This window comes from Paramisgurnus dabryanus, chromosome 3, assembly GCF_030506205.2.
Source record: "Paramisgurnus dabryanus chromosome 3, PD_genome_1.1, whole genome shotgun sequence".
Taxonomy (NCBI): domain Eukaryota; kingdom Metazoa; phylum Chordata; class Actinopteri; order Cypriniformes; family Cobitidae; genus Paramisgurnus; species Paramisgurnus dabryanus.
Window position 1 is genome coordinate 35,774,353 of NC_133339.1, and position 72,089 is coordinate 35,846,441.

At 40.1% G+C, this 72,089-nt stretch overlaps 1 protein-coding gene across 4 annotated transcripts; it reads left to right on the forward strand.

The window, feature by feature from the left end:
- The first annotated feature begins 14,083 nt into the window (after positions 1 to 14,083).
- On the forward strand, positions 14,084 to 42,533 carry LOC135741153 (transmembrane protease serine 9-like). Of its 4 annotated transcripts, none has more exons than XM_065259843.1 (24): positions 14,084 to 14,157; positions 14,337 to 14,360; positions 14,458 to 14,614; positions 14,726 to 14,994; positions 15,099 to 15,244; positions 15,351 to 15,603; positions 29,918 to 30,074; positions 30,181 to 30,455; positions 30,550 to 30,695; positions 30,809 to 31,061; positions 31,434 to 31,590; positions 31,697 to 31,965; positions 32,055 to 32,194; positions 32,304 to 32,676; positions 35,886 to 36,042; positions 36,141 to 36,409; positions 36,501 to 36,643; positions 36,765 to 37,149; positions 39,204 to 39,260; positions 40,432 to 40,588; positions 40,701 to 40,969; positions 41,065 to 41,198; positions 41,316 to 41,553; positions 41,793 to 42,533. In XM_065259843.1, exons 1-24 carry the CDS (start codon positions 14,103 to 14,105, stop codon positions 42,017 to 42,019), a joined length of 4,710 nt encoding a protein of 1,569 aa, XP_065115915.1. In that variant the 5' UTR covers positions 14,084 to 14,102; the 3' UTR covers positions 42,020 to 42,533. The 4 variants fall into 4 exon arrangements, with proteins under 4 accessions (XP_065115915.1, XP_065115966.1, XP_065116069.1 ...); XM_065259894.1 differs by having other exon boundaries at positions 30,187 to 30,455; XM_065259997.1 differs by lacking the exons at positions 35,886 to 36,042; positions 36,141 to 36,409; positions 36,501 to 36,643; positions 36,765 to 37,149.
- Positions 42,534 to 72,089: the final 29,556 nt, after the last annotated feature.

Sequence of the window (72,089 nt, forward strand, 5' to 3'; positions counted from 1 at the left end):
GTGAAGTCCTTTCAGAAACGCGTCAGAAAAATTAACTGTAACTTAACGAATACTTGGTGTAGAAACAAAAGATAAATGTCTACATAATGCTTGGAATGTCTCCTTTTAAATGATATAAGTGAAATTGAAAACAGATATTGTCATTCGGTGTAAACTGTATGAGAAGGAGGAGAAGTACCGTATTTCGCCAGTTACCTCATTATCTGTAATGAGATCGGATCGCCACACCCCCGCGCCATTGAAGTGAATGAGCAGAAACATCCATATGCATGACTCGTGCCTCCTGCAGTCAATGGATCATACGCAATACACAATCCAGTCTCTCCATTCCTTGTTGTTCCATCCGATTGCACCAAACATGACATCTAAATCCTTATTTCCTTGCGTATGTGTGTCAGTATCTCCAGACGCGAGTGTTTTCTTTGTTCTTCCGTCAAACAGTTCACGCGATTGGAACGCACATACACAAACAAGCGAGTCAGGAAACTCGACGCGCTTTTTGGTATTCTTATATAATGCGCGATTCCAAACAGTACAATCCTTATTTAGTTGCGTCTAAGCGCATATCTCCGCACAGCAAGTTTATTAAACACAGGATCACTCGCGTGTGCACACATTCACTGCTTTCATGATCAACACGTGAGGTAATGGCGGCGGTTGTAAACAAACATTGATACGTTTACCACGCGTGTCCCTTGTTGTGTTTCTACTATAATGATTACAAATACACAAATAAGAGTCCAGACAACGATAGGCAGTTGTTCTTTTGAGCTTTTTACTGCACAAAAGTAAACATCTCGCTGGCCAACCAAACACTAACCCTGGGTTGAAGTGTGTTCATGTTAAGATGGCCAAACAGTATCTTTACCATGATTAAGCTACTATGGTTTTTAAAAGGTAACTTATACTTGTGAAATTAATAGAAAATATTTCAATAGAAATATATATAAATATATATAATGTGTGTGTGTGTGTATTTACATTATATTGAAAAGTAAACCTTATCATGGTTTTACTACAGAGAAAGTTATTCCTGTTGAACATCCACACAAGGCTCATTAGTGGCTCATTATTCAACTCTTTTGTCTCTGAGCTGTCAATCACTGATTATTCAGGAGCTTTCCCGCCTCCATGCATACAGCCTTTCCCAAGCAAAAGTGTCTTAGAAATTGTAAATCAATATCTTGCTTTATGTGATTGAGTAGGCCATATGATTTTCACATCATTTTGAAGAAAAAACTCTAGACTACTAGATCCAGTTTGGAAAGTCTTGGGAAAACATGTTTAGAATGAGTTTTGTGGAGTTATATCAGGGACTTAAAAATTTTGCTTTTTCAAAAACCACGCATAAACATTTTTCTCTCAAAAATACAAACATGTACATACATGTTGATTATATGATATTGTAGCCCAGTTTGTGATGAACACAGTGTTATGAGACTTTTGCCATTATTGTGTTTTTAAGCAACTGAAAAAAGCACAAATGTCAGTGCATGTCAAAACTTCCCAAGGGCCCTAAAAACCCCTTAGACCCCAGAGGGTTAAGGACAGTGTTTTCACCAATACACGACAATCCCATGTTAACCTGAGGAGTTGTAAACTTGTGTCAACCTTTTATAAATGGGGTGGCAAGGTTATTTAGGGGGTCCCTAATAGATGGTTTCATCGGACGCACGTGATACACGTCTGGATCCGAACCTTACTTCCGGTTTCGTTTTTTTAATGGTCTGACTAGTTGCTAAACTCATCTCTTGAACAAATGCCTCGTCGAAAATAACAAATGTTTTGGTTTCCTAGGTAATCTATGTGTTGTTTTGTTTGCTTGTTATATAAATAAACTATGTTTAAAGAATTTGTTGTTATTTATTATTAGCGGAGTTTACCGGAAGTTACATGCGGACCGCGACAGCGGCTTGTTTATGTTGTTACCGCTGAAACGGTCTATACATGAAAGAAAAAAAACCAACATGGTAAAAACATGAATTCATGTCATGATTGCTGAATACTTTACATTACTGCACTGTGGTCATTACTTGCACAGATGTACATAATGCAAGGTTGCATTTTATACTTAAACTATTTCTTTCACACTGAATAACTGTCTGTTAATGAAAAGAAGATTTAATGTGAACTACAGAAACGTTAATAAAGCATGATATACATACCTACTTCAACACGGGTTTTTTCTGGCAAAATTAAGAAATTAAGAATTAAATATTAATTGCATATTCTTCAATGTTATAAAGTAAATATGGATTCATATATGTTACAATGTGATTTTCTTTTTTTTTTTTTTTGACAAAGACTTAAACAGTTACTGTTTATTAGGCTCTAGTTTTTGCAATGCGACCATTTTATTTATGTCCCCACCAATGCCAGAATCAAACCTACGCCCTTGGTCTCTTTAAAACTTACCATCAGAGCAATGTCTGTATGTGGTATAAGCAGAATAATTGACTCTCTTTTGAATTATTTAAAAATAATGCACACCTGCGGTGCATGACCACATTGGGTGTGCATTATTTTTAAATAATTTAACTTTATATAATCCCTGTTAGATCCATGTTTTTATTACGATTAGTATGTAATGTTCCATGCATTATGTTTTATGCGTTATTCCAGCTGCATTTTGTTTGTTTAAAATGCAAATGTATTTGTAAATTTGTATGGATTATCATACAAGGCAAAAGATCCATTACAAACCATACATGTGAACTCAATCCAGAGAGAAAATCAGCCGAGGGAGCGTGTATGAATCACCAGCGGAATCAAGGCACTTGTTCGCTGAATGATGGTCTACTTTGTTTAGACCCAGCAGTAAATAGAAAGCCTTCACTCCATAATATCGTTATTATTGAAAATGTTCTATATGATTAATCATAGATTTGAAGCACCCCCAATGACTTACCGGATAATGTTAACAAATAATTCTCCCTCGAGGGCTTCTATTAATAATTTTCATATTCTTTCCAAATATTATTCCACCCACCTGCTGGGCGAGATTCATTTTTTCCCCTTCGTTTTGTGATCATACATTATTTAGTCCTGTGCCACATCTAATAAATGATGTTGACATATGCTCTAGGAGGGAGCAGAGCCTGGAAATGTTGGATGATAAGCTTCTTTGCATTCACACTGGATCCAATTTTGTCCTATCAGTGAGTGTGTGTAGGGCTGCAGACATAGTCCACTAGGCCCAGAGATGTCCTGGGGCTTGTGATTAGTGAAAGCAGTGGAAAAAGAAACGTGAGGCAGATTCGAGAACCGAACTCGCAAAACTGCCTTATCTGCTATCAGCTGTCCCAGTAATGTTCCCCCATTGGTGTCGAGAGCTTGATTTCCAATTTCCTTTCAATATCTATGTATATTTTTGTGTTGCGTCGTGCTGTCTGATATCTTTGTGTTTGTGTATTTACCCTCGGGAGGTTATTACATTGATCTGCCATTTCTGCTTTATGCGTTCGATTGACTTAAACGTGCTAAAAATAATCATTATTCTTGGATGTAATTAGAGTCTTATTTTTGTAAATAGAAATTATGCTGTATTAATTAGTAGGATAACCGTAGTGTGAAACTAGATATATTGGTTTATAATGTCTTTATTATCGAATAGCCAGAAAGTAGTATCTTTTATAAATATATATATATATATATATTTTTTAATCTTGTATCTATTGAATTTTTATTGAAAATGCCATTCACAGTGCAGATTAATATATATATATATATATACATACTGTATTGAGTACCATAAAGTATATTACTGTAATCACGAGAGACTTTCTGTACAAACATATATATTTTTTTATCTCCCTCTGTATTGTCAAGAAACCATATCTCCATAAGTCTCGATTTAATAATGAACCTTCTGTGATTTCAGTTTTTAGTTGCTCTCGAGAATCTCGTAGATTAAACTGCGTTTCCCTTGAATGTGCAATTGTTTTCAAAGATGTTCGGGGAATTTGGTTTCAAAAGCCTCGCCGGCAAATCAATTCAATCAATTCCTCTCCACCAATTGTTTGTTATTTTTCTGCTGACCACACTGCAAGGATTAATATTTGATTAGCCTTTAGGAGAAGTGGAAAGTACTTATTAACCTTATTTGTCATCTGTCAGTGCCACTCTGTGTATTGGTCCTTGCTGCAGGCGGTGTGGAGGAGAACAAGAGCAGGACCATTTTAATTTCCTCAGATGCCTCTCAGGGAAGCCCGAAGGTGTCTCGCAGGGCGATGGGGCCATAATTAGCCACTTGGACTGAAACATGCATCTATTAGCTATCAGTTTTTCCAACCACTGTAATCTGATATGTTAAAACAGCTCGGGTGCTGTGGTGTTTTACAAATCTACAAATTAGATGTAAAGCATGAGGGTGGTGTAAAGCTAAAGAGGTATTTAAATGTGTCTAATACAGAATGTCTTAATGCAACTTACAATAACAGAACTTAGTTTTTTATAATGATCGAATACGGCCAGTCAGTGTTGTTACAAATAAAGCTCTCTCCAGGGACACGGCCCCTAACAGCTTTCTGTGTTGTTGTGTGGCGTATACACCATTTCTTCCACATTGGATCAAAGTGATGTGGAGTGAATACACATTGATCTGGATTAATGACGAGATCATCAGCCCACACACGGATGCAATGGCCTTTAAGACCCGAGCGCTCTGCTGGCTCAAAGAGTAGAGTATACTAGTACACAAGCCAACAACTTTACTTTAGTATCTAGATATGTAGAAAAGATATGTAGAAAAGCCTGTGTTGGATATATAAAACTCTACAGAGTGATATAACACTATGGAGAGGTAGAAAAGATCATTGAATATTGTAAGGTTAGCACTTTGTGCAAAGCACTTACAGTGCATATGAGGGAGTTTGTGTAGCATAGTGAATAATAGTTTTCATTTTCACCCATTATACATTTCTGATATATTTAAATTGGCCGTCTGGGCTCCATAATTAATAATGCCTTTAATGTTTCCATTTATTTGTAAATAAATCACGCTTTATTGCAACTAAGGTCATTTTCATTACCTTGCTAAAGTAGGAAGGCAAAACATTTCAATTCCCATATTTGAAAATTGATAAGTACGGCGCGCTCAGGCTCGCTCATTTTTCATTACTAATTTTAATTAAGTCGTCTGCACAACATAGAAATTGACTGTTTGTATAATTGTTCATTATGGGTCTTGTTTTTCTCAATGGGTAGATTAAAATTTCCCTAAATAGACGAATTTAAGAAATGATTAGTCTTTTCATCCCGAATATATAATTGCTTGCTCCGAGAGCAAAGGCATTGTGAAATGAGAGTAAATTAAAGATATTGATAGCTGCGGCTAGACAAAACCAATAATGAAATCTGATATAGCAAATATATGGATTTTGCAAATTGCTTCTCCATGCTTATAATGAGACAATGTTCCCTATTTGTGACAAAGAAAGAGATTTCGCCAATAAATATTCAGCACTGTGAAGAATTTCAGGGGGTTTAGTGAAGATGATTCAATGCTCTAATTACACCTCCGTGGAACTTTGTAAAAATAAAATAAAGCACTCTCTAGTTGTCCACTCGTCGCCATCGTGTGCGCCGTCTCAGGTGCTTTTATTTTTCTGAAATGTGGAATATGCTCCTCTTCACATTGCGATAAGCCTTCCTCACTTTCCCTGAGCTCACTGGAGGCCTCATCTGCTCAGCCGAGTTTTATCGGGGATCATCCGCCCCCGTACCATAGCATCGGCCTAAAGACCGTCCCACAGTTAGCCGTCTTAATTACAGATCCTTTGATGTGATAGAGCGCAGCCCTGTTGAGATTGATTACTGTTTGAGCTAAGTTGTCTACCAATTACTTAGACAATTAGCCAACTAATTAAAATACTTACCCGGTGCATTTGAAAGAAAGAGGAGCGCTGCTATGAGAAGCTCCCCTGACAGATGAGCTGCCTAGGATCCTCAGTAGCTCAAAGAAAGAGGGCTGAGAAGTGTTTACACGTGCCATTCAACACACAGAGAATAGCGTTAGCGAGGAAGATAGCCACATTTTTGATAATGCATTGTATACTTGTGGGTAAGGAAACTAGTTTTAGCTTGTCATGGCATTTTTGCTGCCGTCATGTGTTATAATTTGAAACTCGAGATTTAAAAGAAAACCCCACTTTCATAAAAAACCCAGATATTTACTCACCCCCATATCATCCAAGATGTTTATGTCTTTCTTTGTTCAATATTTTACCATACCTTAACAGTTAACAGTTTCAATGCAGTTTAAAATTGCTGTTTCAATGCTGCTTCAAAGGGTGATCCCAACCAAGCAATAAGGATCTTTACTTTTTTGCACAATCATTTTGCTAGATAAACCACAACTTAAATGTGACCAGTCATGGAAAGTAGGGACACAAGTCGGATCTGGGGCATTTTGAGTTATTCATAGATTCTGAAAGTGCAGTTTCTAAGCTTTCTAACGATGTGTAACACATGGAAATCTGATAAGATTTGGAGAAGTTGTGGCCATTTGAATGTAACACATTCAAGAAAGAGAATGCTGAGAAATTTGAGAAAGAAAACAGTTAACACTCTCCCTTTTCCCTGGCTGGAGAGACAATAGGGCTCATTTACATCTCATTTAGCTAAGCCATACCCCCTGTAAAGCCGTTTTGAGATACATCATATGTACCGTAGTATTTTATTACAGAAGTCCGAATGAACAACATGCAAAAATAAACAGGACTTTTACCTTTGTGGGGATCACAAGTCGAATCCAGTCTGTTTCAGATGTTTGAATCATCCAATTATTTTTGTCCACAAATGCGTATAATCTGTGAAATATAGATATAGTCAATTGTTTACATCAGATTTCGCATGAACTTATGGTAATACAATATAATATACAATCTGAGGACTATTTACATCGTAACATGTAAGGGTATATCAGATTACACTCCGGTATTTACGTTCCGTCAAACACATGAACCCGCCTTCAAATTTTGTATTTAAAAAAGGGAGGTAGTATAATAGATAATCCAAAAACAGCACTGTCGAAAACGTGAAGTCCTTAAGGGGTGTTACCGATCGCTCGCTCGTTGCTCCATCAGCCAATGACTTCATGGAAAATATTGATAGACAAAACATGTAGCCAATTATATAAGGAATTCTACGATCTCTGTGTAACTTATGAGTTTGACTTCATGCTGCGCTGCAAGATGTCAAAGTATCGCGAGAGCGAGTCGAAATTAAACTACTCCGTAAGATTTCTTGAAGAGCTCTCGCGGTACTTTGACGTCATCCGACTGCGGCGCCGCATAAAGTCAGTGACGCGGCTGACGTACGATGCGGCTGACTGCTATTTGTTCCACCCCAGCTTCTTTTATTTTTCTTTTGTTTTGTGCGCCCGAGCTTCATTTACAGTTTTTTTATAAGTAAAAAAAAAAAAAAAAAAAAACTAAGCAAACTTGTCAGAGAAACAGGGCAGGCGCGTCACTACAAGTCACGTGACTTCACGATCGAGCCGGAAGATAAGACAATGCTAAATAAAGTCGTAATTCTTGCTATTTTTGGACCAAGCTGTATTTTCAATGCTCCAACACAATCTTACTGACCCACTGATGTCACATGGACTACTTTGATGATGATTTTATTACCTTTCTGGACACGGAAACCGTACATAGATTTCAATGTAGGAAACAGAAAGCACTCGGACTAAATCTAAAGTTAAAACATCTTAAACTGTGTTCCGAAGATGAACGGAGGTCTTCCGAGTTTAGAACGACATAAGGGTAACTCATTAATTACATTATTTTCAGTTTTGGGCGAACTATCCTTATTCAGTAGTCACGCTGTTCCCTTTGGGGGCGGAGGCGAAAACACAAGCTTATACAGTATGTAAATATACACACAGACAATGACGCCACTAGAATCTCTGGAAAAACAAGCCTATTTCAACCGCAAAATGTACGCTTTTAAATATACATAAACTGCTGTCTCAAACATGGAGAGGCTTTCGTGATCTCAACTAACAGATTCTGCAATAAAACGAAAATCACAAATTTTGAAAAAAAAAAAACTTTGATTCTCATTTTCTCGAAACTTGTGCTGCCGACTTGTGTCCCTGGTTTCCGTGACGGGTCAGAAATTAGTATCATTCCACATTTAACAACATGGAAACGGTCCTCTTTCTCTACACTTGTAAACACTGGAGCGGTAGTTTTCCATACGTTATCTGTGACCTTCGACGTGATTATGTAATACGTACACGTAAAAATGCTGGGTTGATTAAACCCATTGTTGGGTAAAATATTAACATTTTCTGGGATCATTTTAACCCAGCTGCTGGGTTCGTCCCTTTTTGACCCCACGCTGGGTTGAAATTAACCCAGCATTTCTTAGAGTGTAAAGTTAAGATGGCGCGTCACACAGCTAGTTCAAGATGAGAAGTTGTGGTTTAAAAGTACATATTTTTTATATTTTGGGAAGAAAATGTTTATATTTGACCCAACAATAACCTATCGTTACAAACAACCCAGCATAGGTTAAATTACAACCCATTGGACCTTTTCCATAAGAGTGCAGCCCCAGATGCTGGAATGGCATTAAGAAAAAAAGAGTAATTTTTGTTGAAAAGGATGCTGTGGTGTGAGTATAATATGTTGTTATGGGCTCTTTAAGAGGGGCAACTGGGAGGAGTTTAATGAAAACAGTTCATGGAAGTACTGTGTAACAAAAATTGGGAAATATAAATAAACGTTAGCAACTGAGTTAACACAATGTGGGCCTGCTCTCTGTTATTCGCAAACATGACATGGTGTCAGAAGTGAAGTAATAATAGTGGAGCGACATAAGGAGAGCAAAATCAGAGTTGGAAGTAAGTGCAAGCAGCATGAGCGAGGACAAAGCGGGTCCCGTGGTAGCGGCGCAGCGACATAGCCAACCGAAAGCAAATGTGCCTCTGAGTGCCACTTTCATGATTCAGCCTCCGGAGCCGTTTAATTTCGCAAAACTTCGAGAGTGGGAAAAGTGGATATGGCGGTTTGAAAGAGCAATTGCAAAGCTTAACCTTACAGCACGGCTCGACAGCGTGGATTCTAACATGCTCAAAAAAATTTACCCAAAGTTGTGTCGAGACCTAGGTATGGTAGGTCAGCCCTGCACCATTAAGCTTAAACCAGATGTGACTCAATTCTCCCTAACAACCCCTAGGAAAGTTCCAATTCATTTACTGGGAAAAGTTAAAAAGGAGTTTGAGTACATGGAGCAGCTTGGAGTCATAACAAAGTTTGAGGAGCTGACTGACTGGTGCTTGGGCGTTTGGACGTATGTCGACAGAGACGTATGTCAATGGTCAATGGAGGATTGCCGGGTGTTATGCCATATGGATGATGTGCTCATCTGGGGGGAGTCACAGGCAGCACGATGAAAGACTACACACAGTTTTAGCCAGAATTGAAAAAGCTGGCATCACGCTGAATTTGGAGAAGTGTGAGTTGGGCAGACAGCAGGTCAAGTTTTTGGGTCATATAATTTCAAAGAGCGGGGTGAGACCTGATCCAGACAAGACTAAAGCGGTGCAAGAGATAAAAGAGCCATCCAACATCAGTGAAGTTCGCAGCCTTCTTGGTATGGTAAACTAACTAGGTAAATTCATACTATGTCTTGCTAAGAAGGACAGGCCACTGAGAGACCTTCTTTCAAAAAGAAACCACTTGGGCTGGGGTGGAGGACAGCAAGAAGCCTTCAGTGTACTTAAACGGGAGCTCTCCTCCACACCTTTACTAATGTTGTATAACCCAAACAAGGAACTCCAACTGTCTGCCGACACATCATCACACAGCCTTTGTGCAGTTCTTCTGCAGAAAGAGGAGTAGTTTTGGAAACCAATGTCTTATGCATCACTTTCACTTACCCCCATGTAGCAACGGTATGCCCAGGTGGAAAAGGAGGCCCTGGGTCTGACCTGGGGATGTGAAAGATTCAAAGACTTCCTTATAGGACATCACTTTCACCTGGAAACAGACAATAAACCTTTGGTGAGCCTTCTGGATATCCAAGAGCTAGCAGAACTTTCTCCAAGAATTCAGAGATTCTGCATGAGGCTGATGAGGTACGATTATACAATTTTTATACACATCTGCCAATACGTTGGTGACGGCTGACACATTGTCTCGTTCACCGGTAACAAGCAGCCTGGGAGAACATAATTCTGAAGCTAGTTTGATGAAAGACACAGACATCTATGTAGAGACTGTTGTGGGGTGCATGTCATCAAGCGCTGCCTATATGGAAAGGCTTAGAACAGCTGTATATAGACCCCACCTGTTCTGAGGTGATGGAGCATTGTCAGGAAGGGTGGCACTTAACAGGAGAGGTAAGGGAATTCTGGCCTGAAAGAGCAGTTCTCACAGTTCATTATGGCCTTTTATTGAAGGGATACAGGCTGGTTATACCTCCTGAAATGCGCAACACGGTGCTAGAGAAGTTGCATGACAGACACCAGGGAGTTGCTAGATGTCGTCTGCATGCTCGAGACTAGGTGTGGTGGCCAGGTCTAAGTAGACAGATTAATGACCTTGTTAAAAACTGAACAACATGTATTAAAGAATGAGTAAATCCAGCCAAAGTGATAATGCCCTCTGATTTTCCAACCAGCCCGTGGCTTAAGCTGGGTGCGGATTTGTTCTTTTTACATGGAAACACTTATTTATTGGTAGTGGACTATTTTTCCAGATCAGATGATGTTATAATACACATGAAGTCTATGTTTTCATGGCATGGAATTCCAGAGTTTCTTTTCTTAGACAATGGACCTTAATTTTCCAGTCTGACTTTTGCCAACTTCGCAGCAGAGTATGGCTTCAGTCATATCAACAGCAGCGCTAAATTTGCTAAAAGCTATAGAGAAGCAGAGCGTTCATACAGTCCAACATCTCCTCAGCAAGGCAAAAGACTCTTACTTGACATTGCAGGCTTATGGAACAACACCTCTGTCGAATGGCTGCAGCCCTACTCAGCTCCTAATGGGGAAAAGGCTATGCACACCACTTCCACAGCATCACTCCATTCTAATTCCAAGCCTTCCGGAATACACCACTGTAACCGCAAAAGAAAATGGACTAAGAGAGAAGCAAGCTGCTAGGTACAACACGCGTCATCGCGCAAGACAACTCAGTCATCTTTCCTCTGGTCAGAGAGTTCACTTACACTAAGACTGAACGTACTGTGATAGCATCACATTCAACTCCTTGTTCTTACTTCGTGGAAATCCCTCCAGGCATTATCAGAAGAAACAGGCGCCATCTTGTACCAATACCAAATAAAGAATCAAGTGCTGAAAGTTTCTCAAACACTGGTGTTCAAACAGGTGGAGCCAAAGAGACTAGACCTATAGGATACTGTGGGTTTTCACATACTGTACTGTGAGTTGAGATAAGTTCATTTATTAGTAATTGATTGAGGGTTATGTTCAAAAATAATTATGGGGCTTATTGATGGTCATGTCATTGGCTTACTGTACGAAATGTTCTTGGAAGCAGAGATGTGGTGTGATTATAATATGTTGTCAAGGGCTCTTTAAGAGAGGCAGCTGGGAGGAGTTTAATGAAATCTGTTCAAGGAAGTGATGTATAACAGACAACGGGAAATAAAAGTTAGCAACTGAGTTAATACGATGTGGGCCTGCTATCTGTTATTCACGAACATGACAGATGCATTCATGATCATAGTTCGCCTGTTGGTGGCATCTTACAGAATGTTAAGCAAGCCTGCTACACAAACATAGACTTGGGCGTTGTCACTGTCTTCTATTAATCGTGATAAGCTGCCAGGACCAGGACATCCTGCAGTTGACAGTCCATCAAACAACATTGTGCTTTGATCGTTGAGAAAACTGCTCAGGGAGAATAGGGATTAGAAGGGAAGAACACTCCCAAATGTTGGGAGACCAATTTAAATTTGCATCACCTGTGAAAATAAACACGGCTGTGTGTGAATATGTGTGCCATCTGCTCAAGTCTCATTTACAGGTTTACAGATAGTTTACACTTAGTGGATTTAAAGATTTAAAACCAAGACTTATGTCAATGTATCTTTGCTTAAATACTTGTTTTTATATAGTACTCTTAACTGCAACAAAAGAGAAGAACAATATCCTGCCTCAAAGAAACCAGATTTAAGTCATATTTGTTGTGCATACAGTAGGTTCACTGAGCAAATATACTGTATCAATCACATAATACTGTTTAAACATGCATAATTCACACATCCATCTGAATATGCGCAGATCAGCCATGTCTAACAGTTTGTTGTCTGTGCTGTAATGCTTTCTTCCACCAATTTCAGTGTGGTCATCGTAACTACAATAAATACATTACCACCGCTATTCATTTTGTTGAAATGATAGTCGACACTAAATGTTCAATTGTCCGCCGCTCTCCCTTCATTGTTTTTATCCCTGAATGGGCTGTCAGACTCTGGGAAATGGCTACGCATGTCTGATTGAAGTTGCCAGGTCAGGTTGGATCGAAAGGCCTCCGCTGATTAGAAAGGCTGTGAACTTTTAGCGATCAAACTCTTCAGCTTTATCCTCTAATCACAGGCAATATAAAACAATCTAAGCACCACTTAACCTGAGCAGAAGCCCTGTTATGACTTTGCAAGCCCTGTCTCCATTAATCAATCTGACTCCGTGTCTAGAGAGCACAGATGCAAATGCATGGTAATGCCCCCTCCTGAATCGTTCCTTTGCTTATTCGCTCTCTCCATTCAATCCTGCGTGTTGTCTTTGTAGCGTTGTATGGTGGCTTTTTCTGGGCAGATCTTTATGGCAGTGCTTTGTGAATAGTGCTACTGAGTGTATTTCCCTGCTTACTGAAGTGCCTGAGTGTTGGAATGAGTCTGTAATGAGGCAAAGCAGAGGTGATCTTTTCCCCTCTCTCCATTCAGCCTGATCTGGCCCGGACAGCAGGCACCCTGCTGGTCAAGGGAGGCAGGGATCTTGGCCAAATGGCTGGCTGTCCCCGGCACCCAGGCCTCTCGGCGTGCTGATGAGCGGCCACATAAACAAAGACAAAAAACAGCCTCACATCTCAAAGCAGCATCTCTGCGAGTTTTCCAGGTGCTTAGGCGCGCTGTTGCTCGTGATGGCAGGAGTTATTTAGTCCTTATGAGAGGGCAGGATGTCTCTGGTGTCGGCGGCGGGTGATTAATGAGCGGGAATGGCCGCCTCCTGCTGCTGTGGAGCACACAGTCTAGACTGAGATTACTGGAGCTGCCTTCCCTCTCCACCATGGGAAAGGCTACAGCTGAACTCACACAGTGATGGCCTTTGGCCTGTGGAATAACTTAAATTTTTAGGCTTTTTGAAAAAAGCTAATTGATTTGGCAACATTGAATTAATGATTTGTTTATGATCGTCAAATGCATAATGGCATCCAAAGCATCTTACAGTGCATACATTTTATTAGTATGTGTCCTTCCTGGAATTCAAACCCATTGCGTTTGTGCTGCGAATGCAACATGCTACCAATTCAGCTACTGGAACATTCTCGTTTATCCATGAAAGTTAAATATGCAGCATAAAAACCAGACCATGTGATGCCTGCTCTGACCCACCTTAGCCCCCAGTGTCAAAGGCAGATCTGATGCTGAACATTGTCTGTAATGTTTATTTGTTTTTATAGTCTCCAGATCTGAAAGTTATTTAGCGACTTTGGGGTGGTTTTTAAGGAAAGAGCAGTATCTGTTTTGCAAAAGCAATGGCTCGATTCCTCATGTCCATTGTACAGGACTTGTATCTCTCGTTTCCAAGATGAACTGACACTGTATTGCCTGCATAAGAAGAGGCACTACACCCATGCTAATAAATTATTGCAGTGTTTTAGTTTCATTTTTATTTCTAATTTAACAATTTGCATAAATGAGATTAACACATGACTGAGATGCCAACACGTGATGCAGTTTCTGGCTGCAAAATACATTGTGTCTACAGTGAGGTTACTCTGCAAATAGAATACAATAACACCAAACAGGATTATAGACAAAAGGCGAGGCTAAATAAGATGAGTTTGTATGAGCATATAAAAGGGGAATAGGTGTATGGGAAACAGGTCTTGTTCGAGACGATGGGAATGTTTCATGCACTGAGTGCCGTGTTTGCTGTCACTCTCCTAGTAAGCGGTAAGCCTCATATGACTGATCAAGACATTTTTAAAGTTAATTCATAATCAAGGATAACTTACCATTTATTGTGGCCTTACTACACCACAACTATTTATTTTTCTTATAGAACAATGTTTCATATTGCATAAATAGTAGACATATATGGAATAGTTATTAACTGACCTTTTTAATTTTAGAATGTGGTGCAAACCTATCAAGAGGTAAGAAAAAATGTTACAGAATATGTTGAAATCTTTTTAAAAAATGTTGCTATTGATTATGAAGCTCAAACATGATTTTTATTTTTCATATTGTCAGTATGTGGCAGACCTTCATCCTCAATAGATGAAGGACAGAATGCTTCATCTGGTGCTTGGCCATGGCAGGTCAGTCTTCATTGGCGCTATGGACAGTTCTGTGGTGGATCGCTCATTAACAATGAATGGGTACTGACAGCAGCTCACTGCTTTTCTAGGTAACCACATAACCATCAGCAAATTACAGAGCAGACCCTATGCTAATAAAACAATACAGTTTATTCAATGAATGTGTTCATATTAACATTTGTTCTTTAAACCAATAACAGTTATTCAACCACTGGCCTGACTGTGTACCTGGGCCGACAGACACAGTCAGGATCCAATCCAAATGAGGTGAACAGAACTGTCTCCAGAATCATCATTCATTCAAACTACAGTATTTTCACTGGTGACAATGACATTGCTCTTCTGCATTTGTCTTCACCTGTGTTTTTTACTGACTATATAAGACCAGTCTGCCTGGCGGCAGCAGGCAGCAGCTTCTTCAACGGCACAATGAGCTGGGTCACTGGATGGGGAGATACTGACTCTAGTGGTAAGTATTTTTAGCTAAATTAATAAACTCTGATTGGAGTCAACATAATCTACTTTTGCAGTAGGCTACCTGACACATGTTTTATTTTTCAATGTGTTATGCAGTTTCTTTGGATGCACCACAAAATCAACAAGTGCAGGTGCCTGTCATTGGAAACAGAAAGTGTAAATGTTTGTATGCTGGAAACAGTAACATCACAAACAACATGATCTGTGCTGGACCATTACAAGATGGGAAAGACCCCTGCCAGGTAGATAGAAAAACATGTGTAGAGCTAGTTGAATGGCTTCTATATTGTCAATTATTTGTACATATATTTAGTCAATAACAACCTTAACCTGTCTTTTTTAATACAGGGTTATTCTGGTGGACCTATGGTCAGCAATATGGGCTCACTCTGGGTCCAGTCTGGCATTGTGAGCTTTTGTAGAGGGTGTGCATTACCCAATTTTCCTGGTGTGTATACCAGAGTTTCTCAGTACCAGAGTTGGATCAACCAGCAGATCACCAGAATACAGCCAGGTTTCATTAAATTCACCTCCAATGGAGCTGATGGTGACTTAAGTGTGAGCTGTGCCAGTGTACCTGCCATTATATCAATTGCTGCAGGTTAGATTGCTTTAAGTTTCTTCTATAATGAATTGATGTGGCTATTATTGATACATCCAAAACAACTTATAGTGCAGCTAAATATTCAAGCTAAATATTTATTCAGTATATGCTATTTTGTGACATTTACCACCCCATAAGAAGAAAGTTTAAATGCAGTTTTACTTACAGGGGGGTTGCTAGCACTATATGGGGACAAAAGTTTGATTTATATCTATCCCCAAATGTTTTGTGCCCACAGTGAAAGTGGACAAATTAATTTTATATGAAGAACATGAAAGTAATATCCCAGATAGCAGTCAGTTCTGGGCCGATTCTGGCTTTTTTCCGCCAGTGTCGGCTGAAAGCCGGACAGATTTTTAGTGTATGCGCCAGAACTGGCCCAGTTGAGGAAATAGTATACCAGTAGTAAACACTATTTATAGCTGTTGGCCCGAGTGTTAGCATACTCAGCTGAAGTACGGGTCTACTAAAGTAGTGTCTCAGTGTAATCGGGCCGAATCTGGCATTGTGTAGTTGGACCGACTACATTGCATTGTGCCTGGACCGATTACGGTTTATATATGATACTGCCAAGATGTGTATGATGTCAGAAATTCAGTATGTGGCCCGATGCCAGTGGAACTGACACATGCCGGTTGTAACGCTGTTTGGCGGCAATTTAAAAATGTTTATACTTCAGACGGACAGTATACAGTACACGGCCCGATTCCGTGAGGTGACAGTCGGCCCGCTAGCTGTTGAACGGCAACATCATGACTGTTGTTATGATTTGAATCAAGCAGAGCGGAAAGCTGAGCTCGCGTTCGACACAGACACCATCATCAATAGCTGGTAAGTCACTGATTTAGTTTTTATATGTTAAAAATGCATGATAACAATGAAAAGGAATTGTTTGCTACATATTCAAAAGCGTGAATTTTCCTGCACATTTAGCCAGCTATCACGTTAGTTTAAATATTGTTGTTAGTAAGCTGAATCCATTTAGAAAGATGTAAATAACCAGTCGTCGTCCTCGTGCAGGTTAACAGGTTTTTAATAATCAAGCAAAGAATTCAGACACACGTTTGTGTCTTCATAAAAAGGAGCAGTACACACAACCTTATTTGAGCTAAAGTGGTTAAGAAGTTAAAGAGCACCCTGCTGAAAAATCCAGCATCAAACCAGCATGGGAAATATGCTGTGTCTTGCTAGTATGACCAGCATGGGATGCTGGTTTGGTGCTGGTTTAGCTGGTGTTCACTAGCAAACCAGCACCAAAACACAACATATGCTGGTCTTGTTGGTATGCTGTTTTTTTCAGCAGGGCACATATTTTCAGATTCACGAATTTACACACCCTTTGATGTGTTAGTGTTATAGACCTGTGAACGATGTGCAAATGTACAAATCCCTAAGTAAACAATGACGCCAGTTATCGTCTCCAATTTAAATCTCTTTTCTTGGACTACAACAAACACACAACAGTTTACTTCAATGGATTAAACACAACTTTTCTTAAATTAGCACACAAAAAATAGCATGCATCACCTTTTTGATATAAGCAATCAACTACTGTATGACCTGTGTCCTGTATGAAACTATGACCAACTATTAAGACTATAAATCTGTTTCAGGTTAACTGGTTGGGGCTTATTGTCGGGACAGATGTACGAGACTGCACATGGCATATATTGAAGAGGGTGGTCGACAACTCCCTGGCTTAAAACCTCAACTGGATGGAAAAGACTTTATTTGCTACCCTCCAACTCAGAGAGGTAGTGATTGGTAAATATATCTGTTAATTATTTGTTAATAAAAATTAGACATTTCTTTTTTATATGCTCATTAAATGTTAAAGATTTCACAATGACAATATGGATTAATTATTTTAAAGATGCAGTTCGGAGAAGGTCCCTTACAGTTGTGGAGGGGACAATGAAGAGGTGGCTTGATCGAGAGGGTGGGTGCAAGAGACAACTTTAGCAAAAGAAAAGCAGTTAGTTTTAGCGCCTGTGTTTGTGTCTGCAAAGGAGAATGTTTTGTTCTGTAAAAAGAGTGGTGGTGTTTTGGTTAAATGTGTTTAACTTGTTTTAATTACTTGGCGTGTGTGTGTGTGAGAGGTGTGTGTGGGTTGGTATATGGTTTATTGGGAATAGTGTATAATGACATGTTTAACATGCTATAAACATGCTTTACAGGGACACAATACTAAGTGATACTTTTTCATAGATTAAAGACTTCCAACAGATTTTTGTTATGGTTGGGCTTAGGGACTTTGGTAAGTTAAGGCAATAGAATATACAGTTTGTACAGTATAAAATGCATTGTGTCTATGGAATTATCCCGGTAAACCACATATGCCAACGTGTGTGTGTGGTGTGGTGTGTGTGTGTGTGTGTGAGACATAATTTTTTAGTTTCACAATCCATTTCACAGAAAAGAATGAAAGACATTGCTGTTCCATCAGTATTTCAATGAAAAAAAAATCAACAGTTTGTTCTTCTCCTTGGTCGTCCTGCTGCAGACGTCACCTGCTGACGTAGTTGCCAGTGTACAGACAGAATAGGCAGGCAAGTAATTTGTACATTTATATGGGCTGTTTAAGTATTGTAACAATGTTTGCATTATGCTTTAAAAAAAGAGTGTAGAAAAACAAAAAAACATTGGTAACTACGTCAGCAGGTGACGTCAGCAGCAGGTAGTCTGCAGCATGCGCCGTAGTCTGGTCTTGAATACACTTTGAACAACTAAGGATGAGAACAAATTGTTGAAATCGTTCGATTTATTTTCTTTGTGCACAAAGTGTTCTTGTCGTATCATAATATTATTATTAAACTACTAATGGAACATGGCCCTTTTTGGCGATGTCTTTCATTCTTTTCTGGGAAACTGATTGTGAGACTAACTTAAGTCAATGGGACAGACAAAAGCCTCCCGGTTTTCATAAAATAATTCTAAAAATGTATTCTGAAGACAATCAGAGCACTTGGTGGTTTAGAATGACACAGGGGTAAGTGATATATAAGAAAATTATCATTTTAAGGATGAACTAGCCCTTTAAAATTGTTTATAAAAGTGGGTTATGTGCTTGTAAAATGTGTTGTGTAACAGATAAATGACTGTTTGTATTTGTTGGGTTTTTGTAAAGTGTACTGAATTTGTTAAGAATTAATATGTTCAAAATTACAATGTATTTGGTTAATTGTTGGTACATGTTAAAACATGTTCATATTTATGTATTTGTTAACTGTTAATTCACATTAATGTGATGTGTGCAATTTTTTAATAAAAGCTCTTAATCTTCTTACATGGGTGTATTTTTCTTGAAAAATTAAAAATAAACAATATTTACCAGTTTCCGGGCCACATCTGGCCCAGGGACCACGCAGCTGTTGTGGGCCACATAAAACAAAGGGTCTGGGCCAGACCTGGGCCAAATAAGCAATTTAAGTCACTTTATAGTGTGCTAGCCAGACCTGGGCCAAATAAACAATTTAGGTCACTTTACAGTGTGCTGGCCAGATCTGGGCCAAGTCAGTATGTAAGATCTATTTTACTGGGTGTGGGCCACAACTGGCCCAGATTTAATAGTTTGATCCAATTTCTAGTGTGTGGACCAGTTTTGGGCCGGGGACCCAGCCAGAACTGGGCCAGAACTCAAGCAAATATGTGGCCCAGTGGTGGGCCAGGCAGATTTTGCTATCTGGGATGACTTTAATTATGTCATAAAACAGGGGTGTCAAAACCATGAAAACCACTGAAGTCTGAGGGCTGGTTCAGGAAAAAATGTCCCCATATGAGGGCCAAACTTTTTTGTGCTGACTTTAGTCCTAAGAACTTTAATACAACTACTTTAGGCCACAAACTGCTCTTAAGTAAAGAACGCTTAGGTTACTCACGTAACCCCGGTTCCCTGAAATAACGGGAACGAAGCATTGCGTCAGTTTGCTGACGCTATGGGGGGAAACTCCTGTTTACTCCGTGATTGAAGCCTATTGGTTAACGTCTGTAGAAAATACAGACCAATGACGTTTGAGCCCGCGCGGGGGCGTGGCACACGTCCCTATATAAGCCGGTGAAATACGTCAAGAGCTCATTATTATTCGACTGAAGCGCGCAGCCGAATAACACTCGCTGCGTAGACGTTTGTAGCACGGCCAGCGACGCAATGCTTCGTTCCCGTTATTTCAGGGAACCGGGGTTACGTGAGTAACCTAAGCGTTCCCTTTCAATACGGTTCACTTCGCATTGCGTCAGTTTGCTGACGCTATGGGGGAACGTAATCCCATCCCGCCGTGCATACACAACGGACTGAGGTGCCCTTACCGGAGAGACACTGCATGTGGCCCTAACCCAGCATATACATAGCTCTAGCGAGCGCAAGTGTAAGCACCATATATGAGACAGTAATACGCATACAGTGAAGTTTCTAAACGCACCATGATGCATATACAATAGAGCACGAGACGGCGGGTTCCCTGAGCGCGCCGCGAGCTGTGCATGAATTATTAATAGGTAGCCATGACGGTGAGCTAGCAACGCACCGTGAAGGCATACAGAAACGCAGTCGCGTGAATCATTAAGCCGATAAGACCTGTGCTTGTAAGGCAGGTACATCCAGGCTATAAAATCTGACAAACGTAGACGGCGAGGACCAGCCGGCCGCGTTACAAATGTCAACGATAGAAATCCCCGTAGACCAAGCCCAAGATGAAGCCATACCCCTCGTGGAGTGAGCTTTTAAACCTACTGGACAATGTTCATTCAGGGAGGCGTAAGCCAAAGCAATGGCTTCGACAATCCATTTAGATAGCCTCTGTTTAGTGAGCGGCATACCTAAGGAATGTTGTGCGAAGCTTACGAACAGCTGATCTGACTTGCGATATGAGGCAGAACGGTCCGTGTATATTCTTAACGCTCTGACGGGGCAGAGCGTGTTCGGGGTTTGTTCGCCGTCCGCCGTCGGAAGGGCGAGAAGTGAAACCACCTGAACTCTAAATGGCGTGGTCAAAACTTTAGGAATGTATCCCGCTCTCGGTCTAAGGATCACTTTGCTATCGTTAGGACCGAATTCCAGACACGACGGGTCAATTGAAAACGCGTGTAAATCGCCCACTCGTTTAACCGAAGCCAACGCCAGGAGGAGAGCGGTTTTAAACGAGAGAGCGCGCAGGTCAGCCTGTTCGAGGGGCTCGAAAGGGGGACCGCGCAGCGCTTTCAGGACCGTGGACAGATCCCAAGACGGGACCGTGTTAGGTCGCGGTGGGTTTAGTCTGCGAGCGCCTCTAAGGAATTTAATGATGAGATCATGTTTTCCCACGGTGCGACCGGCGATAAGGGCGTGATTCGCCGTTATCGCCGCCACATACACTTTAAGCGTCGAGGGCGCGCGACCGCTGTCCAGCATTTCCTGCAGAAAGGAGAGAATATGCTCCACTTCACAGGTGTTTGGGTTTAAGTCTTTCGTCGTGCACCAGTCAGAAAAAATAGACCACTTTTGAGCGTAAAGGCGCCTGGTAGATGGGGCCCTAGCTTCAGTTAGAGTATTTAACACCCGTCCTGAAAGGCGTGATGGTTGCCGTTCAGAGACCAAACGTGTAGATTCCATAGCTCCGGCTGTGGATGCCATATCGTCCCTCTCGCCTGAGATAGGAGGTCTTTCCTCAGCGGTACTGGCCATGGTGCTGATGTTTTCAGCTGCCATAGGTCGGGGAGCCATGGTTGATTGTGCCAAAACGGGGCGACCAGAATTATCGCGCATTTCGTCTCTCTTATCCTCTGAAGGACCTGTGGTAACAGAGCCACCGGAGGAAAAGCATACAGAAGACACGCCGGCCATGCTTGCGACAGGGCATCGTGGTGTCTCGAGAAGAAGATCGGGCAATGCGCGTTCTCGTCTGACGCAAACAGATCGATCTCCGCCCGGCCGAAGACGGTCCATATTCTCTCGACCGTCTGAGGATGCAGTCTCCATTCTCCCGGCGGCGGACCGTTGCGCGAGAGAATGTCTGCACCCGTATTGGCTACACCCGGTACGTGAGTCGCTTTTAACGAACGTACGTTCGCGTGAGCCCATAATAAAAGCCGTCTCGCCAGCCTGGATAGGGAGCGAGATCTCAGCCCTCCTTTGTGGTTTATGAACGAAACCACCGTCATACTGTCCGACCGCACTAGAACGTGTTGATGTTGGAGTTTCGGTCGAAAGTGTCGTAGCGCCAAGATAACCGCCCACATCTCGAGGTGGTTGATATGTAGCTGAGACAACTGGTTGTTCCACGCACCGAAGGCGAGCTCGCCGTCGCAGTGAGCGCCCCAACCCGTCGCAGACGCATCCGTAGTCACCACTTTCCTCCTGCTCACGGAGCCGAGCTCCGTGCCCGAGAGGAAAAGGTGAGGGGATGTCCATATTGAAAGCGCTTTCACGCAGCTGTACGTGATTTTGATTAATAAGCGGCCCGACAACCAAGCACGGGGCGGAACTTTCGCTTTCAACCAAAACTGAAGCGGCCTCATGAACAGCATTCCCAACGGTATTAGTGGGGATGCTGCTGCCATCAGACCCAGCATTTTTTGGAATCGTTTGAGAGGGAGATGTGAACCCGCTTTGAACGATGCCGCCTCGCGTCTGACCGTGAGCGCGCGTTCCTGTGTAAGCCATGCCCGCATCTTTAATGAGTCGAGCGTCGTGCCTAAGAACGCGATTCGCTGCGTGGGGGTGAGCAAACTCTTCTGGAGGTTGATTTTGAACCCCAAATTCTCCAAATGCTGGAGTACAACGGTCTTGTGCGCAGTAATTTCCCTCTCTGACTGTGCTAGAATAAGCCAATCGTCGAGGTAATTCAATATGCGGATGCCGCTCTGTCTGAGAGGGGCGAGAGCCGCATCCGCACATTTGGTAAATGTGCGTGGTGCCAGAGATAATCCGAAGGGCAGAACTTTGTACTGGTATGCTGTCCCGTCGAGCGCGAATCTTAGGAACGGCCTGTGACGTGGCGCTATCGGAATGTGAAAGTAAGCGTCTTTCAGATCCACTGATACGAACCAATCGCCCGGTCGAATTAACGCCATGATTCGTCTGGCTGTAAGCATTTTGAACGGCCGTTTGGCAAGAGCGCGATTCAAAACGCGTAAATCCAATATCGGTCTGAGGCCGCCGTCTTTCTTCGGAACGAGAAAATAACGACTGTAAAAGCCTGATTCGCTTTGATCCGCCGGGACCGTCTCTATCGCGTCTTTTAGTAATAAAGAACGCACCTCTTCCCTGAGGATCTGCATACGATCGTCTGGGACAGTGGTGTAGAGAACGCCGCGAAACCGGGGTGGTCTCCGTGCGAATTGAAGTGAATAACCGTGTTGGATTACGTTTAGAATCCAGCCCGGCATACCGGGGGTGGATTGCCAAACGTGAAATTTGACGGCGAGCGTCGATATGCTTATGGACGTTAAGCCGTGTGTGTGTGTTTGTGTGTACAGAGGAGGAAATTTGCTCTTTTTGTGAAAAGGTAAAAATTTGTGTTTCGCTGTTACAGCGAGGGTGTGTCCAGCGCCCGAGGGGACTGAAACACGCAGAACTTTCGAGGGCGGGCCGGCCGAAGCGGGACCAGAGCCTCTTTTCCTCCTCAGACTCTCTTCAGGGAGGCGGCGCCGGCGTCGGGTCCAGCGTAATCCGAGGACGGGGACCGCGGCGTCGAGGCGGGCCAGCCGGTCGTGCAGGACGCTGGCGCTTGACCTCCGGTTCAGCTCTCTGCTGGGGCTGAGCTGGTGCTGGCTTAGGGCGTTGAGCTGGCGGCGGTTTTGGGCGGCCGGTCTCAGACGCTGAGGCAGATCGTTTTGGTAGAAAATGCCGCATAGCCTGCGACGATTTCTGTGCCTCAGTGAAGCGCTGGGTGAACCCCTCCACAGCGGAGCCAAAGAGCCCCGACGGTGACACGGGCGAGTCAAGAAGGGCAACCCGATCCGTGTCCTTTATCTCCGTCAAGTTCAGCCACAGATGTCTCTCCAGAACAACCAGGCTGGCCATGGCTCTTCCTACAGCCTGAGTGGCGACTTTAGTGGCGCGGAGGGCCAGATCAGTCGCGCTGCGCAGGTTCTGAAAGGTCGACGGGTCCGGACCTGTCTCGTCCATGTCACGGAGGAGTTTTGCCTGGTATACTTGCAGCACCGCCATCGTATGGAGAGCGGATGCAGCGTGGCCGTCGGCGGCGTAAGATTTCGACGCCAGGGTCGATGTCAGGCGACAGGGCTTTGACGGATGGTTCAATTTAGCCCTCCATCCGCCGGCTGAAGACGGGCAGAGATGGGCGGCGACAGTTTCCTCGAGCGGCGGCATCTTGGAGTAGCCGTGTTCATCAGCGCCGTCCACTACGGAGAGGACGTGGGAGACGGCGCTCTGAGCTCGGGTGGAGTGTGGAGCACGCCAAGATTTGGTGAGCTCCTGGTGGACCTCAGGGAAAAACGGCGCCTGCCGTTGGCGGGACGATTGACGGCGCCCGGGCTGCAGAAACCACTCGTCCAACCGGCTGAGTTGAGGCTCTGACGGCGGCGACCACTTGATGTTGAGCTCCGTCGTAGCTTGTGTCAAGATGCGGATGAGCTCAGAGTCGTGAGGACGCGACTCGGTAGGTTCATCAGCGGCGGCTGCGTGGGCGTCGTCATCCGAAGCCGCCCAATCCTCTAACTCCTCAGAGGATGACATCACTTCCAAGTTGTCACCGGACCCAAAGGAAACCATGCCGCTAGCACTCGGCAGGGGGCGTAGGTCTTCATGGGCGAAGGTGACAGGGTGACGGCGGGGAGACAGAGCACGCGGGGGATGAGCCGGCGTGGACTCGGTCTCAGGGCGTCTTCCAGCTTCACGGCTCCGCTGCTGTTTAGGCGGGAGAGCACGGGAAGCCTTCCGTTTAAAGATCTCGAGGCGGGAGCGCAGCACCACGATAGGAAGGAGCTCGCAGTGGGCGCAGCCCGCCTCGGCGAGTACGGCCTCGGCGTGGGCAGGACCCAGACAGATGACGCACTCCTTGTGGAAATCCTCCACAGGCAAAGGGGCTCGGCAGGAGCCGCAATGCCGAAGCGACATTATCTCAACGCGCTTCTGCTCTTTTAGATACTCTCTTTAGGCTCACCGGAAAGCGGCAGGGGAACACGCTGGTGTGTTGTAGTCCGCTGCAGTGCTTGGATCGACGGCGAGTAAGGGCTTCTTCTTCGGAGCAGCGAGAAGGTTCGCGCTGAAGGAGAAAAGTAATGAGCTCTTGACGTATTTCACCGGCTTATATAGGGACGTGTGCCACGCCCCCGCGCGGGCTCAAACGTCATTGGTCTGTATTTTCTACAGACGTTAACCAATAGGCTTCAATCACGGAGTAAACAGGAGTTTCCCCCCATAGCGTCAGCAAACTGACGCAATGCGAAGTGAACCGTATTGAAAGGGAACTAAATTTACCTGCTTGAATAAGTCATCTTAAAATGAACATGAACACAGCAATAAATAAAGCAATTAATTGTGATGCAGTTTCTGTCAGCAAAATACACTGTGTCTACAGTGAGGTTACTCTGTAAATAGCATATAATAATGTCATACAGAATAATATTCAAAAGGCGTGTCTAAATATGATGAGATAGTATGATGAGCATTTAAAAGAGCAATGGGTGTATGGGAAACAGGTCTTATTCAAGATAAAATGCCGTTGCTGTCACTCTCCTAGTGTGCGGTAAGCCTCATATGACTGATCAAGACACTTTTTCAGTTAATTCATACTCAAGGATAACTTACCATTTATTGTGGCCTAGTACACCAAAACTTCTTTCTTTTACAGAACAATGTTTAATATTGCATAAATAGTATGCATATATGGAGTTTTTTTATGTTAGGATGCGATGCAAAAAATTATATCAGGAGGTATAATTTTTCTACAGAATAATAGGGTTCCCTTTTAAAGGGGACTCGCGCTGCGTCGCTGTAGATATGCTATGGAAATGCCTTCTGCATGATTGTGTCTGAGCCCGTATGTGTAATCAAACCAATGGCCATGTGACACGTCATAGGCGGGTGACATAGGAATCAGGAAGCTATAAATAGAGCATCAGGAAAAGCCGATTTCTGCTTTTTTTGCATCAGCGAGCGCATGTATATGTTTGTCATTGGTCAATTAATTGAGCAGTATATGAGTTGGACCCGGAACCGGCGCGGACCCGTCAATTATTTAAAAGCTGGACCTGAACCTGTCCGAGCAGACACAGACCCGACTGGACCCGATCTGCAAATATTCTTCAGCTAAATGCTATTAATAAGTCACTAAAGAAATAGCGAAAATTAACTTTTTGTCTTACCTTTCTGCCTCCTTCTACCGGATTGTGATGCACAATCCGTCTTGCCAAGAAAGTTCCATCCATGTTATTTGTCTCTCTTGCCGATTGAAATGCCTTAATCCAATCATTATTCTAGCTTTAAAAGTCCACTTACAGTCACAGTGATGAATTACACAGTTTTGCATTTTTTTGTTTCTCGAGTCAACTTGCATAATAATTCAGACTGTTTACCCAATTGGATTATAATAACAATTGCTCGTTCAATGCCATGGCTGCTGACGTTAGCTTTACTGTGCAAAGTCTGCGCAAAAAACTTTAGATATAACAGCAAGACGGTCAATTTATAATATTATTATAAAAATTGAAGAAAGTGCAAAGTAGCCTACAGTGCAAAATGCGCGGTTTGGAGGAATAAGTCCTGCCTTCTAAATAAAAGAGCCAATTGTCAAAGGTAAAGTCATTGCATCACTGCAGAAGCTGACTGGTAGCCATAGAAGAGCACATGCGCGTTAGCTGCCTGGCTGGAGCAACCAAAAATAAAAATTTTAACGCAATTTGAGTGTCATAGAAAACATTTATTAGACAGTTCATCTAAGACTTTGTTGTTGTTTTGAAATATTTTATTTCAAACAATGTGGGTGTGTGTTCTCCAAGTCCGATCGACTCGGGTATTACCCACAATGTTAAAGGTCCAGTTCTTTCTGTGTTTTTGAAGCTTGATTGTGTTTACAGTCCGCAATATAACATGTGTTCATATTTCACCTGTGTAAAAAAATGCTGTATTTTTAACATCATTTACTTATCTGTATAGCGCTGTTTTCACTGTCTACAAAACGGGCTGATGTCTTCCTTGTTCTATGAAGTCCCTCCTTCAGAAATACGTAACGAGTTCTGATTGTGTTTAGTGTGCTGTGATTCGATAGCAGCTTAGCTTGTTGTTAGCTTAGCTGGAGACTGACGTATTCCTGTGGGTGGAGGTTAGTCAAAAACTGTTCTAGTGACGTGAATAAATCAGGAAAGAGAGGGCTGTAGTCCAAACGGGCCATTCCCTGTAGGCTTCCCGGGTACGGGTCCTCGGGTCTAGGCTCTTCCGTGTAGACCTTTAGTTAGTAGATCACCCTCAACTTGTCAGCTCTGCTTATTTGCGAACCTGAACTAATTTGCGCTGCTCTTAGTGGATCGCATTGGTCATTATGGAAATCAGCTGTTGCGCATGTGTTATTAATTTGCACGTTTTTAGTAAATAACCTGCAAATATTACCACTCCCATCTGCGCTTTTTTGGATGCGCTTTTGCGCTAATTTGCCCCATTTAGTAATCTGTCCCTTAACATTGGGGGCATCAAAGTTATTTATATGAAGTGACACAATAGTTACTTTCCCTGGTAATTAGTTACTTTTATAATGATTTAACACAGTTACAAACTCAGTTACTATTTGTGAGAAGTAACTAGTAACTATAACATATGTTTTTAAGTAAAATGCCCAACACTGCCCATCTCTGAATACGGATGCAGTTTCTTTCACCCGGAGCAGAAGCTCAGTCCTTATTTATCTTCCTCCAAGAAGGTTGATGTTATATCAACACAGTAGATGCTGAGGTGTTCCCTCATTCATTCCCCACCTATGAGGACCTGTAGGAGGTGGTGACTATGCAATGGCACGGTTTTGGTTTACCTGCAGAGAATCAGAGCGTGCATCACCAGAGCATGTTGGACGAGGATTTTAAAATGAAATCCCAGCCTGCTCGACGCAGCATGTCTTTCTTTCGTAACATCCACAGTGAGCTGTCGAGGTCATAAGCCCCGTGCCTAAACCCCTCATGCCACCATGTCTTCCAATATTGTGGGGACGGGTAAGCACAGATATTTGGCAATGCCTAGGCTGGAGCAGATGCTCGTTAGCTATCTTACTCTCGTCCTCGCATCGTCTCTAAGCACACCATCAAGTTGGCAGAGCACCCAGGCGCTTTCTTACCCTGGCTATTCTGCAGACATGTTAGGTGCATGTAAAAAAATTATTTGGGGCCTGTGTGCCGGAGCAGCCCTCCACATCATATAGAGCACAGCAAAAACAGAGTGTGGCCTCCCGTGCTCCCCCTGATAGAGAACAGTTGTTGGGCAGCTGCATTCAGTTCAAGCCTTTAAAGCAGAAAGCAGACCTGATGGTTGTTATCATAGAAGAAGGCTCTGGCGAAAAATAAGTCCTGAGGGACATAGCTCTCCATATTTTACACAAATCAGATCTGAGGACTGGTTTGTAATGATAGATCTAAAGGATGCATCTTTTCAGTGGCTTACAGGTGATCCCTCATGGGCTGTGAAACAGTTGTGGAAGGCCATTAAGGACATAAGGGCCATTATTTAAATGCCAGGGAAAGTGTGCTTCTCCAGCAGAGGACCTCTTTCTTGGTGTAATATGGAATTCAACAACAATGCAGGCTCAGTTCTCTCCTGCTTGTATAGAATCCATCCTTTTACCACGAGGTTTCTGAGGGGCAACCTGTTTTGCATGATCAGGGTCACTCGCAAATTCTTTGTGTATTATGGAAGTAACAATGGTTCTTTTCCCAAAAGGCTAGTGTTAGGTTTATGACAGATGCATCCTTCATATGCTGAGAAACGGTTTTGCAAGGCTGTTAGGGCCATAAGGAGCCGCTTAACCAAACGTCAGGGAAAGTGTGCTTCTACAGTACCGAGGACCTCTTTTCTTAAGCCTAGTATGGATTATAATGACAATAATTATCTTGTTGAGAAATCCATACTTTTACCGTGAGGTTCCCTGAGGGGCATCAAGATAATGATGGATACATTCTTCTCGGGCTAAGGAATGGTTATGGAAGATCATGAAGCACAATCTATGAACACAGATTGCCTAAAGATGCTGGCGGTCTTTCACAGGAGCTTTGTTTGGGCCCACTTTACAAGTTGGCATGCCCTATTCTCCAGTAAGCATAGGGAATGCTGCTCTCACTCAGAGCAGTAAACATTCCCAGGTGTCTGAATCAGGGAGCAGATGTCGTGCCAAGACAGGGGCTGAGGCCCAGGGAATGGGACCCAACCCGAGTAGGTGGAGTTAATTTGGACAAGGTCTTTACCAGGCAGAAGAGCACCTGTACGACCCAGTAACCCAGTTAACTGCCCAATTGGTACAGTCTTAATCACTGCAGGGTTATCTCCTTCTATGCTTAACATTTATGCGGTGCTATATCAGCTTACCATGCCCCTTTGAGTAAGCAGTCGCTGGGGAGAGACCCGCTGATAATTTGCTTTCTTCGTGGCACTCGGAGGCTGAGGCCTGTGAGTCGTGCTAGGATCCAGGCATGGGACCTGGCCATTGTCCTGGATAGTCTATCTATGGCTCTGTTCATCCCATCAGGACTGGTTCAGTCAAGTTTGTGGCATTTAAGACTATATTTCTATAAGATATAAGAGCAAACTCTTAGTAAATGGATAGTTGAGGCTATTTCCCTTACCCCCGAGACCTCTGGACGGTCTTCACCCATTTCCATCAGAGCTCATTCTACTATGGCAGCCTCTAAGGCCTTGTGGCTAGGGGCTTCAGTTTAGGATGTGATGCTACACACAGACAGGAATTTGGTAGCATGGTGCTTTGGTACATCATTCCCATAAAGTAGCTTCGGCAACGCAGCACAAGTACCCCCGAGGGAAAGTCTTAGGTTATGTATGTAATCATTGTTCCCTGAGAACGAGACCCTGCATCTCCCTACCGTACTCCCTGCATCCTTGTCACGCCTTCCTTCGGCACTTTTTAGCTGAAGTCGGCTTTGCCCGAAGATCTATCTATAGCATCCTGGTTCCTACGTCACCCGCCTATGACGTGTCACCCGATCATTGGTTTGATTTCACATACATGCTCAAACCAAAGGCATAGTGTAGCTTCGATGTCTCTTTCCTTCTCAGGGAACAATGGTTACATATGTAACCTGAGACAAAATCTTTTTAAAAATGTTGCCATTGATGTTGCTTTATGAAACTCAAACATGATTTTATGTTCCTCATTGTCAGTATGTGGCAGACCTTCATTCTCAATATTTGGAGGACAGAATGCTTCCTCTGGTGCTTGGCCGTGGCAGGTCAGTCTTCATGGGAGCTCTGGTCATTTCTGTGGTGGATCACTCATCAACAATGAATGGGTACTGACAGCAGCTCACTGCTTTTCCAGGTAACCACATAACCATCAGCAAATCATATAGCAGACCCTACACTAATAAAACAATACATTTTATTTAATGAATGTGTTTACTGTAAATATTGGTTGTCCAATCCAGTTACAGTAATTCAACCACTGGCCTGACTGTGTACCTGGGCCGACAGACACAGTCAGGATCAAATCCAAATGAGGTGATCAGAACTGTCTCCAAAATCATCATTTATCCAAACTATAATAAATTCACTGGTGACAATGACATTGCTCTTCTGCGTTTGTCTTCACCTGTGGGTTTTACTGACTATATAATACCGGTCTGCCTGGCATCAGCAGGCAGCAGCATCTTCAACGGCACATTGAGCTGGGTCACTGGATGGGGAGATACTGACTCTGGTGGTAAGAGTTTAATGTCATTTACTTATTCTGCTTGGAGTTAACATAATGTACTTTTGCAGGACCTGACACATGTTTTATTACATGTGTTACACAGTTTCTCTGGCTGCACCACAAACTCTACAGGAAGTGCAAATGCTTGTCATTGGAAACAGAAAGTGTAAATGCCTTTATTCTCCATTCAGTATCACAAACAATATGATCTGTGCTGAACCATTACAATGCGGGAACGGCTCCTGCCAGGTAATAAGAAAAATATTTTTATTAATAATAGCAGATTAAATGGCTTGTATGATGTCAGTTATTTTTACATATGTTTTTTCAAGAACAACCTTAACCTGTCTTTTGCAATACAGGGTGACTCTGGTGGACCTGTCGTCATCAAACATGGCTCAGTCTGGATACAGTCTGGTATTGTAAGTTTCGGTAGAGGGTGTGCTTTATCCAATTTTCCTGGTGTGTCTACCCGAGTTTCTCAGTACCAGAGTTGGATCAACAAGTGTATCAGCACCAACAAACCCGGTTTCATAAAATTCACCTCCAATGGTACTGATGGTGACTTAAGCGTGAGCTGTGCCCGTGTACCTGCCATTATATCAACTGCTGAAGGTTAGATTCCTTTAAAATAATAGTTCAGTGAAAAATGAAAATTACTCCATGATTTAATCACCCTCAGCCTTTACTGACCCTCAAAACTATAATAACTAGCTTCTGGTTGCACCAATTTACATTATGCATAGCATACAATGCATAAAATCCAGTGATAATAGACTTTTGCGAGAACCGTGTGTTGTTTTAGCAAAAGATAGGAATAACTCAATATCTTCTTGTCTTTTTGAAATTCTCTGCCAGATTTTTTCCCTGGTTTAGATGAAGATCTTAACCAATGCGATGAAACACTTGATGGCCAGTTGCCAAAACTCATAATGTTTGCATTTGATTATGAAGCTCAAAGATGATTTTTATTTTCCTCATTGTCAGTATGTGGGAGACCTTCATTCTCGATAGTTGAAGGACAGAATGCTTCCTCTGGTGCTTGGCCATGGCAGGTCAGTCTTCATGGAAGCTCTGGACATTTCTGTGGTGGATCACTCATCAACAATGAATGGGTACTGACGGCTGCTCAGTGCTTTTCCAGGTAACCACATAACCATCAGCAAATCACAGACTCTACACTAATAAAACAATCCATTTTTTTAATGAATGTGTTCATTGTTAACATTTGTTTTTCAAACCAATTATAGTACTTTAACCACTGGCCTGACTGTGTACCTGGGCCGACAGACACAGTCAGGATCAAATCCAAATGAGGTGAACAGAACGGTCTCTCAAATCATCATTCATCCAAACTACAGTTTATTGACTGGTGACAATGACATTGCTCTTCTGCATTTGTCTTTACCTGTGGGTTTTACTGACTATATAAAACCAGTCTGCCTGGCGGCAGCAGGCAGCACCTTCTTCAATGGCACAATGAGCTGGGTCACTGGATGGGGAGATACGGACTCTGGGTGTAAGAATTTAACAAAACTTTGTTTGGCATCAACATAATCTACTTTTGCAGTAGCTGACACATGTTTTATGATTCAATGTGTTTCTCAGTTTCTCTGGCTGCATCACAAACTCTACAGGAAGTGCCTGTCATTGGGAACATAATGTGTAAATGTCTTTATGCTGAATACAGTAACATCACAGACAACATGATCTGTGCTGGACCATTACAAGACAGGAATAACTGCCAGGTAAATAGGAAAACTACATATGAAGAGCTAGTTAAATGGCTTTTATATTGCCAATTATTTCTACATATATTTTGTCAAGAACAAACTAAACCTGTACTTTGTAATACAGGGTGATTCTGGTGGACCTATGGTCAGCAATCAGGGCTCAGTCTGGGTCCAGTCTGGCATTGTAAGCTTTGATAACGGGTGTGCATTACCTAATTTTCCTGGTGTGTATACCAGAGTTTCTCAGTACCAGAGTTGGATCAACCAGCAGATCACCACCAACCAGCCTGGTTTCATTAAATTCACCTCCAATGGTACTGATGGTGACTCAAGCGTGAGCTGTGCCAGTGTACCTGCCATTACATCAACTGCTGTCCCTTCAAATATTACAACAACCATCCCCACCGCCACTAACACTACTACTTCAACTACAATTACTACTACTACTAATACTACTTCTACTACTACTACTACTACTACTACAACAACCACTGCACGTAAGATTAATTTAGGTTACTTCTATAATAAATTGGCGCGGCAATTATTGACACATTCAAAGCAAATTATAGTGCAGTAAACCTAAACATTTTTCTCAGCATGTGCAAATATAAAATTAGTATAAAATATGTAAAATTAGAAACTGAACATTGCTTATAAAGACCTTTTTTTACCAACCCAAAAGAAGAAATAATCTATTAAGTATTACAAATTTGGTCATTCATTCATCACAATCATCACAACTTTCCTCCACCAGTTTTACTGCTGCACTATTGTTTTCACTTATATCACTCCAGATCTTTTACTGAGACTTAAGGTCTAAGCAGAAATACAGTTTTTAGACTAACATTAAAAACTATGATGGAACATATGTTTTAATCAGCTGGTGATCTTCATTTTTTTCTTTTGTACTAGACTTGAGAGAAGATATGAGAGAAGTGACCTGAAATATTTTTTAATTGATCCAAAAATTTTCTCTAGCTACCACTGGGGCGGTTCCCTTTAAAAAAGTACAACGTTTGCACATAAAGAGTTTATATTGGATGATCAAAGGAACATACAGTGCCCTCCACTAACATTGGTACCCCTGGTAAAAATGAGCAAAGTGAAAAAAAAACTTTATTGTTTAACCTTTTGATCTTTTTCTCAAAATATTGAAAATTGGAAAAAAAATTGCCACAATTGTTGGCACGCTTTTAGTCAATACTTTTTGTTGCTCTGAGCATTCTCCTATAATGGCTGATGAGGTTGGAGAATACATGGCGAGGGATCTGAGACCGTTCCTCCATACAGAATCTCTACAGATTTTGAGGTCCATGCTGATGGACTCTCCTCTTTAGTTCCCCCCACAGATTTTCTAAGTCAGGGGAGTGTGGGATGGCCAGGCCATAGCCTTGATTTTGTGGTCAGTAAGCCATTTTTATGTTGATTTTGGGGTTTATTTTGGATCATTGTCCCGCTGCAAGATCCAACCATGGCTCATTTTAAGCTTTCTGGCAGAGGCAATCAGGTGTTCATTTAATATTTGTAAATATTTGATAGAGTCCATGATTTTATGTATCCTAACAAAATGCCCAAATCATCATCTGGCAGAAAAACAGCCCCAAAACATTAAAGACCCACCACCATTTTTAATTGTGGGCATGAGGTATTTTTCCATTTGGCTACCTCTATGTCTGACAAACTAAAGACACTTGAGTTGGTTTCTGGATGAGATTGAGGCTTTTTTATTGAAACCCTTCCAAACAATTGTGGTGATGTACTGTAGGTGAAATCAAATTGTAGTTTTGGAGACTTTCTGGCCCCAAGACCTAACTAATTTCTGTAGTTCTCCAGCTGTGATTCTTAACAATGTTTTGCCCCTTTGAACCATACTCCTGACAGTGCATTGGGACAAGACAGACAGACATCCTCTTTCAGGCTGATTCATAACACTTCCATTTGACTGGAATTTCTTAATAATTGCCTTGATGGTGGAAAATGGCATTTTCTGTGTTTTATTGTTTTCTTATAAGTAACTCAACACTGTTTTGATTCACATCACAACTATGTTATTTGGTCTTATCCATTGTGATGAATTTTCCTAGTCACCCAGGTGTACTAAAATTTTTTAAAATCAATGTCCTTCAACAACAATTTCCTTATGTGAATTCATAGGGGTAAATAATTGTGGCAAACATATATTTAACAAAGATTGTTTTTTTTTTGTTGGATAAAACTGTTTTGTGTTTGCGATTGTTTGTTTGTTTTACATGCAACCAAACAATCTGTTTAATCAGATTGACGGCTCAATCGGATTGAAAAGCGTTCATCTAAACATCTTAATCAATACGATTGAGGACGATCGGATGCAAATTTCAATCATTTTAAAATGTGTGATGTAGTCCGATCGGTGATCCGATCATCAGGAGAAAAGTATGAATGTAAACCATACACTGTAAAAAATGTTTTTAGAAATTACAGTATTACTGGGTATTACTGGCAACTGGCTGCCAGTAACTTACTGTAGATTTTACATTTATGTTATTTACTGGCAACAGTTTGTTCAAAGTTAAATGAACATGAAACATTTTCTGTCTCTTTTTTCTACAGTAAGTTACTGGCAACCAGCTGCATAATTACAGCAAATATTTTACAGTGATATGCACGTGAATCATATTATTTTCTCAATCGGATGCAAAAATACATTGTGCACATGCGCTGAAGAATTGTGCTTAAGTTCAAGTCTTATATTTACCTCTTATTTATGCATCACATGAGTCACGTCACAGAAGCATGCAATAGCAAAGCAATGGCAACATGCATTATTAAGGTAATGAGCCCACACGCTCTACATTCTTAAGCGTTCATCTGTACTTTTATAATCTTAGGCTACATAAAGCAATAAAATAGCATTGTGACTTTCAAAAATTTTATTCATTGCATATATCTGAAAACTTTGTCCAACGAAGTTCTGAACAACTTTATCCAACTCAGCTTTGGCATTGTTCATTTATACTGAAATAAAACGTGAATTCGACGAGAGATCCTGTGTGCAGTGTTGCCAAGTCTTCTGCTTTTTTCGAGTTGAAAGGATTGTATTCATTAGTTATTGGCATTTGGGCTGTGCATAATCATTGGGATGCTTTTGGGGTAATTTTGAATGTCAGTTGGGATGGTTTTGATATCCGAATTTGGCAACCCTGGCTGTGCGCTTGCGCAGATGTTTGGTTCAGATTATATATAATGTACATATAAACAAACATTTTAAACCGATTGCAAAGTTTAGGGTACATGTAAATGGTACTGTAACCTGCAATCAGATTAAATTCAGTCTGGATTGACAAAATTTTGTGCATGTAAACATGGCTATTGAGAGCAGAGGTTTTTTATATTGAGCAAAGATCAAAATGTTAAACAATACAAAACATTTTTCACATCTTTTTTTGCTCATATTTAACAAGTGTGCCAATATTAGTGGAGGGGACTGTATTGGTAACAAATGTATACATATCTATGCCTAAATGGTACATAGTAGGACCTTTTTAAAGGGTACTGCCCAAGTGACAGCTTGTGACCGTTTTTGAAGCTTTTATTTATTTATTTATTTGATACTGTATATAAATTGCTTTTTTGAGTTATTGGGAAATTAGCTTTAACAGGTTGTGATTCAAAATGTTTGCATTTGATTATGAAGCTCAAAGATGATTTTTATTTTCCTCATTGTCAGTATGTGGCAGACCTTCATTTTCAATAGTTGAAGGACAGAATGCTTCCTCTGGTGCTTGGCCGTGGCAGGTCAGTCTTCATGGAAGCTCTGGACATTTCTGTGGTGGATCACTCATCAACAGTGAATGGGTACTGACAGCAGCTGACTGCTTTTCCAGGTAACCAGCAAATCATATAGCAGATGCTAATAAAACAATACAGTTTATTCAATTCGAATGTGTTCATTGTTAACATTTGTTCTTCAAACCAATAACAGTTATTCAACCACTGGCCTGACTGTGTATCTGGGCCGACAGACACAGTCAGGACCAAATCCAAATGAGGTGAACAGAACGGTCTCCCAAATCATCATTCATCCAAACTACAATATATTGACTGGTGACAATGACATTGCTCTTCTGCATTTGTCTTCACCTGTGGTTTTTACTGACTATATAATACCAGTCTGCTTGGCGGCAGCAGACAGCAGCTTCTTCAACGGCACAATGAGCTGGGTCACTGGATGGGGAGATACTGACTCTGGAGGTAAGAATTTAATGAAATTACCAACTTTGTTTGGCATCAACATAATCTACTTTTGTAGCTAACATGTTTTATTATTCAATGTGTTTCTTAGTTTCTCTGGCTGCATCACGAACTCTACAAGAAGTGCAAGTGCCTGTCATTGGGAACAGAAAGTGTAAATGTCTTTATGCTGAATACAGTAACATCACAGACAACATGATCTGTGCTGGACCATTACAAGCTGGATTCTGCCAGGTAATAAGAGAAAAAGAGTTGTGTAGTACAGTTGTAGAGCAGGTTAAATTGCTTGTATGTTGTCAATTATTTGTATATTTACTTTGCCAAGAACAACCTTTACTTGTCTTTTATAATACAGGGTGATTCTGGTGGACCTATGGTCAGCAATCAGGGCTCAGTCTGGATCCAGTCTGGCATTGTAAGCTTTGATAACGGGTGTGCATTACCCAGTTTACCTGGTGTGTATACCAGAGTTTCTCAGTATCAGAGTTGGATCAACCAGCAGATCACCACTAACCAGCCTGGTTTCATTACATTCACCTCCAATGGCACTGATGGTGACTCAAGCGTGAGCTGTGCCAGTGTACCTGCCATTACATCAACTGCTGTCCCTTCAAATATTACAACAACCATCCCCACCGCCATTAATACTACTACCTCAACTACTATTAATACTACTACTAATACTACTACTAATACTACTACTACTTCTTCTACTACTACTACTACAACAACCACTGCACGTAAGATTAATTTTGGTTACTTCTATAATGAATTGATTTGGCAATCATTGACATCATTATTGATTGTCAAAGCAAATTATAGTGCAGTAAACCTAAACATTTTTCTCATTATGTGCAAAGATTTAGTAAAATTGGAAACTGAACATTGCGTATAAAGACCTGTTTTTTACCAACCCAAAAGAAGAAATAATATATGCAGTATTACTTGGCATTAACAAATTTGGTCATTCATTCATCACCATGATCACAAATTTCCTCCACCAGTTTTACTGCTGCACTATTGTTTTCACTTACAGCACTCCAGATCTTTTATTGAGACTTAAGATCTAAGCAGAAATACGGTTTTTAGATTAACATTGTGATTCTTAACAATTTTTTTGGCCCCTCGAACCATACTCCTGACAGTGCGTTGGGACAAGACAGACATACGTCCTCTTTCAGGCTGATTCTTAACACTTCCATTTGACTGGATTTTTTTTTATTATTGCCTTGATAGTTGAAAATGGCATTTTCACGTTTTTATTATTTTCTTATAGCTACTCAACACCGTTTTGTTTTACATCACAACTATGTTCTTTGGTCTTATCCATTGTGATGAATGTTCCTAGTCACCCAGGTGTACTAAAAAAATAAAAATCAATGTCCTTCAACAACATTTTCCTTATTTGAATTCATAGGGGTGACAATAATTGTGGCAAACATATATTTAACAAAAATTTTTTTCTTTTGATAAAACTTGCAATTGTTTGTTTTCAATAGCTACGTTTACATGCAACCAAACAATCCGTTTGTAATCAGATTGACGGCTCAATCAGATTGAAAAGCCTTCATGTAAACATCTTAATCAATATGACTGAGGTCGATCGGATGCAAATTTCATTCGTATTAAAAGGGGTGGTGTAGTCTGATCTGTGATCCGATCATCAGGAGAAAAGTATGCATGTAAATGTGTGAATCATATTATTTTATCAATCATAATCAAAAATACCTTGTGCACATGCGCAGAAGAATTGTGCTTAAGTTCACGTCTTATATTTACCTCTTATTTACGCATCACATGAGTCACGTCATGGAAGCATGCAATAGCAAGGCAATGGCAACATGCATTATTAAGGTAATGAGCTCACACGCTGTACATTCTACAGCGTTCATCTGCACTTTTATAATCTAAGGCTACATAAAGCAATAAAATAGTGTCGTGACTTTCGAAAAAAATTTTCATTGCCTATATCTGAAAACTTCTTAAAATGGTAAATGGACTGCTTTTATATAGCGCTTTTAACAGACCTATGGCCATTCAAAGCGCTTTACAATTTTGCCTCACATTCACCCATTCATACACCGACAGCGGTGTCAGCATGCAAGGCGCCATCCAGCTCGTCAGGAGCAGCTGGGGTTAGGTGTCTTGCTCAAGGACACCTTGACACTTGGTCAGGTGGAACCGGGGATTGAACCACCAACCTTCCGATTTGTAGACAACCTACATGAACCACTGAGCCACTGTCGATTTAAGAACAACTTTTTCCAACTCAGCTTTGACTTTGTTCATTTTTTCAGAAATAAATCTTGAACTCGACGAGAGATGCTGTGCATAGCGTTGCCAAGTCCTCTACTTTTTTCAGATTCAGATTTGGGATACAGTTTAAACTGTTTCCACCAGTTAATTTTTCTTGTGGGTTAAAGTTGAAAGGGTTTTGTTCATTAGTTATTGGCATTTGGGCTGTGCAGTCTTTGGGATGCTTTTGGGCTAGTTTTGAATGTCCATTGGGATGGTTTTGATTTGCGAATCTGGCAACCCTGGCTGTGCGCTTGCGCAGATATTTGGTTCAAATTACAGCAGGGAAAATAAGTAAATAAATTTGACACATCAGCATTTTCACTTATTATGACTCAACTTGTATACTTAAATGTTCTGATTCTTTGCATGAATTCGATATTTGGCTTGATGGCTACATCCGGTGGAAATTTTGTGTGAATAGCCCTCCTGCTGTATATACACTCACCTAAAGGATTATTAGGAACACCATATTAATACTGTGTTTATGTCTCAACAGAAATCGAGACTCATCAGACCAGGCAACATTTTACCAGTCTTCAACTGTCCAATTTAGGTGAGCTTGTGCAAACTGTAGCCTCTTTTTCCTATTTGAAGTGGAGATGAGTGGTACCCGGTGGGGTCGTCTTCTGTTGTAGCCCATGCACCTCAAGGTTGTGTGTGTTGTGGCTACACAAATGCTTTGCTGAATACCTCGGTTGTAACGAGTGGTTATTTCAGTCAAAGTTGCTCTTCTATAAGCTTAAATCAGTCAGCCCATTCTCCTCTGACCTCTTTGTGATCTTTGTAAACCAGTGGCGGCTCGTGACTGCACTTCCGAGGATGCGCTTATTCAAAATAAGTGTTCGGATTATCACGTGTGTGTGGTTCCCTTTTCCAAAATATGTGTCATGCGTGTGGAGAGATCCTGTGTGCATCACATGTTTTGTCAAAATAAGTGCCTGCTGGAGACACGTCAAAACCGTTTATGATAAAAGAGACGCTCACGTTCCATAAATACACGCAACACACTCCCTTAACTTTAAACTCTGATTACGCATAAGATTGTGCGAGTATCTGGCACACGCGAGCGTCTCCTTTCAAGTTCAAGGCAGCAGGCACTTATTTTGGCATGACACGTGATGCACACACGATCTCTCAAAGCGCAGAACACATATTTTGAAATGACGAACCACACCCATGACAAGCTAAATACATGTTGTGACGAACTTCTAAAAATAAGTCACCAGCCGCCACTGTTGTAAACCCTAGAAATGGTTGTGCGTGAAAATCCCAGTAAGTGAGCAGATTGTGAAATACTCAGACCGGCCCGTCTGGCAGCAACAACCATGCCACGCTAAAATTGCTTAAATCACCTTTCTTTTCCATTCTGACATTCAGTTTGGAGTTCAAGAGATTGTCTTGACCAGGAACACACCCCTGAATGCATTGAAGCAACTGCCATGTTAAACAAGACATTTTTTTCACATCTTTCTTTGCTCATATTTAACAAGTGTGACAATATTAGTGGAGGGGACTGTATTGGTACCAAATGTATACATATCTATGCCTAAATGGTACATAGTAGGACCTTTTTAAAGGGTACTGCCCAAGTGACAGATTGGGACCGTTTTTTTAACCTTTTATTTATTTTTTATTTTGAGTTATTGGGAAATTAGCTTTTACAGGTTGTGATTCAAAATGTCTGCTTTTGATTATGAAGCTCAAACATGATTTTATATTGTCAGTATGTGGCAGACCTTCATTCCCAATAGTTGAAGGACAGAATGCTTCAGTTGGTGCTTGGCCATGGCAGGTCAGTCTTCATCGGAGCTATGGACATTTCTGTGGTGGTTCACTCATCAACAATGAATGGGTACTGACAGCAGCTCACTGCTTTTACAGGTAACCACATAACCATCAGCAAATCATATAGCAGACCCTACACTAATAAAACAATACATTTTATTTAATGATTGTGTTCATTGTTAACATTTGTTCTCCAAACCAATTACAGTTATTCAACCACTGGCCTGACTGTGTACCTGGGCCGACAGACACAGTCAGGATCAAATCCAAATGAGGTGAACAGAACTGTCTCCAAAATCATCATTCATCCAAACTACAGTAGATTAACTTATGACAATGACATTGCTCTTCTGCATTTGTCTTCACCTGTGGTTTTTACTGACTATATATTACCGATCTGCCTGGCGGCAGCAAACAGCAGCTTCTTCAATGGCACAATGAGCTGGGTCACTGTATGGGGATATACTGACTCTGGAGGTAAGAATTTAATGAAATTTACTAACTTTGATTGGCATCAACATAATCTACTTTTGCTGTACCTAACACGTTTTATTATTCAATGTGTTTCTTAGTTGCCTCACAAACTCTACAAGAAGTTCAAGTGCCTGTCATTGGGAACAGAAAGTGTAAATGTCTTTATGCTGGAAACAGTAACATCACAAACAATATGATCTGTGCTGGACCATTACAAGGTGGATTCTGCCAGGTAATAAGAAAAAAATTGTTGTGTATTACAGGTGTAGAGCTGGTTAAATTGCTTGTTGTCAATTATTTTTTCATGCATTATGTCAATAACAACCTTAACTTGTCTTTTATAATACAGGGAGATTCTGGTGGACCTATGGTCAGCAAACAGGGCTCAGTCTGGATCCAGTCTGGGATTGTAAGTTTCGGTAGAGGGTGTGTTTCACCCAAGGTTCCTGGTGTGTATACCCGAGTTTCTCAGTACCAAAGTTGGATCAACCAGCAGATCGCAACCAACCAGCCTGGTTTCATTACATTCACCTCCAATGGTACTGATGGTGACTTGAGCACGAGTTGTGCCATATCAAGTGCTTTAGGTAAGATTAATTTAAGTCTTCTCTATAATGAAATAATGTATTCTACAGCAACTTATACTTCAATCAAGCTAATATTTTTTTGATTATGTGCTGGATTACATTTTAGGAAAAAGATTTAGCAAAAATAGAAACAGTAGAATGCTTATTTGCTAATTTTACAACCCCATAAGAAGTAAGGATAAATGCAATATTACTTGGCAACACCAAATTTGGTAATGCACTCTTTGTTTTCTTTCTAGCCATCATATCATCACAATCATCACAATCCTCACAATCCTCACATTCATCACAATCATCACAATCATCACAATCCTCACAATCCTCACATTCATCGCAATCCTCACAATCCTCACATTCATCGCAATCATCACAATCCTCACATTCATCGCAATCATCACAAGTTTCCCCCACCAGTTTTACTGCTGCACTCTTGCTTTTACTTACAGCACTCCAGATCTTTTATTGAGACTGAGATCAGTAATGTCTAAGAAGAAACACATCACCTAGATTACCATTGTAGATTACTGTAAAAACTAAGAGGAATGATACGTTTTCATTTGATTCATCTGATACAGTTAATTAGACTTAGGTGAACTGAAATATTCTTATACAAGTTGTTATTTTAGACCATACAGGGCTTTATGTTGTTTCATTGGCAGTAGAATAAATGCAAAGCTAAAATGTAACCAGGAAGCTTTTTAATATCAGCCAGTTACACTGTACAATTTCTGTGGAACTTTATAAAACTTTATAGACTTGATAGAAATGTCCCAGTTTATCTACATTATCTAAATTAGAGAGTACTTCAAAAAAAAATGTAAATTAAGTGTTGTTTTTATTTTTTCATGAAGGTGTGATTTTAAAGAAAAACAGATTTGTTGGGATTTCCTTTGGGCAAACTTCTACTTTTCTTAGTAATATTTTAGGTCGTAAACATTTTTACTATTAACATTACAATTAAAAAGTTGTTGTGAAATTCATTGCTGTGCATCTAGTTTTCTTAAGTTCCTTGATAAGGAACACAAAAGCATGTCATATGAACTTGGCTTATATTCTGCTGTTTGCAACATGATCTCATGGAAAGTCGTGTTATAGTCACGCAAAAATTGTATTTATTTATTTGTGTCCATGGCACGAAATTCAGCTTTTTTCATGCCTTGTCACTCGCACAAATTTTGTGTCATTTTATGTATTGTTTTTTCATCCCCCCGCCCTCTATTTTTTAATCATTGTCGCTTGGCGTTGGGGTTAGATTTGGGGTTTGGGTTAGGATGTCTAAAAATGTAACAGAAAGTAATTCTAACCCCAAACCCAACCGACAATGGTAAGAAATAGGAAAAAACAATGAGAAAACAATACATAAAATGACACGAAACAGAAAGTCGTGCAACAGACACAAAAACTATGTATAGAAATTTGTGCAAGTGACACAAAAAAAGACATTCGTGCTTAAGGCAGGAAAAAAGTTAAACATTTCATGCCATGAACACGAATAAATAAATCAAAATTTTCGTGACTATAACATAACTTTTCGTGAGATCAGTCTGATTGTTTCAGATAGTGGCCACATAGTCATAGATTCCAGTTCATCATTCTCATTATTTTGTATTAGTTATTAAACTGTTAAGCTAAACATTTATTATGTTGATGTAGTTTCTGACTATTACTTTCTTTGGTAACTCTTACAGTAACAGAAATGAAAATGTCAGTTTCAAGCATAAGTAAAAAAACCTGATTTCCATGGACATTTCATTCATGACAATGGAGTAACATGAGATATAACCATGTTGAGTAATTACTCAGGGCTGATGCCAGATTTTATTGTTTTAATGTGTCATTTTTCCTTCAGTGTAATATGCTGAATATTTTGCTATTTACCATCATGTTGTTTTCATTAACATCCAAACTTAGACTGTATGTTTTTTCCTGTAATAGTAATACTGTTCAAATCATTTCCCAAAATCAAACCTGGTTTACATTCAAACATGAATCAAATTACTGTAGTTATTACTGGTTGTGCTCTCAGAAAAAAAGTGTACACATTTGCATGTACGTCATAAGTAGTATCGTTTCCAGGTCCAATCCTATGCTCATTTTAAGTGAGACTCATTTTATGCATTTAAGATAAGCTTTTATAAACTCACAGAGTACACTTCATTCTCCAGGCTCACGGCATCCCAGAATTCAATATTTTACAGATTCATAAAGGTCATCTGGAATTTAATTATGAATATAGGTTAGGTTAAGATTGTGATTTTTTTAAAGCACAGTGTGAGTAAATATTAGTATTTTTTGTTGTTTGCATCTGATAGAGCGCTTGGACCCGGAAAGTGGCCGGTGCCGTGTGATGTCAGACTTAACAAGCGGATTAGTACACTGACGGTATCTATACCTTACCTTACAGGTACATACTGTTACCAAATGTGTGCATATATGTACCATTAGGATCTATTTAATAGGTACTATCCCAGTAACAGCTTTTGTACCACTTGTATTTGCCTTATCACTGTACTGAGAACAGCTTAAACAACCTCTGCACTCCCCTCGCATGTAGACACAATAATGAATACATTTTTAATGGGAATTTGTCAGAATATATTAAATGGCACAGGCGGGTCATAAAACCAGGCGCTTGGCCTCTCACCACTCGTAATAGTTATCCTCTATGGCGTGGACTCATTTGCAGGAGTTGTCTAACACAGAGGCTATTTATCACAGAGCCACCGAGAGCTTTATGACAGTGAAATACCAACACTTTGATTTATTGAGTTTAGAAAAATCCATCCGTGAGCTTGTCAGCGATGTCTCGCAATTGTTCCTCAAATCTTCCCTTACAAGCCAGGAGCACACAAGCTGCTCTCTTGAGAAATAAAAACTGGGTCCTTTTATATACAATGCATTATTAACAACAACATTACGATGGGCACACCGGGTAAGAGATTGTTTCTGTGGGACTGTATGCGAGATGTTTCGATGAGGAGGCCATGCTGAGAGCTACTGTCTTGCCTGACCTTTACCATCAAAGCCTATTCTTATTTTCAATTCCCTCTGAGCGCCTCCAACAAGCACGCTCTGCTGGCGACAGTAGGACTTACATTATATCATTTGTCCAATTTGCTATTGTTTCGTGTCAGGGTAATTTGCTTTGGGTTGCTTTGTTACACCTTGGGTTTTAGGCTTCCCCCAGAGAGGCTTCTTCGGAGGTGCGTGCCCTAGATAGCGTCTGTTTATCAAGCACCCCTTGCTCCATCACGTTCGTGATGCGCAGATCAAATGCGCGTCTCCATCTCCAGCAAAGTCTCTCGTGCGCTAACCCGCTGATCTCCGAATGGCCTAGCTAGCGCGCCGTGTTTGTGTTGTAAGTGCGGGGAAAATACAGGCAACATTAGATGAGAGGTCATTTCCCCCATAGCAGCTGAATGATGGTCTCATAGCCTGACATTTCTCTCTCATCTTCTAATATTAGCACAAGGTGATTGTTGGATCATTGGTTTTTATTGCAGCCCTATTGGAAAACTAATTCATTTAATGTGTCGTTACGTTTTCCCTTCGGTAGACCCTCAATTGAATGTCCATTCCATGCGCTACTGTACATCATGCTTCTCCTTTCCCGGGAAATACTCTCTGAAGACTCCCGGGGCCGTAATGTAGAAATATCCTAACTGACAATCCTATCTTATCTGTTTAGTAACCATGGTGATTTCAACCGGGATCCCATTTAGGACATTGCGCTCCGCCGATCCTAAGATAGGACGTTCGTGCATTACGTCCCAAGAACCCTGCTGAGAAGACCATAGCGAATGTCTGTGCTGGTTTATGCTGGTCTATTCAACAGGGAAATGTCTTTTACCACCCTGCAGTACGAATGCATCTCTATATGCTCTTTCAGCAATATACGAAACGTCTGGCTGTACCTCCTCTTGCTGGAAGTCCTAAGTAAGATGAAAAACAATTGCATATCCTGCCTATGGGACCAAGGCACGCTGCACAGTTTAAACATAATGTCACTGTGTTAATGAATAAAGACACCGCGATTCCCGTTTTGAGGGAAACACAAAATTGATTTTCAATGAAAGCGTGTTATAAGGCCCGTCCTGGGAGAGGGCCGGCAGCTTAACAATCGGCATCATATTTTGACGTGCGGCGGTCGAGAGCTCATTAATCACCTTGTGAACCCAGTCATTTTCTGCCTGGTGGGTTCACTAGTCACATGAGTAATAGACAGCAGCCACGGTGCCCGGACGGGCCTCTGACAGCTCCGTCTGGCTTCCCCAAACCATACGGCAGCTTCTCCCTTTCTCCGCAGCGGCAGGCGCCCGGAGACGGGCGGGACGCGAGCGTCTTTGTCATTAATAATGATGAAGTGCTGAGAGCACTTCTCCTCCTTCATCTTTAGCAGCCCCGTGTCATGCTTCCTCCATTAATTGCTTGTGTTTCGAATGTATCTCGCCACATTATCTTGTTCCATCTTTTGATTGCGCAAGCTTAATCCTTATCATAAATGACTCTGTTGCGTGTCGCCACTGGGCCAGTCATGTCTCATACCAAATTAGGCTTAAAATTGTTTTGCCGTGCTTTTTGCTTTTGACGCAGCCTCTTTAGCTATGAGTTTAATATCATCACAGACCCAATTACATGCTTTCATACTGAATAATCCCAAGGAAGGGAAACAAGGAAGTCGACGTAGCGATACCTTGGCGTTATTTTGGCGCGAATTTGGCGGATTTGCGCCCCTCCGCTCGCGCCCTACATCATCATAAAGAACCTCTACATCCTGTATGATTCCGGTCGTTATATATGGCACCATAAGTCAGGGAAATAGCACAGGAGCCAAAGCAAGTGGAAGAGTAATGGTGCACATCATTAGCATGAATGGAAGCTGGGGTAATGGAGCACGCTAGCTCTGTTATTGTTCGGCTTGTTCAGGCATTGCTCTTACAATAATGGGTGGAAAAAACCTGTGTGTACATTAAGGGAATGCATGCACAAAGCACGAAAGGCATCACATGAAAACATGAACAGGGTTAACTATCCAATTTATCCAAACCTCTTGAATGGGTCTCAAGAAGGATACAAAGATAAAGGCAGTCAGACTGCAGGTCAACAGTCTCTGGATTTTTGTGTCTTGTTTTGTATGGCTGTCTTTCAGCAAAACGTCCTGCTGATATCAAGAGGTCAAGGTTTGGTCGGTTAGCGTGGCCCCGTTGGCCCCTGCTGGTAGATGAAGCAACTACACCATCTGACAGAGAAAAGCATCTTTCTGTATTGACAGACATTCAAACGCAGGCTTGCAGACTTTTAACAGAAACATTTAAATATTACATTATATTACAGCAGAAGTTTTATCAGTCCTCTAATTGATTATGATGGGCTCATACGAATTGAAATGGAAAAATGTAACTATTTTTTTCCTTTTTCGTTTTCCTTATATTCCTTACATTTTTTTTGTTTTCAGCATACTATTGTGTATGTGTTTTAGGCCACCAGCAGCTTTGTTGTTTTATCAACAATTTTAATTACCATGAAAATTTGTTTTTCACTCTCCTTATTAAGATATAAACAAAAAGTAAAAAATAAATTCAAAACAAAATGGCTTCTTTTGGCAAAAGTCAATATTAAGTGTGACCTCTCTTGGCATTAAAGCACATCTTGAACTTTTTGTAGGAGATTGAAGTCCTGAATCAATAGATTGGAATTAGAAATTTCATTTCAATTTAAGATTTTAAGTATTTTCTGGGTGTATTCTAATAAAGTGTCTGATAAATAATTATATACGGTCACTATACCATTAAAAAAAAAAAATCTAATGGTGACATAGTGGCTTTTGCCATTATATTTCAGTTGTATCTCAAATTTGAAAGTATTTGCACAGTCTATGAAGGTTGTACAGTACACAGTGCCAGCCTGTGACTGCTCATCCGAGGGGCCTAATTCAAAATATGTGTTCGGAGTGTCATGTGTGTTGCTTGCGTTTTCAAAATATGTGTTTGTTGCGTCATGTGAACCATGTGCATCACGTGTTTTGTCAAAATAAGTGCCTGCTGCACATGCGTCAAAACCGTTTATGATAAAAGAGACGCTTGCGTTCCCAAAATACATGCAAGACACTCCCTTAACAGTAAACTCTGATTACGCATGAGATTATGTGAGTATCTGGTAAACGCGAGCGTCTCTTTTATCATAAACCCTTTAGACGCGTCTGTGGCAGGCACTTATTTTGACAAGACATGTGATGCACACAGGATCTCTCGATGCGCAGAACACATATTTTGAAAAAAGGAACCACACACATGACGGGCTACATACATGTTATGACAAACTTCCCATCGTGCGTCCTCGAAAAAAGAAGTCACTGGCCGCCACTGATAGTACATATATATAACTGTGTTTGTATGTGACCAAAAAATCTAGAAAATTCAGTGAAGTGCTTGAGACACGCATTCGTACAATGTCAGAAAAAACTGTGCTAGTTTGCACCGAAAATCATATAGTATCTCAAAGATACATATTGATACCGAATGTATGCATATCTATAACTAAGGGTATATATTAGGACCTTTTTAAAAGTTACTACTCCAGTGACAGCTGGTAAATATTTTGACAATTTTTTTCTAACAGTGTATGGTGCCATTGGCTGTTCAGCATTTTTATTACATACATTTTCCACGACTCTCAAACTGAGCACCCATGAGCAAGGATGGCAAATGTCAAAACACAAACTTTTTGGGGGTACAGCGGGTATTGTAGACCTCATTGACTAAAATCTACCAGCATGCCGTCAGATGCTATCTCGTGAAGGTGACACGTAGACCCATAGCTAAACGATTGGGGTGTTTATTGTGTCACAGCGGTACGGAGCGAACAAGGCCCAGGCATCCACTGCCCACTGATTTCTATTTTGTGCCCATTCTGTCCAAATGATCTCAGCCAACACATCTCTGTAATCAGCCTCCCTGGGCTAAATGACTAGCAAGCATCCCCAGAGCATTTACATAGAGAGGTACAGACACTCCTCATGAATGACAGCCGTCTGATGCCTACTTTCTTCGCCATGTGCTGCCAAATCTGTGCCCTCCCTTTCTGTTCAAACACTTTAGAGCGGCTACAGAGAGATTTGAATGGCTTTATGATGCAAAAGGATGAAGGGTCCCACCCTCTCTTCACGTGGCTGAGTACCAAGAGCATATTGTCAGCTCAGCTGGCATCCGCAGCCAAAACTCCACGCATCTTTTTTTCATGAGCGACTGGACGGCAGACTGCTGCGAGGGGTCTGGAGCAATTACAGTGCCGTGTTTATTTTCTTATTGGCCCCGGCATTTGAAAAAAGCACGCTGCGCATAGCGGCAGTTTAATAGCGCCCGTGTTTGTGAGTTAGCGCATCGATGTGTATTATTTTAAGGCCGACCGTCATACTGTTACAATACCGGTTTGGGCAGTAGCTGCTATCTGCTGGAGTCTCAGCAGAGGCATTGTCACAGACAATGTTTGCCTTGTTAATTAAATTTCTTCTCGGCAAATGAGGTCACGGGCTGCCATGGGTGTAATGTCTCTCTCTTGTACAACAAAGGGAACGTGGGGAGCCCAGGAATCTTAACTGAAACAATCATGGATAAATCTCTTTATTTGTCTGCGGATCTATATTTTTTCTTGAGCATCACTGCTGAGATATTTGACGTACAGCGTACAGGTTTTTATTGCTTCAATTTTACAGACAGTTGGGATTAATGACAGGCTCTATAGCTTCCAGGAAGAGTTGGCAATAATGCAAGGGCTTTTCCCATTATTCTCACATGATACAGAACGAACACGTTTGCTCAGATGTCACTCAGCGATGATGACCAGATTGTAACCGTACGCCATTTAAAACGTCACTCGTGCTGATAAATGTCACATCGCGGTTTCGTAATGTTTTCAGGGTCGGCGTTGAGGTTCCCCGCCAGATAAGATGCACACAAGCACGCTAAGGCGCAAATGAACAAGCTCCTTTGCAAAGAAAGTCAATTGTTTACAGCGATTCTGTCCCATTGTCCAGAAAAGGAAAAAACTGGAAAGCTCTAGCCTTTTGAACTAAATTAGAAATAGTTATTTTTTTCCGTCTCTGTGGAACAACTCACTTAACTTATCTTTTAAAGGCTCTCTCCACAGTGTCAAGCGAAAGTGCTTGTCCAATTAAAAATAATGGGAATGTATTTTTCTCCATTTCTTTATCTCCCACTTCTCTGCTTTTGTTAAGGAACATTTCAAGGTTAAAATGAAATCATAGGTTTGCATAGAAGTCCTGTTCAGTGCCCATACTTTCACAAATCCCTCTTCCTGTCTTGCACAGATATGATAATGTAACTTTAAGAATACCGCTGCCCTCCACATATGTTTAATTACTTCAAAATGAAGTGAGACTGATAGTATTACATTCCCATCTCAATAGCCCGGCGAAATTGAACAAATTAAACTTTTGCGTGCAGTTATCATAATAAAAACAGACAACACAACAAGTGCAGCTTTTTCGCACGACCGCCCGACTGTTATTATTATGATAAATAATCTTGAAAGTGCGTAATATGCTCGGTTAGTCCATTTCGAAGTTGTATTGTTTTATTTGCTGTACAAACAAACAATGCTCGCTCTATTTTTATCCTTTTTTATTCAATAACCCCATGACTGGACTTCAATGCAGTATTGTAAACAGAATAGGTCAACATGATATGTACACATTTGAATTTCAGGGCAGAGTTGTGGGGCCGGAAAGGGAATCGGCTTTATTGCAAAAGCATATGTGAACACTGAGCCCAATATTCAGATCAAGCTTATTGTTGTTTTTAATGTTTTATTCATCCCCAAAGAAATTAGCTCACACGCTGGAAGCAAGGGTACTGACATGCCCGCGGCCCTGTTGTGATCTGTGTATGTGTGTTCACACACTGTGTGCATGTGCCGCATGTGCGTTCTGGCCTCCGCCAGGTCCTTAGCTCATGTCTGAAGACGACACAAAGCAGATTAAAGCGACCAATAGGAAATCTCTAATAAATTTGCATTAACACATTGTGTAAAGCCGGTGCTGATTGCCTCCCCAAGACCCCGGGGTCCGACATGCCATCCCGACTCCTGTATGCCGGCCAGATGGTCACTTCTGAATGAGATTGACACACCGTTTCAAACTGATTTCATGCAAGCCCTCTGGAGGGAGAGACAGACCATCAGCTCCACTGGGAATCAGGATTACAAAATAGCCAATTAAAAAGGAAAGTGTTGAAATCTTGGCCTGATAAGGTGGAGATTAAATCGGTTATAGTTTATTAGGCAAAATTAGATATTAGAATCCACACCTCTCCAAACAGATTTCCATTACCAGCTTCTGAGCTTTATCTCACTCTCTGTATATCTGATAGTGCGGGGCGCCGTAATTATACTCAACTCGAGAGCGACATAAAAGGACATCAGTCATTGGTTGGTCGACCGCCTTAAAACAATAGATGCTATGCTGCTGAAAACAACGTTCGATTTTGTTCAAATTGGCGCTACTTAAAAAAAGAATGATCCATCCCTGTTCAAAGCTACTTGGTCAAAAAAGTGCTGGGGTGTGACCAACGTGGAGAAAGTCATCTGCACAGTGGGTGTGAGTGGTAATTACTGCCGGAGAATAGTGAAGCAGATGTGAGGGTTTCGTTTAGAGGACTGAGCCCACGAGCCTCCCCCTGTCTGCTTCTGCTGCGCCTGGTTCCTCGTCCCAGAGCTTCTCGCGCCATCCCGCCGAGCTCTGGAGGCATCTGTGCAGCACCTGTGGGCCAGGATCCACCCTGCCTCCCTCTGAAAGTTGACGTTGGCTGTGCCACTGAAAGCGCCGCCCTGGGTCAAAAAGGATCATGAGAAAACGTTCCTGTAGACCTTCTCACCTTCTTTTGCCTTCCGCACTTTAAACGCTTCCTCAGCTGGTATGAGAATGACGATCTGCCTGGACGTCCCGTGACCCAGGGGCAACCTGGCCACAACCCCGACCCCTTGTCAATCTCACACGCAACCCGATGCCCACAAGAAGTGCTTGACCTGGCAGTGAAAACAAAGCTATTCTTTCAAAAGCTGACATTTGGTCTTCATCAATTTCTCGCAGATAAGATTTATGTACCACTTGGGTAGAGATATGTACAAACATGCACCTTTGAGATATTAATTTGGTCTTAGGTACCAGTAGGTGTACTTTTTAAAAGGGTACTGTCCCAATGGGAGCTAAACTGTTAAAAAATGTAAGTAGAAATTACAGTATTACTTGAAGCTGTTTTCCAGTAACTTACTGTAGATTTACATTTATGTTATTTACTGGCAACAGTTGTAAATGAACATTAAACATTAACAAGTCTTTATTTTAGCAGAATAAAACTCAAATTACAGCCTCATGCAAAGCATTCTGGCAACCAAAATCTGGAGGAAAAAACTGAAAAAGGTTGATGAGGATTTCGGACTCCCATAATGCTTTGCATGAGGCTGTTTTTATATAACTCTTGTTATACTGTAATTTTCTATACTGCTGTTCATGGTATTATTGCAAAGTCCTTATGTAATGTCATACTTCTGTTTTTGTATATATATTTTTTTCTTTAAAGAGCCATTCCTATGTAAGATAAGATACATGTTATTTATCATATTATTTGACTAAATGTTTGATAGTCAAAAAATATATATACTTTTTATTATAATATATTTATAAGTATAATAATATTTCCAATAATATACTATTTATTCTACATACATAGAATATTCGATAGTTTCTTTTCTTTGACTTGACTAAAATATTGACTGGCCATTAACATTTGGGAAATTTAATAACATTAAGTTGCACATTAACTATATTTATTTACCACCCATGAAACTATATTTTGCATTCCTTGGTTTGAAAATATTTTACATATTATTACCTATTTCTACAAATAATTAATTGTAACACTTTACAATAAGGTTCATTAGTTAACATTAGTTAATGTATTACTTAACATGAACAAACCATGAGCAATACATTTGTTACAGATTTTTTTTAATCTTTGTTAATGTTAGTTAATAGAAATAAAGCTTTTATTTGTTTGTTCATGTTAGTTCACAGTGCTTTAACTAATGTTAACAAGAATTTAACAAAATAAGTATTAATAAGTATAAGTAATTGTTGAAATTAACATCAGTGTTGAGGGTAACGCATTACAAGTAACGCGCATTACGTAATAATATTACTTTTCTGAAGTAACGAGTAAAGTAATGCATTACTTTATAAATTTACACTTTAATATTTGAGTTACTTTTTTTAAAAAGTAATGCGAGTTACTTTTCAATTTAATTACTTCAATTTAAAAATAAAATAATGTACTGAATTAAACTGAACACATTAACGTAGAATTACGTGCACTGTGCGCCTGAGCGGAAACAGTTTGAGTCAGAAACGGAGATGGCAGGCCAGAGCTTGACATTTTTGCAATCATAATAAACACCTGCAATGCCTGAAAGAGATCAAGCCTCAGCCAAGTAAGAAAAAGTAACGTAATTATTACTTTCCATGAAAAGTAACTAAGTAACGCAATTAGTTACTTTTTGGGGGGTAACTTAATATTGTAATGCATTACTTTTAATAGTAACTTTTCCCAACACTGATTAACATTAATAAATGTTATTAAATGCTGTATAAGTGCAGTTCATTACTAGTTCATGTTAACTAATGTATGTAACTAATGTTAACGAATAAACCTTATTGTAAAGTGTTACTGGAATGAATTAAATGACCAGTTTTCATTCTGTCCCTTCGTGACAAAAAAATTCAAACTGTTCTTTGTAAGTCTGAAACAGTCACATACAGCAAGTCTGACCCATTTTGGTTTTGTTCCTTATCTTTTTGTTTTTGGGTAAAATGTCTCTCCAAAGCAATTAAAAAAATCTTTGCTGACGATTTGGAACAGTGAGTCAAATTATCATTCCTACACTTCAATTTGAATCATTTAAAAAAAGTTATTTGCCAAGTAACTTGCTAATTTATATTTTAATATGTTAAATTATACTTTTAATTAATAATATGTTTACTGTTTGCATTTCAATTGCGTTTTTATGTTCATTTTGGACCCTGCTCCAAGCAGACAACAATCTCTTTATGCTGGCTCTCATACACATTCACACTTTTAAATGAAGACATTAAGTTTATACAGTATAATGCAATAATGTTTGTTTGCTTTAATCAAACTTTGTAGTTCTCATGGATACTGTATAAAAAGTAAGAGACATGCACGAGTCGTTGGCATTAGTGCGGACTGACACGCGCTACTACAGACTGTGTCCTGGCAACTCTTTACACAAATGTTTGAGTAACCCCAATTAATAACCTCCATCCTCATCCAGACTGTGTTTGCTGGTGTTGGATGCATTGGTCCTCCCTGGGTCTTCATCTGTTGTTGGCCTGGTTAATGAAATCCGTGCCTCCCCCATCATAATTTCACAACATATGTGATACTGTAGCCACTCATAGCATTGGCACATCCTAATGTGTTGCTTACAGAAATGGTGGCATTAGGCTGAACAATCTGGTAACAAAGCTCATTCGATGCAAAGATAATAGGATTCCATGCACAAAGGAAAGGAAATGCAGGACTCCCATTTGATTTTATTAGAAGGCAAAATGAGAGTCTTGATCTCAGAGGACATTCAGTAACGCCTTTGGCAAATTGACAGGCATTATGCGGTTTGATTTGTTTCTGATATACAGACAGCTGACCAGACTGAATTTGTCTCTCTGATACTAATGCGCTCACGATACCGGAAAACAGATGATGCCTCCAACCTGGTGAACGATTATGATTAAATGAATAAGTGAAATGCCTGAAGTTTTCTGTTTTTCTTTTTTTTGCAAAATTAGCTTGTTTGTTTTTCATAATGTGTTGGTGTTTTTTATTTTTTTATTTTGTTGGAATACATTATATGTTATATTGATGTGTTTAATTTAAACACAGTTATTGAACAAATAGCCAAATTGCTTGTTACAGTATCTAACAAAATTAAAACCGAAACACATGGTCCAGTATGTGAGGTCTACTTAATATTTTGATACAGTTAAACAACATTTACTTTACATTTATGCTCTCTGGAATACATTTTTACAAAAAGTTCTGTCATCATTTTCTCATCCTCATGTTGTTTTAAACCTGTATGAATTTCTTTTTTTCTGATTAACACAAAATATATATTTTAATAAATGATGGTAAGCAAGCACACAGCTGATTGTAACCATTGACTTCCATAGTAGGAAAACAAATATTATGAAAGTATTGTGATAAATGATGAAGAAGATATTTTGATAAATGATGGTAAGCACACGGTTGAACGGTACCCATTAAATTCCATCGTATTTGTTTTTCCTACTATGGAAGTCAATGCAATCAGCTGTGTAGCTACTTACCATCATTTATCAAAATATCTTCTTTTGTGTTCTCAGACAAAAAAATATTCATACAGGTTTAGAACAACATGAGGATGAGAAAATGATGACAGAATTTTCATTTCTGGGTGAACTATAACTTTAAAATGCATTCATGCTATACATGTGTGTTCGTCGAGATTGAACCTATGACATTTTATGCTTCTAATGTTCTACCACACTGTAAAAAATATATCAAACCAACATACATGTTTATATCTATACACTTTATAAACAAACGGTGCTAAATAGCACACTGGTTCTTGGCTCGTAATCATAGAGGAACCATTTTTAGTGCTATATAGCACCGGTGAAGCACCTATGAAGAACCATACGGGGGCCATATAGCACCACTATAGCACCACATGGTTCTACATAGCACAATATGGCTCTACACAGGTACTTCACTGGTGTTATATGGCACAAAAATGGTTCTTCTATGATTACGAGCAAAGAACCACTTTTAGTGCTATTTAGCACTGTTTGTTTTTATTGATGCACATTAAGAGTTTAGTACCAAAACGCAATAAATGCCATTTTTGAAAAAACTGAGTTACTGCCAAAATCGGTATTATATCAGGTCAGTATACTTAAAAGCAAATTCTTAATTTTATGCAAAATCCAATATCCGCCGTGTTATTCTGTCATCTTTTCTCTCTTTTTCCCAAAACGCAATAAATGCCGCTCCTCCTTTTCTACAGAATGCAATAAATTCGCTCCACAAATTACAGCGCACGATTCCACGCAATGTAAACAAACAATGGCGGCGCGTTGAGTACACAGAGTCCTAGTTTTCCTCATCTACTTTGTACTACGTGATCAACAAACAAAAAGAAATAATACTTTTGATGGGATTGATAAACCAGTGGTGGTTTTCTGTGACGGGAAAGAAACGTAAGCCATCAACATCTAATAATTTACGCGAGAGGCACTCGGGAGACGATCGCTTGTTCTGCCGACAGCATCTAGCTTCTCTCGTGCTAACACATTGACCCCAGGGGATCTTATGAAAACCTTTCCTTAATTTTACTGAAAGTCAACGAGAATCACAGCTGATCGCTGTGAAAAATGTTAAGCGACGACGTCAAGTATAACCGCAGCAATGACAGTGTTCCTAATATGACAAAGTAAGTGTTTTGATTAATGCCATTAATGTTTATTTTTTAATCAGTGTGTACAACTGTTCAACTAAATGAATATAAAATGGCAAAAATGAATGCACATTTATACATTGATTGAATGGATTTATTGAATTTTGGAAAAAAAACTTGTCATGGATTTATTGCATTTTGTGGAGAATATTTTTTATATATATAATAAATCTTTGAAAATCAAGTTATGGATTTGAATTTTTTATGTTTTTATAACTTAAAGATGCTATGTGAAAGTTTGTAACAGAAAATAGTGGTTTTCATCTTGTCACTTTCTTGGTATAGAAAACATGTTTTTACCGAAATTTGTCAAAATGGATTTATTGCGTTTTGGAACTAAACTCTTCACATGTTTATATATCAAATCAACATTTATGTTATTTTAATTTAACAAATCAAGTTAACCAATTTCAAATTGTTTTTATAAGTTAAAGAGGACATATCATGAAAATCTGACTTTTTAAGTGCCATAATTGGGTCCCCAGTGCTTCTATCAATCTAGAAAATGTAAAAAAAATATCAACCCAGTAACTTAGTTTTGGTAAACCATTCTTTGCAAGCATGTGAAAAAATAAGTAATTGAAATTTGACTCCCCTTGTGATGTCAGAAGGGGATAATACCGCCCCTTAATCTGCACTAACCAACCACTGCACTGCCATTTAGTGCAGAGATCAGCTCATTTGCATTCTAAGGGACACATCCAAAAGCGGCACATTTTTGCTCACACCTACAAAGTGGCAATTTTAACATGCTATAATTAATTATCTATATGGTATTTTTTATGCACTCTGGGGAAACCAAAGATTTATTTGACATCTTAAAAAAGTCTTCTGAAATGTCCCCTTTAAAAACTTAAATAGTAGGTTGATTTGGCATAACCAAGTTGTTTTAACTTTGGGCTGCATTTTTACATCAACTTTTAAATAATTTTTTGATTAAATGATATCTAATTAAATAGTTTTTATGTTATTTCATGGGTGGTTTTGCATACTGCTATCTTTGAAGCTTTATTGAGAAGATTTGTGCAGAATAATCTGAGTGATTTATGGATGATGTACATTAGCGACGCTCAAACTCTTGTATTTGTGTAGGATTTATTTTAACGCCCACCTAACATTATTGTGGTTCCAGTTTCCATGCATTTTGTACAAAGTATGCCTGTTATTTCCATGGTTACATGTAATTTATTGAGGAGTTGTTTATTAAAAATAGTGGCCACCTCGCTAACTGTCTTTAGATATAAAAATAGTCATGCTGCATAATTCATATGATGTACATACTGCATATATCAAACCAAAAAATCAATAAACATTTTTTGTCTTGTCTAAACATCGCAACACGTTAAACAATTCATGAGCTTCTCTCTCCAGATGGCCAGAGCAGTATTTCTGACTAATAATCCATACCATGCACATTTGGCTTTTTGATGAAGACTACTGCGCTACCCCTCAAAATTACAGTTCACATTTACAAGCAGGCACCCAGCGCGCAAATTTGTTTTCGCTCCGAGTGGCTGTCAGGCTTTCCGTAGCCATCCGTGGCTGACAATCATACTTTATTGGAATGGAAAAGTGACGGCTAATTGATTTTACAGTGATACCGATGGAGAGACAATGAATGTGCCATCAATTCAATCCGCTATTTAATGGTTCCAATTTAGGCTCTGTAAACGCTCGCTAAACTAATTTCTCTGGGTGCAGCAATCTGAAAAGCTATCATATCTCTAATCTCCTTCTATATATTCATCAGGAAAAGGGAATTTAGCCAATTCCAAGGTCTGGAGATGATCTGTTAGCGCAGTGTAAATGTTTAGAACGCTGCAATCGAGTTCATTTATTGGGATATGAAAAGTTTTATTGGCAGGGTCAGTGGAGTGGAACTGTCGGATAATAGGCAGTTACCCAGAAGTCTTTGGGAGCTGTGAAGCATAGAGATGTAGGGAATAAAATGCCAGGACATACCTTAATCGGAAGCTAAACTGAAATTCTCAAACAGCACGGCTGTTAGATTTCCACTGATAAAAGGTGCCGGGGCATGGGCGATTGCTATTCAACCGGCTATTTATTTTCCTCTGTGTAAGCTCTTCAATTTTGGCCAAAACTAGGGTTCACTGAGCCGCATATGCCAATGCGATGCGAGCTGGAGATGATGGGGATGCGATGGGCTCTACCTTTCCATCAGGCATTCCACCAAGCCAATCATCAACGGATATGACTTTTACTTCAAAACCACAGAGCAGCTATATGATAATATGGCTATTGTCTCCGATATGAATTCACAATAGCTTTTTAAAGACCTGATCTATTCATTCATACCTCGGTACAGTACTGACCAGCAATAACCTCACCCATCTTTTCCTTTCAAACACACGCAATGTGTTTTCGGTTTTAGTATCTTTATCAGTATACTTGCTAAGATGTAAACTTTACTTAGTTGAAGATGAGAGCATTTGAGTTGTTTATTTTTTTACTTTTTGAAGAGGATGTTATTTGGATGATGTCATATAGACCATTTCAAAAGATGTAAACAACACTGGTCCAGAAGCACTTCCTGTTTCAGTTTGTGAAATCTTAATCTATATCTTAATGTTTAAGATGTTTGTTTAACTTTTTGACTCAGTTCTATATGTTCTGTTGGTTGTATTTTATCCCAACGTTTATCTGGTGTTAAAAAACTGAAACAGGAAGTGCTTCTGGACCAGTGTTGTTTACATCTTTTGAAATGGTCTATTCACACCTGTGAACAGTAAAGAGATGTTCTGTGGATGGTCTTTTTACAATCTTTATAATAACATTCTTCCCCATACGAAGGAAAAAGGAACATTTCACAATTAAAAACTCAATTAAATATTTTTTTGTTTGGACTGATAATAAGTTCAACTACTATTATTGTAAGATCAAAGGACACCAATCTTGGTGCAATTAGTGGTCCAAAAGCAATTCTGATTTCCTCAATCGGGGCATTTTACAAGTGAGATATTTTTTCAGAGTTTACTTTCTGAAGGTTACTCAGAGAAGTATTTTGTTGCTTAGAGTTTGCTCTTTTGTACCTCAAGTTTTTTTATGCTGTTCTCAGTTGTGTTTCATTTACAATGTGTTTCATTACAATGAAGTCTTGGACGTATCTCCTAAAATAGCTTAGGAGAAATAAAAACCATTGAGACAACTGTTAAAATACCTTGAGTACAGAGCTGTAAAATTATTGTTGAATGTATAAAATAATCTGCACTCCAAAAAAAGATTTTAAAGAAAAAAATTCTTAGTATTTTTGTCTTGTTTTCAGTAAAAATATCTAAAAATGTTTTTCTTGATTAGCAAATCGACCCAAGAAAATAAGTCTATAGTTTTTAGACCAAAAATATTAAATTTAAGTGATTTTGTGCATAAAACAAGCACAAAAAATCTGCCAATGGGGTAAGCAAAAAAATATTTTTCGTAAACAATAAATTCAAGAAAAATTCAAGAAAAAAATTGCTTTGTCTAAAAACTAGACTTATTTTCTTAAGTTGTTTTGCTCATCAAGAAAAAGTTAATTTAAAAGATTAGTCCATTTTCTTAAAAAAATCCAGATAATTTACTCACCACCATGTCATCCAAAATGTTGATGTCTTTCTTTGTACAGTCGAGAAGAAATTGTGTTTTTTGAAGAAAACATTTCACGATTTTCTCATTTTAATGGACTTTAATGGACCCCAACATTTAACACTTAACTCAACACTTAACAGTTTTTTTTATTGAGTTTCAAAGGACTCTAAATGATCCCAAACGAGGCATAAGGGTCTTATCTAGCAAAACGATTGTCATTTTTGACAAGAAAAATAAAAAATATGCACTTTTAAACCACAACTTCTCGTCTATCTCTGGTCCTGTGATGCGCCAACGCGACCTCATGTAATTGCGTAGTGACGTAAAGGTCACGTGGTACATATATGAAACGCATATTTGCGGACAATTCTAAACAAACTGACACAAAGACATTAATTAGTATCATTCCACATACAATAACGTCGGAGCGGGCCTCTTTCTCCACACTTCTAAACACTGGGGCGGAGTTTCGCATAAGTCCTCCGTGACCTTTTGACATGATGACGTGTTGATGAGGTCGCGCTGGCGTGTCACATGACCAGAGATAGACGAGAAGTTGTGGTTTAAAAGTGCATCTTTTATATTTTTCTTGTCAAAAATGACAATCGTTTCGCTAGATAAGACCCTTATGCCTCGTTTGGGATCGTTTATAGACCTTTGAAACTCTGTTGAAAAAAACTGTTAAGTGTTGAGTTATGTGTTAAGTGTTGGGGTCCATTAAAGTCCATTAAAATGAAAAAAAAAAAAAAATCCTGGAAAGTTTTCCTCAAAAAACATAATTTCTTATCGACTGAACAAAGAAAGACATCAACATTTTGGATGACATGGTGGTGAATAAATTATCTGGATTTTTTTTTAAGAAAATGGACTAATCCTTTAATCTTTAATTTTTAGGTATTTTTACTGGAAACAAGACAAAAATACTAAGATTTTTTTTTCTAGAAAATAATTTTTTGCAGTGTGGTAGGTAAATTTGATATTGAAACGTTCAATCATTTGTGATCCAGTCATTTTGTGTGGGGATTTACTGTTTTCTACACAAAATCATCCTACATAATGTAAAGAACATTCTGTGAAAATATAACCTTGATTTATTTAATATTGACCGAATAAGATCATATCAAAGAATGAAATCAATAGGAAGCCAACTTTGAGTTTGATAATCTGAAAATTAGATTATGAGATTTTAGCCTGGATTTCACAGCCTGACCTTTAATTGCACTCATAACAAATCTGAGTTCAGTCTGTGACATTGCTGAGATCTCTAATGGAGACATCTTCAAGGTTTCTTTCATTCAGGAGAAATACAATATCCGTGAAGCAGAAGATTTAAACAAAAGCTTGCATTTGCCCTTCAGTTAATCTCATTGATGCCTATTTGGAGTTTTGTTCAATGTTGCTATTGGAAGTATCCCTGGTGTAGTTTAGCCACGAGTGTCCCTGCAGTGATGTTTAGCATTGTAACTATAGAGATTCTCCACTGAGGGACCCTGAAGAGAGCCACCGAGGGGCCCGGTTCGGTCTATTCCCACCCCGCTGCTGTTTGTTTTTCTCTCGTCTGACTGTTTTGGTGAACATAGACTCACTAATTCGGGCTATTTGAGTGATAATGCGCTTCAATTCAGAGCCATGGATTACAGGCACAGTATTGGCCGCTCTTAAAAGCTGAATCAGGCTTGATGGTATCAGCCTTTTAAAGGAGATGGTGATGAGTCTGTTCAACTACCATTAAGACTTGTTTTCACCTACCGCTGTGAAGGTAGGTATTTAATTGCAAGTTTGATGGTAGCAAGCTTGTAGTGAAGATTAGAGCTCGTATTTCTTCGGTTTTGCGTTTGGGGACTCCGTTCAACATTAATGCCCCTCTCAGGAGAGGAGGTTGTAAATATACTTGATAAACTTGTATCGTTGCCATAGAAACTATTCTCACAAGACTTTTAACCTTATTGCGTCCCCCAACGTGCTTTCCAATTTCTGGACTAGGAAAATAAAATCATTTCCACATACGTTTGCCATCTTAAATATCTTTAACTTGTGTTGCCTGACATTTTATATTTACGCTTTTATCCATTTTACAGTACATTCAAGCTATATTTTTTTTATCAATATGTATGTTCCGTGGGATCGAACCCATGACCTACTCTACCACCAGCAGTGATCATTTTCGTGTGCAACAATAAGTGGCACAAACAAATGCGAGCAAAATATTGTTTATTGGGTGAATGTCATGCATATTTTGTGCTTTTTGTTCAGTGTATTTAAATCACCATTATAATCCACTTACATGTCTGGTGGGATGTCTGGTAATTTCAAAAAGGTGCAAAATCATTTCTTTATTTATAAATTGAAATTGGAAGTTAATAGGCTCCACATATTTTAAGGGACATGATTAAAATATCCATTATAAGATCAGCTCTTGAGTTTCTGTATTGTGGATTACTTTAATCTCGAAAGCCCGATAAATTATAAAGCTCTGCTCTCAATCTAATGAAGTAATTGCCTAAAAGATTCATTGTTCCTTTCATTTCTAGACCCATCCCAGCAACAGAACTCTCAAAGCTATCATTTTTTTCCTATCAATTTATTTTTCCCATCTCTATCTCTCTCCCATAGCGTACGTTTGCATAAAAAATAGGATGACCTCAAATGTATTTCCCCAATCCTCTGTGTGTGGTTACCCACATGGCCACATTTCCCGGTTTGCACAGGTTTGCATGTGCTAATATGCTTTGGCGTTTGGCTCTGTTGATTAAAAGTGATTGCAATGGGTTACATTTTTCACAACAATGGCATGGTGCATATTTGGAGCTACAGAAGCAAAAAAGACCATAATCCCTTGCAAACAAGCATGTTTGGCTGGAAGCTGACGGGTGTTTGGTGGCGTGGCGAAGCGAGGGCCGCAGTTAAACAGAGACTATAAGACTGAAAAAGCTCAGCTTAGATAAGGGCGATCATGCTGAAAATGACTCCCAGGTAAGACCTCTATCTCTGGATACCCAGCTAGAACAAGCCTTATCTAGTCTGGTCCCGATCAGGATCTTAAAGAGCAAACTGCATGAGCTCTCTCTGTAGAGCAATAAGACTCTGGAGGCAGTTGACAGTTATTGTATTTGTTGGCATAGCTCATGGCCCACTAAACTTTCAAACGAATCTTTGTCTAATCAACACACGAAATGAGTCAAAGACAGGAAATCATCAAATATAAAAAGAACAGATTTCTATTAAATCCAAATTGGATCTATAAATCCAATTTTCTTTTCATGGCAGTAATAATAATGTCTAATCTAATAACACGCCTCAAAAAATGAAACAATCTGTTTTTTTAATGAATAATCTTTTTTAGACATGTTGATCTTAATGCATTGATATAAATATATAGATATAACATGTAATAGATGTCTAACTATTGCCCAAAAATAAATTAAATAAAAAATAAATAAAACCAAACACAGTAACACTTTCTTTCTATGAAGTGTTATCACTGCAAATGAACTGCAAATGTATTGTTCCCTTGAACTCTCTCTTTGTTTCATTGGAAACATTGATTCTGTCTAATGTTTTATAATCACTACATAATATCTTATGACAGTTTATACAGTTACTTTACCTAAAGGAAAACACCACAGTTTTTCAATATTTTGCTATGTGCTTTCCTCAACGAATTAATACATAGCTATCTTTTTTAAATGCGTCCACTTAATCATTGTACAGCGCGTCGTGAATGTTTTAGCATTTAGCCTAGCCCCATTCATTCCTTAGGATCCAAACAGGGATGAATTTAGAAGCCACTGAACACTTGCATGTTTCCCTATTTAAAGACTTTACATGAGTAGTTACACGAGTAAGTATGGTGGCACAAAATAAAACGTGGTGATATTTTAACCTCTTGAAAAAAACCCCCACTGTACCCCAAACCATGAAAAGACCCACTTTCACTAAAAAGGTTTTTTTTTTTGCTAAACCATTTAGAGTATATGCATAACTATGGTATAATTAGAAAGAAGACACCTTGAGCTAAAAAAGTTGAGAGGCTAAAAAAAACTTTATGATAAATATGTGTGTGAAATCTAGAAATGCAATGATCCCAAAGCCACTAGTCTGAATAAGTTATGTTTTACGTTTGAGGTCAAATGCCCAAAAATGAGGTTCTTACAAGGGTTTTTGTAAGACTTGTGTTTTTTCTTAGTGCCAGTCAGCCCCAAAATAAAAGTCTTTTGTTTACATGCACGTTCGTTCTTATTATTATTTATCCTTATGTTAGCATATAAAATGCAGTTTCCACACCAGGACATAAAACGTCACACAAAGATTGTTGGATTCGTTATCCAATTGGCTACACGTTCTGTCTATCAATATTTTCCATGAAGTCATTGGAAGAACGAGCGAGTGTCACGACTTGGAAACAGGAAGTAGGACGCAAATGCAGAGTTCTTGATGAAATAAATAACATTTAATATAAAACAGGAAACAAAACACTAGTAACATACAATGGCGGGTAAAACAGGAACATCCAACACAGGAACAGACAGGGAAGTAATGACAATGATCCAGCGATGAGCAAACAGAAGACAGGGGTATATATACAGACAGACGGTGTGATGAGGCAGGTAATTAATCAATGAATGTCCAGGTGACAACAATCGAAACCGAGACAAGACATGACACGGATTAACCGTGACAGCGAGAGCGATGTTTGGATATTATGTATTATACTCCCGCCTACTTCTAAAAACAAAATTTGAAGCGTGTTTATGTTTTTACTAGAACCTAAAGTGTAATCTCATGTACAGTGTCACAACGTATATTATATTCTAGTACAAGATGTTCATGCGAAATCTGATGTAAACAACAGACTTTATATCTATATTTTAATGGATTTTACGCATTTGTGGACAAAAATGGTCATTGGATATATGCTATTAGATGGTTTTCATGGGTTATTCACACATCTGAAACAGACTGGATTCGACTCACGATCGTTATATCAACACAAATATAAGAAGTCCCGTTTATATTTTGCATGTTGTTATCTGGATTTCTGTCACAAAATACTACATTTATGATGCTAGAGCCTCTGTATCTCAAAACAGAGACCATACACTGATGCTAAACCCGTAGACCTTTTAAACAATGTATAATAATGTTAATATTGTAGACAGTAGGCTATATAGATATTGTTTTCAGCGTTTAAAAAAACGACGTCATCCTGCCCACGGATTACTGCGCGTCGAGAGGTTAAGCATGGATGTGCTTAAAAATAGGGAAAACATGGAAGTGTTTGGTGGCTTCTAAATTCATCCTTGTTTGAATCCTTAGAAATAAATGTGGCTAGGCTAAAAGCTTATAATTTCACGATGCACTGTACAAAGATTAAGTGACGCATTGATAAAAGATAGGTATGTATTAATTGTCTAAGTTGAGGTAAAAACACTGTAAAATATTAAAAAACAGTAATGTTTTCCTTTAAGCCTGACAAAGACGACTTATAAGACCACATACAACCACATTATAAAGCACTGTTTTACAAAGATTTTGCATTTGTCACTTTACTTAAAGACCACTTATAAGATGTAATAAGGTATTATGTAATGTAGAAATATTAAATTTAAAATACATTACAACTTGTACTTATAATACAATAATACTATGGTAACTATGTGGAGTTCATAGTGTGTTATAAATTGTCATACTCTTAAAAGTTATAATCACAAATAATGTATTGTAACTGTTGTTATGATTAGACAATACAATTTAGTATAACATTTATTATAAGAAATTATTAATTATGCATTATAATCTATTAGGAATGATCCTTATGCATTATAAATACAGGCTTCATAAAAAAAGTGTTTACACAAACACATTGTAATCACGATTGACTTTCCATACATATTGGAATATCATACATTTCTCATTTAGTTTGGCAAAAAACATCATGTAACCAAATTCAAGTTCATTTTGTAAACTCATAACTGGATTATATCGGGTCTGTAGTTAACCTAGACAGTGAACTGATGGCTATTTCTTGCTGGGTGCAGTTTAGTTTGTCCCAGCACCAATACACAGCACACTTTATAATGTTTAAAATCAGACAATAATTTAAATGTATAAAAAGGGATGAATTCCAAACCAATGTATATTTTAAATTATTTTTAAAAGTGGCTGATCTCATAGGTTTAACTAGCTTTTCAATTTTTCCACACTTAAGACGTCAAGTCCAAATACCTAATTGCTTTTTAGTGCACAAACCTCAACTTGTTTCAAAGGCAAATGAGAGATAAGAATGTGTCTGTGGATCAGGAGTACTGCCTTTCAAAATCCCATCACCCCGGTCCCTGCGCTGAAGACTAGGGATTAAAAGAACCAGATTAAAAAGCTCAATTTAATTAGGATGAATGGATAGATCCTTCACATGAAAGAGTAATAACTACAGTCTCACTAACGAAAGATAGCTCGGGTCCTGCTGAGTTCTTCACACTACAGGTAAAATTGAAGATGAAATCAGACCCGTCGAGATAAGGCAAGAGCGTAATGTTGGTATCATCTCTCTCCTCTTTGCGTTTCCTGTCTTTCTCGGCATCTGCAGATCAATTACAAAACTGGGAAGCCTGGGTGTCACATGTGATTCACAATGTCAATTTCATGCTTTCGAAAACTGTTTGGCAAGTGCTCCCTCACTTTACATCTGGTAACCAATCAGAAGGGCAGCATGTTAGAGAAAGAGACAATTTAATGGTGTGACAGTTAACCAGAGAGTGCAATGTCGTGAGATTGTGCCAGGAAGACCCTGTCTGTCATGGCCTGATATTTATTTATTTACCGAACAGCACAGCACAAATAAAATGTCACATCTCATTTACACTCTTGCCCTTTAGAGATGCGCAGAATCTCTTTAAATCACAACTGTGGAGTTGCTCGGTCTGATTAAAGCTCACTGAAAGAGCTCAGATGACACATGCCGCAGTTTAGCACAGTGACAATTGAAAAAAACTGCGTTAACACGCCATAAAATTAAGTTTGAGTAAGCGATGCACGCTGGCCCGTTTTGCTATAGGACGACTCTTCTTTTAAAACATTTTTCTTACGAAGCCATTTCTGAGGATTAAAATTGACAAATTAGCGTTGTCGCAATATCAAGCGATCCTTACAGTTGGATTCACCCATAAGCTGCTGGGAAGTATCTTTGTTGCAACGTGTTTGTCAAACTGACTTGTCAGACAAAAGGAGATGTTGAACTCCACCCTCCACCAAAAAGGTCTCATCTGAAGAAAAAGACAAGATGCTTCCTCTGTCCAGAGGGGTTTAGCTTCGAAATAAACACGCTGTATTGCCAGGGCTATTTCGCATGCTGAAAGAGGCAGTCCGCTAATCTATGAATGGAAAAGCCAGGGCACCCCTGTGACAAATGTTATCTCTGTGTGGCATAGAGGGTTGAAACCTATTCACCCCCCCCCCCCGCCTCACTCCCAAACCATTGCTAAGATTATGTCACCATAATCCCTAACGCAGACGTTTTTTGGCCTAGATGGGCAGGTGATTCCAAGTGAGAGAAAAAACAGCCGCGCAAGGCCGGCGGAGAAGCAATTGTTCTTTTTCTTCCTATGCCAATAGAGGTGTACACCGCTGAGGTGTTGTCATATTGCGCTCATATATTTTTATAAGGCTCAGGAGCTTCTGGATTGAATAGCTTTAGCAGAAGAGATGACACGAATAAGCGCCAAAGGCACCTAAGATTTTAGGGCCCGCATCAGGAACGTTTAATGCCCAAACGAGTGACAGCAGACAAAGCATTTTTCCCAGGTTTCCTCACTCGGCATGCTACAGTGTTTCTGAACAAATAAAAGCGGTAACTGAATGAGACCACGGTGGGAGACGAGAGGTCAAAGCACTCATTATTTCTCCCAGCCCAGTGGAAGCTGAACTTTCTGCGAGTGGGCTGTTTAATTGATTCTTATGGAACGGTGGTATTGATTACTTAAGAGCCTCTGGTCTTAATGCCTGGCTTGCCTTCTGCCTCACACCTTCATAAGGCAGAGGCTCACGCTGCAGGCTTTTATTGTGCCCGTAAAAGTGTAGCTGAAATAATAAGACAGAGAGGCATGAGCAGCATCTCTGGTGACCCATTGGTTGCGGGTGATTGTGCCACCTTGATTTTATTTAATTGAGTTTGCGTTGGCTTTAATTTAAATGTTGATGTAGCCTCAGATGAGGTCATTTACAGGGCCGCGATTCAATGCCGCGTAATTGGACTCCTTTCTTTTTGTGAAGGTTTGGGGAATTCAGCACCGGATGCTCAAGGACACGCAGGCAAGATGTCCAGAAATTAGACGGGATTAATTGAAAATCTTAATTACTTTCTGAGGGCATAAACATCTCAATATCAATTAAAACGTATTTCGCAGTGCACTTGGAGGATATGAGGAGCAGCAGTAATTAGATATCGAGGCTGTCAAGACGACTCGATGGGGTTGCGCGTAAGCTCCTGATTGAGCGCCGAGAATTAACGGGGAATAAATTATGAAGGCGTCGCCGAAACCTTCCTACCTGTTGCGAGCGGCCCTCCCGAAGTTGAGTAAAGTCGAAACTCGGAAAAATACAGCAAAGCACATTCCGGTTATTATTGAAGCATCTTAAATTATAGAGTGCATATTAAGCAGCGTTATATGACTTGGGCCAACAGGGAAATAATATCCTCCAGCTTCTGCAGAGCAGTGCGCTTGAGTGGGCAGATAAAAGCCGCTGTAAAAATGGGTAGCGGATGAAGAAATGTTTTGGAGGTGAAAAATGATTGTTATTCCGGGGACACTCCTCTGTCACAGCCGACGGCGTGGCCTTGAGCCCTCCCTGTCATTCCCTCGAATTTCACACACATCTGTTTCTCCGATATTTTTCCTGTTAGTTTGTTTTTCCATTTTAATTTCCTGCCTATCTACGGGGATTCGAGTGAAGGCCTTGTGTTTTAGAGTCTATCTCCACCTCGTATCTCTCTCTCTCTGACGTTGACTCTTACCCATCGCGGAAGAAAAAGGGTCTCGGCAGTCATGAACCATTTAGCCAGAGGAAACCGAAGGGCTGCTCCTTTAAACTGGGATTTTTGGACCAATCTGTGCAGTGTATTCGAATTGCAGAGTAACAAATGGACAGTGGAAGGGGTTTGTAATGGTGATTAGAGTCTGAAATTGGTTCAGATTTACAGTGTCAGTCAGAGATGGAGGGGAAGGAATAAGCAGTCTAAGCGGTCTAATGGATCCATCAGCTCGCCGCGGCTGCTCAGTGGGCCGAGTGAGGTCACCAGCCATCCGCGGGCGGCACAAAAGCACTTCAATTTTGTTAGGAAATGTATCAATTTAACTGACTCGAGCGGCACACTGGAAACCTAATGAATCTGGACTCAATTTTCCACCACACTGCCTCTGTGAACCGGAGGAAACAATGCTGCTGGTGAAGGGTTCAGGGAAGTCCGACGTGATTGGCTGGCCGGTCTCCGCGCCGGCCAGTTGGGAAGACGGGGCCCGGCCTTCGTTTATCTAGCGATAGCCGCGACCCAGACCGCTGTCACTCATCTAACAATGATGTCATTAAAGGTAAATTGGCCTCTATTTCAGCGGGATGATAATGCTAATTGAGTGGCAAAACATAATACCGAGGGCTGTTGTGTGCCGTTAAGGGGAGGAGGGGAGCAGATTAAATGGCCATACAATAGTGGGTGTCAGGCACGGCAGATGTTGCTTTGTGCTGAGGACTGCATTGACATATCTCTTGCTTGTCAGGCCTGGGCTTTAGGAGAGTCTTACAGGACTAGGGACCAGATGGTCTCACATAGAGTTTGACTAAAGCAGTTAAACAGAGGCTGACTGGTTATTAAAAAAAGACAACTCTACCAGGAGAAATGTGGTGGTTGGTTGGTAAATAACGGAGCGGGACTGCCTTATCGATCTGACTGCCACGTGCCGGCCTGACTTCAGGCTAATGAAAGGCCTCTGGATGGCAGGCGTCATGTTTATTTAGGGGTAGGTCTCTGATCAGATGTGGCTCCCCCCCTCGGTGGATCAGTGCGAGGAGGGCGACAAAAGGCTCTTAATTTGCACGTTTGCAAATACGCCCGTCCCGCCATGAAGTGTTTCATTTTAATATTTAGATGTTATTGTTGCACGTGCATCTCTGTGTGATTTACTCAAGAGCTAAAAATGACGATATAAAGGGAATGATTACCTCACAACAATAATTAAAGTAATTGTTTTTATCCGGTTTGAATGTTATTTGATGCTGTCTACATGATTACACATTACACTTTTTATTACCACGGTGTTAGAATAAAACTGTAACTGCTTTGCTTTTAAACCGTTTGTTTATTTGTCAATAGGCATCACGCTGTGCTGTGATTTCTGCAAACATAATGATATATAATTACTCTACAGCTGAACTTGCAATCTGGGTTTTAAATACAAGCAAACATTGTGCTGGTGTATAAATAGCTACTGGTTCCACACCTGAATTTCATTGGGATATCGGTCAGTGTGTGCCGGTTTATTTTAATGTTCAGTGGCTCTGTGGATTAGAATTGAAACGTGGCCCTTCCACTTGACCTCTCTGTTATTATGAACACTGATCTCATTTGGCAAGTCAGACAGCGGCAGCCGTGTTTATCACGTGCCTTCAAAGCAGATTCCCTTAATGATGGATGATGAGGAAATGTATTTTATTTTTCCCTTTTAAATATTCTGAGGTTACTTTATTATTTATTTGTTTAATATTTTTTAATTGTCTGTTGTTTAACCTAATTAAGCTAATTGTCATAGCAGATTGTGTGATTTTTAATACACAAGCTAAAATCTAGCTGGATACAATGTAAGAGAGAAACTAAGCTGTCAATGCATTGCAGCTCATCTCAGCAGGGTGCCCAGACAAAATTTGCTAAATAATGCAAATGAATGGCGCGCATCAGTTTAGTTGTTGCTTTGTTATACAACTTGCGCATATTGATTTTAATAATGTTTATATTGATTGATGCAATTATGTACATTATACATACAGTATATAGATATATAATAACATAAGCGTATTATATATATATATATCGTCTACAAATCATGATAGTGTAAAACAGCCGTCAGTCACGTTACGCATTTGGGCCACACAGATAAACACGTCCCCCTTTTTATCTGGTTGGTGGAGGTTAAAAGAAGCAGTTCAAGCGCTGCCTAAATTGTTCTCATCCCACTTCACTTACACCTGGATCACACTCCTGAATTACTCAATCAGACTTAGTTTAGGAGCAGGACAAAGCACTAAGAGAGGCTGATGATGTGACCGAAGCTCAGATTGATGTGTGATTCCCTGACATTTCAACCATGCTTGCTCTGCTCTCCTTCAATCAGCCCGGGCTCTTAGCTTTGTCATTTCAGCTGGAACAAACACAAATAAGCAGGCAGATCCGCGGCCGAGCCCTCAGGATGGGAAAAGTTTTGAAATGCTATTTGACAGGTTCACGTAGACTGTTTTATTTTGTCTCTCTCTCTTCTGTCCCCTAGGTGTTTGACTGTGAGACATTTAATCGTGGGACTAGCGCTTTCATATCAGTAACAAAAATCAAATAATGCAAGATGATTTACTCCCCCTAGCAACCAGGGAGCGCACTCATAGCAACCAGCCGAGCCTCGGGCCTCGGTGTAATCAGCTTGAAAATATTTCAATTATTGTGTTGATTTTAGTGGATTTGAGAGGCGGTCGGTGAGCGCCTCAGTACATTCAGCCCATGACCTGCAGAGGAAGACATTGATTTAAACAGGTGTCAGAGAGGGAAAGTAGAGGCAATTTAAATGGGAATAGGATAGCAAAGTCATTGAGCACTGTTCGGCGCACGTGTGACATCCGCCTGCTGCTGCCGAATCAATGCAGCTCAACTGAGGAATAAAATCTCACCTTGAGGAATCATCTGTCTGCTGTGGCCCAGCGGAGCACGAGGATGGAGGTTTCACCAAGCTTCCCCAGCCTACCTTAAGCCTGATCGGGGTCTTTAGCGGTACCCGTGGGTCCGCAGGTAACCCCGTGGATCAAAGTGGCGAAAAATCGGTCAGCCGATAAATAATGCAGATGCAAAAGACACCCTTTAAGGTGAAAAATTAACCGTGGTGCCCGAACTAGTTTAACAACAACTGGTTGTTCATGTCAAACGTATTGTAACTTTGCAGTGAAACTTGAATTTATAACTATGAATTAGTGGCTTTTTCTTTGTTTTTGCAAACCCGGGGGAAGAAAGAAGACAACAATTGTTACATTTAGATAAATGAAAACGCCACAATGCAAAACACGAGAAGCGGCATTAATGTATAATTGTTTTTTTCACACTATTTTATTGGCTGACG

What these genes read in the sequence shown, in the direction of transcription:
- LOC135741153 (XM_065259843.1), top strand. Translation starts at nt 14,103, where the DNA reads ATGGGAATGTTTCATGCACTGAGTGCCGTGTTTGCTGTCACTCTCCTA. An exon ending in TGTCACTCTCCTAGTAAGCG is followed by an intron (nt 14,158 to 14,336) that starts GTAAGCCTCATA and finishes TTTTAATTTTAG; the next exon opens with AATGTGGTGCAAACCTATCA. An exon ending in CATTATATCAATTGCTGCAG is followed by an intron (nt 15,604 to 29,917) that starts GTTAGATTGCTT and finishes CCTCATTGTCAG; the next exon opens with TATGTGGCAGACCTTCATTC.